Source organism: Glycine max, chromosome 16 (assembly GCF_000004515.6).
Source record: "Glycine max cultivar Williams 82 chromosome 16, Glycine_max_v4.0, whole genome shotgun sequence".
Taxonomy (NCBI): Eukaryota; Viridiplantae; Streptophyta; class Magnoliopsida; order Fabales; family Fabaceae; genus Glycine; species Glycine max.
Genome location: NC_038252.2, coordinates 2,701,101 through 2,766,819, shown reverse-complemented (window position 1 = coordinate 2,766,819; position 65,719 = coordinate 2,701,101). Strand labels below are relative to the sequence as shown.

General features: G+C 30.6%; 9 protein-coding genes and 2 long non-coding RNA genes across 12 annotated transcripts; 7 read left to right on the top strand and 4 right to left on the bottom strand.

Moving 5' to 3' along the window:
• The first annotated feature begins 5,259 nt into the window (after nucleotides 1–5,259).
• Nucleotides 5,260–10,688, top strand: GBF2 (G-box binding factor). Of its 2 annotated transcripts, NM_001354105.1 has the most exons (13): nucleotides 5,430–5,646; nucleotides 7,046–7,168; nucleotides 7,258–7,311; nucleotides 7,564–7,656; nucleotides 7,758–7,838; nucleotides 8,139–8,180; nucleotides 8,284–8,444; nucleotides 8,594–8,642; nucleotides 8,759–8,807; nucleotides 9,219–9,454; nucleotides 9,594–9,671; nucleotides 9,886–10,011; nucleotides 10,095–10,687. In NM_001354105.1, exons 2-13 carry the CDS (start codon nucleotides 7,103–7,105, stop codon nucleotides 10,332–10,334), a joined length of 1,275 nt encoding a protein of 424 aa, NP_001341034.1. In that variant the 5' UTR covers nucleotides 5,430–5,646; nucleotides 7,046–7,102; the 3' UTR covers nucleotides 10,335–10,687. The 2 variants fall into 2 exon arrangements, with proteins under 2 accessions (XP_040866138.1, NP_001341034.1); XM_041010204.1 differs by lacking the exon at nucleotides 7,564–7,656 and having other exon boundaries at nucleotides 5,260–5,646; nucleotides 10,095–10,688.
• Nucleotides 10,689–12,409: 1,721 nt separating this feature from the next.
• On the bottom strand, nucleotides 12,410–15,594 carry LOC100807997 (dihydrodipicolinate reductase 2, chloroplastic-like). Its single transcript, NM_001255188.1, is given in 8 exon segments — nucleotides 12,410–12,478; nucleotides 12,844–12,931; nucleotides 13,020–13,129; nucleotides 13,375–13,476; nucleotides 14,182–14,256; nucleotides 14,353–14,486; nucleotides 15,057–15,294; nucleotides 15,376–15,594. Coding segments are annotated over 8 exon segments (1,035 nt in total).
• Nucleotides 15,595–17,879: 2,285 nt separating this feature from the next.
• LOC100805868 (60S ribosomal protein L5) lies at nucleotides 17,880–20,152 on the top strand. Its single transcript, NM_001378603.1, has 9 exons — nucleotides 17,880–17,921; nucleotides 18,005–18,074; nucleotides 18,163–18,254; nucleotides 18,649–18,775; nucleotides 18,859–18,938; nucleotides 19,032–19,148; nucleotides 19,230–19,364; nucleotides 19,464–19,633; nucleotides 19,889–20,152. The coding sequence occupies exons 1-9, from the start codon at nucleotides 17,919–17,921 to the stop codon at nucleotides 19,989–19,991; spliced, it is 897 nt and encodes a 298-aa protein (NP_001365532.1). The 5' UTR covers nucleotides 17,880–17,918; the 3' UTR covers nucleotides 19,992–20,152.
• A 494-nt stretch (nucleotides 20,153–20,646) lies between these two features.
• LOC100802847 (glyoxylate/succinic semialdehyde reductase 1) lies at nucleotides 20,647–26,652 on the bottom strand. The gene is made up of 8 exons (XM_003548525.5): nucleotides 26,460–26,652; nucleotides 25,536–25,646; nucleotides 25,354–25,452; nucleotides 24,353–24,454; nucleotides 22,237–22,352; nucleotides 21,961–22,039; nucleotides 21,708–21,878; nucleotides 20,647–21,022 (listed from the first exon to the last, which is right to left on the bottom strand). Exons 1-8 carry the CDS (start codon nucleotides 26,562–26,564, stop codon nucleotides 20,933–20,935), a joined length of 873 nt encoding a protein of 290 aa, XP_003548573.1. The 5' UTR covers nucleotides 26,565–26,652; the 3' UTR covers nucleotides 20,647–20,932.
• Nucleotides 26,653–26,956: 304 nt separating this feature from the next.
• Nucleotides 26,957–28,059, top strand: LOC102669741 (adenine DNA glycosylase). Its single transcript, XM_041010824.1, has 2 exons — nucleotides 26,957–27,026; nucleotides 27,587–28,059. Exons 1-2 carry the CDS (start codon nucleotides 26,957–26,959, stop codon nucleotides 28,057–28,059), a joined length of 543 nt encoding a protein of 180 aa, XP_040866758.1.
• A 2,309-nt stretch (nucleotides 28,060–30,368) lies between these two features.
• On the top strand, nucleotides 30,369–32,696 carry LOC100799633 (uncharacterized). Its single transcript, XM_003548519.5, has 5 exons — nucleotides 30,369–30,746; nucleotides 31,024–31,102; nucleotides 31,238–31,431; nucleotides 32,251–32,323; nucleotides 32,424–32,696. The coding sequence occupies exons 1-5, from the start codon at nucleotides 30,606–30,608 to the stop codon at nucleotides 32,576–32,578; spliced, it is 642 nt and encodes a 213-aa protein (XP_003548567.1). The 5' UTR covers nucleotides 30,369–30,605; the 3' UTR covers nucleotides 32,579–32,696.
• A 1,356-nt stretch (nucleotides 32,697–34,052) lies between these two features.
• LOC100795414 (uncharacterized) lies at nucleotides 34,053–36,116 on the bottom strand. Its single transcript, XR_418659.4, has 2 exons — nucleotides 35,694–36,116; nucleotides 34,053–34,381 (listed from the first exon to the last, which is right to left on the bottom strand). It is a non-coding gene; the product is annotated as an uncharacterized lncRNA (long non-coding RNA).
• Nucleotides 36,117–38,692: 2,576 nt separating this feature from the next.
• Nucleotides 38,693–40,014, bottom strand: LOC100805325 (uncharacterized). The gene is made up of 2 exons (XR_418657.4): nucleotides 39,772–40,014; nucleotides 38,693–39,005 (listed from the first exon to the last, which is right to left on the bottom strand). It is a non-coding gene; the product is annotated as an uncharacterized lncRNA (long non-coding RNA).
• Nucleotides 40,015–41,921: 1,907 nt separating this feature from the next.
• On the top strand, nucleotides 41,922–48,885 carry LOC100789614 (ribonuclease 2). Its single transcript, XM_003548506.5, has 11 exons — nucleotides 41,922–42,652; nucleotides 42,897–42,991; nucleotides 43,211–43,444; nucleotides 43,663–43,691; nucleotides 44,770–44,843; nucleotides 45,212–45,313; nucleotides 45,427–45,430; nucleotides 45,742–45,833; nucleotides 46,265–46,426; nucleotides 46,928–47,027; nucleotides 48,513–48,885. Exons 3-11 carry the CDS (start codon nucleotides 43,239–43,241, stop codon nucleotides 48,557–48,559), a joined length of 816 nt encoding a protein of 271 aa, XP_003548554.1. The 5' UTR covers nucleotides 41,922–42,652; nucleotides 42,897–42,991; nucleotides 43,211–43,238; the 3' UTR covers nucleotides 48,560–48,885.
• A 134-nt stretch (nucleotides 48,886–49,019) lies between these two features.
• Nucleotides 49,020–57,022, top strand: LOC100804791 (cytochrome b561 and DOMON domain-containing protein At3g07570). Its single transcript, XM_003548383.4, has 6 exons — nucleotides 49,020–49,467; nucleotides 49,565–49,970; nucleotides 52,773–52,942; nucleotides 53,614–54,019; nucleotides 55,785–56,068; nucleotides 56,760–57,022. Exons 1-6 carry the CDS (start codon nucleotides 49,279–49,281, stop codon nucleotides 56,991–56,993), a joined length of 1,689 nt encoding a protein of 562 aa, XP_003548431.1. The 5' UTR covers nucleotides 49,020–49,278; the 3' UTR covers nucleotides 56,994–57,022.
• A 1,059-nt stretch (nucleotides 57,023–58,081) lies between these two features.
• On the top strand, nucleotides 58,082–61,020 carry LOC100804261 (cytochrome b561 and DOMON domain-containing protein At3g07570). The gene is made up of 4 exons (XM_006599709.1): nucleotides 58,082–58,138; nucleotides 59,255–59,657; nucleotides 60,065–60,345; nucleotides 60,730–61,020. The coding sequence occupies exons 1-4, from the start codon at nucleotides 58,082–58,084 to the stop codon at nucleotides 61,018–61,020; spliced, it is 1,032 nt and encodes a 343-aa protein (XP_006599772.1).
• The last annotated feature ends 4,699 nt before the right edge of the window (nucleotides 61,021–65,719 follow it).

Genomic DNA, 65,719 nt, shown 5'->3' with positions numbered 1-65,719 from the left:
CATTGAGCCACGAACAAGAAAACTACCGGCATTGAATACTTCACCAACACAAGTGGATTTGCAAACACTAAACACACATTTTTGCTGTGTGGAGTTCCAATGCGTGGGAGAGAGAATGAGAGAAAAGATGGGATGAATTGGAGAGAGCATAATTTATATAGATCTTAATTATCATTTCCTAAAATATCTTGATTAACACATTACTATGATCACTATTGTAACCAACGTCATAATTGCTACTAACATCATCACCAATATCAATCATCACCTTTGTTATCAATTACCATTACTTCTGTTGTTATGACCTTCGTCGTTGTTATCACCATCATCGTGCTACTCTCATCATCTTCACAATCAACATCAATTTTTCACTTATCTCACAATTAAACTTTTAATTAATTAGGTTTTTTTTAATGAATGGAAAGATTAAGAAAAAAAAAATTATACTCACTTATTTTGAAAAGTGTTATAAACGGATACTGATGTCTAAACCAAATTGATCTAATGAATAATTCTACCTTCAATATAGGTATATTTTATAAATATATGCGGGGCATGAGATATCTTTCAAACATTTTTTTTGGGGTTGATCGATATCTTTCAAACATATATACGAGAATAATAAACAAAAGAATTACTTTTATAATATTTTTTTGAAGATATTTTTTAATCAGTTGATAATATGAAATCCTCCTTCCATTTTTAAATGAATCATAAATACCTGCCTGATACATTTTGCACATATCATAAGAACTGGGCCATCATCTTCAGTCCCTGGTCAACTTCTGACGATGAATTCAAATCCTTTTAAAATATGGAAAAACTTTACCACGCAATTAAACCTACTCGTTAATTGAACTTACTTGTTAAACAGGGAACAGATAATCACGAGATTTTTCCAATAACAAGGATTACAAAAGAAATTTAACTTTTATAAATAAAAAATGAAAATCAGATACAATAAGTCAATAACAAACACATTATCCCGCTACATTGATCCCATGACTTCATTTAGCTCAGTTACTGCCATATTGACATTAAAATGTATAATAATGAAAAGTATTGTTGTATTTATTGAAATGGAAAAATTTAAGACCAACACGAGAGTTTGCTATGCTTTTCTAGTTTAATGAACAGATAAGTATTTAACAATACACCGATCTAAAAAAACGTACTATTTAAGAATACAGGCTTCTAAAAATAGCTATTTATAAAATAAACAAACAAATAATACATTTCTCAATTTTGATTTAAAATAATGTATAATCTTAATTCATTAAAATTTAGAAGGACTTATGAACCTTATTAAACAACTATATTTACAAAAAAATATTCAACGCTTTGCAATTTGCCGTCCACGATAATCTCGCCGCCTCTGAAGTCGGAACTAACCTTCAAATCTAATCTTCTGAAAAATGTTTGAAAAAAATATTCCATAGGCGACCATAGCATAATCATAGGTTAGGCTTAGGCAATGGGCATTTAAAAATTAAGGATAAATAAGGGATTGGAGAACAAAAGATCTTGCATACACATTATGTAGTATATCATCATGCATCCATGATGGAGAAAATAAAATAAACTCACAAACAGTTTTGCCAATAAGTTTTTTTGAATTATTTTGACAGTAACTAGTTTTTTATACGTGATAAATAATTAAAGTTCTTAATAAATATTTTAAAATATATAAATTATATTTGAATTTATAATGAATAACTTAAATTTTTTAAATGTTTAACTTAGTCTAAAAGTTTATATAAAACCTTATTTTGCAGTAGACTCTTTTAAGACTATAAAACCATCTCTAAATAGATTAATGAATGTAAAATTACACAGGTCAATAGACTTATGTTTTTAAATAAATAAAAATTCCTAAATTTAGAATATTACATTAAACATTTTTTATGTATCATTGGAGAATTTTTTATGGTAAGCCCACTAAACTTTTAATACAATGCAAATTAATATTTATAATTATTTTTTGATCAAGGTAGTTCGTTAGCTTAAAAGATTATTATTTTTTGCTTCTTAAAAAAAGCGTAAAATATTTTTTAAACCTAAAATCTAATCATTTTAAAAATATCTCAGCTTATTTAATATATAAATTTATCCTAACTTATACCGAACCTAGACTAGACTATAAGCACTATGCCAAACGTAATTTAGTCACATGAATTGCAACTATAATGTATGGTTGGTCAAGCATAAGACAAGAAAAGCTGCTTGAGACGAAAAAAAATAGGGGCTTAAAAATGACCTTCTAAAATATTATTAATTACTAAGATTTTCTCACTTAAAAAAATAAAAAATATTAATAACTACATTAGTACATGACATAATGAATGTTTAGACGGTAAATGTTTTTTTCTTTTAAAAAAACTTCATTTTTTTACTAATTAAAAAAATTCATTTACTACTTAATTAGTAATTATTTCGTGAATAAATAATATATATACCAATAATGTAAGAATATTTTATACTTTCTGTTTTAAAATAAGTATGTCACTTGACAAAAATTATCTTAAAATAAGTATTATTCTAAATAAGTATCACACTTTAATGTAATATTAATTATTTTTTTCTACCAATATTCTTAATAAGTGTTACTTTAATTTTTTCAATGTAATGTTAATTAATAGTGATGTTAATTTTATAAAATTATCACTCTCTTTTATTTATTTAGTAATTTTTTAAAATTTTTATACGAATGAAACTGATAACATATGCCTCAAAACTTATCAATAAGATCATCCACCAATAAGACTCGTCAATAAGATCATTTACTAATAAAATCTTCACATCGATAATCATATTCAAATTAAGTCAAATTCTTATTAACTAAATCAACCTTTATTAATAATGATTATTTTTTTTTATCTATGTAAAATAACAAAATGAAACTTATTTTAGGATAAAGGAGCAATGTCATATATATAATCACAAACCATTGTATATACCTATAATATTGTTTTCATTAGTTATCTTTTAATACTTTACTAATCCTAAAATATATTTTTATATTATTTAGCATTTTAAAGGTTGAGCAAACTAAAGTTAATTAATAAGTTCATTATTATTGACTATCGAAAATTTTAATTGTCGGTTATACATACAATTTACCAAACATGCTTAACAATTTATGTTATTTTAGCATGAATAAGTTTTTAAATAGAATTAATAATTAATAAAATACTATTCAAGATCAATAATATGTGATATATAAATAAATAAGTTAATTTTTTATTATCTACAAACTAGATATTAAATAAAATCAATTGCAATTTAGTAAAAAAAATACATCTTAAAATACTTAAAAATAAATTTTAAATAAAATTACAAGACTTTTAATAAATTATATAATTAATTAACACAAATCTTTGTCCTAAAAATCATCTTTACTATAAATATAAGTTGGACGAACCCTACTATAATGTTAAGTTTATCTTTCAAAATTGAATGAATCACGTTGAAAACTCATGATAATTTTAAAGCTATCCTCTAATTTGATGAAAATTCATGATGAAACATTATAATTTTTGAGTTCTCACTGAACAATCCAAATTAACACTCAGAGGAAAAGTAATAAGTTTTTTTTTAAAAAAATCTCTTTAAAGTACGTTAGAATTTCTCAACGTGCCGCGTCAGAAGAGTGAAAGATCAAACAACTGTTCGTGGATTCCAAAGGACTCATTAAATTTAGTTTAATCAAATTTTCCACTTTTTTTTTTTTAACAGTAATCAGATTTTCCACTTCATACTCTTTGTTTTACCGTTTTCAATCATAATTAGACTTTTTCCTTAAAACCCAGTATCAATTTTATATGCGACATTTATTATTACACAAATTATCAAAACAAAATTTTAATTGAAGATTGCCTGAAAATACACTTCAATAACTACAGAAATTTCTTTCCTTTCTATAACCATTCCGCCATTGTTAAAAAACTAGTCACTTTATATTTACAAAATGTTAACAATATAGTTACATTTGTTGCTTTGCTTGACTGTTCAGTACAATATAATTACATTTGCATTCCTTTTAATTTATCAATTTTATGAAACACTGATAACAAATAATTATATCTTTTCAATATGTAGTGAAGAGTTAATCTTAATATGTGCATATAAAAAAAATTATTGCAAAAATTCCATCCTTAAAAAAAAGATATTTGTCAACCGGTAATTAGAGACTAATATTTTCCAATGCTAAAGATTATCAAAGTTGATTTTTTCAATTCCAACAAAAGATTTTTTAAGGCTTAATTATAATTTTTGTTCGTATGTAATTCTAAATTTGTAATTTTAATTTTCTTATTTATAAATTAAAACCTTTAGTTTTCTTATTTTTAAAATAAAAAAAATTGATTTTTGATTAATTGATCAAACATTAATTTTGATGTGACATATTAATATTGACATAAAATTTATATAAACTATTGACATGATGTTTATGTGAAAAAAAATTAAATGAAGTGAAAAAATAAAAAGTATTTTAATAAAAATTGACTTATGACTATTTATTTATAAACAAAATAATAAGGCACTTGCTTTATTTAATTTGATTTAGTTTAGTTCTTACTAAAATATTATTTTATTAAAATTTATATAATTTATTTTCATATTTTAAATAAAATTACATGAAAAATTTGTTGATAATCATCTATAAAATTTATTAATATGTTAAATCTTTTATAATAAAATTCTTCCAAAATTCATTTATTTTAAGTTAAACATATATTTAAAAAGTAATTTGAAAAAAATAGTATATATTATATAAATTTAATATACATGAATAATACTACAAAATAATATAAAACTTGAATGACACATAAAACGCATAATACTAAACTAATATAAATGTTAATATAAATGTTGTGTTTTATTTGATTTCAAAAACACAAATCATAAATTAAAATCAATCAGTTTGAGAAAAAAATGATTCAAACAAATATAAAAAAAATTGATTTGATTTGTTTTCCAATTTTTTAATAATTTTTTTTTATTTTAGATCGACTAGATTTAAATAATTATAAATTACTTTATACCAAAAATAACTCAATTGTGTATCAACTATAATAATAAACTTTGTTAATGTTATCCTTTCAAAAAAAAAAAAAAACTATGTTAATCGTAAAAGAATACGTGGAGAAATTAGTATCTATCATTGGAGTTAAGAAAACAACCAAAATTAACATTTTGTTGAGAGAAAGATAATGTGTGACATTGATAATTATTTTTGGTATACGGCCACGATGACGCTGGAATAAATTAATGGCCAGCTCAACAACCACCACACTCGCCCAACCCACCGTATATACGGCGTACGCATACGCCAGCTCCTACGTGCGACACGTGTATGGTGACGTGGAAATTGCCCCCCTCTCTCCTCCTCCTTCTTTTTCACCACCCCTTCCCTTCCTTCTCTCTCTGAAACCCAAGCAAGCTCTTTCCCTCGTTTTTTAAGAGAGAGAAAGTAGAGAGAGAGACACACACAACTCCCACAATTGCTTTGCCTAACCTTAATTTCAGGACACTTCGAAGCTACCAGGACCAATTGTTGTTGTTCTTCCCTTTTTGTGCTTTTTGATTCAGAGATTTTTGGTTTTCGTTTTTTTTTTCACAAGGAGAAAGTTCGGTGTCTTTAAGGTACGTGAAGTTTCGGTGCTTTGTTGATTCAAACGCTGAAAGATTTGATTTTGTGTTTTGGGTTCATGGAAGTTTGAAGTTTTATGATTAAGGTGAAAACATGGTAGAAATATATAGAAACAACGAAAACCGAATCATGGTGTAATTTTTTTTTTTAATTTAAATATTGGATGGTTCTATATGTTAGTTAATGGAAGAAAGGGATTAGAGTTGGGAGTGCCCTGGATCTCGTGTTGTATGTGTTACAATATTTGAATTTGCATGCTTTCTGTGTTTTGATTCTTTGTTTTTTACGCTTATTTGCTAAATTTTTTTATAGAAAATTTAGTTTCCCATATGATATAGCTGAACAAAAATGATGAAGAGTATAGAAAGGGGTATTTTGGGTCAGGGGTAGAGCCTGTAAATTGTAGACTACGGAGGTTCAGGTAGCAAATATAAGAGTCTCAATAGTTCTCTCTCTCACCATGAGAGTGGAAAAGAATTTTTTATTTGAAGGGCTTTTATGTCATTATGTTCTCGGATTGTCCTGTTGGGTTTGATTTTGTTGTATTATCGTTGTTGGTTTGTGTTCATCTCTTTCTATCCATTGTGGGGTAGCAAAAAGACATAGTTGACCCTCTTCTATTCTGTCATTGACTGACTATTCGTTTTGTTCGTATGATGCCATCTCTATAATTATAATGTCAAACTGCAGAGGTTAATTTTGTAATAATATGTTGTCTTAATGCTAACTAGTCATTATTAATGGAGTAAACCAAATTTCTCACTGTTGTTATACTGTATTGCTGTATTTGATTCCTGCATCCAATTTTAATGTTATGCTTATGAATTAATAATTTTGAAACGTTGGAATTGCTCCTCCTTTCTGCTTTTAATGGGGTTATAGTTCACAGTTTAAGAGTGAAAGATTATTTTTTTATTGGCAAATGTTGGAGTAGCGCCTATTGTAGAGAAGATGGTGGAAAATAGACTTAGGTGGTTTGGGCATGTAGAGAGAAGACCGGTAGACTCTGTAGTGAGGAGAGTAGACCAGATGGAGAGAAGACAAACAATTCGAGGCAGAGGAAGACCCAAAAAGACTATAAGAGAGGTTATCAAAAAGGATCTCGAAATTAATGGTTTGGATAGAAGTATGGTACTTGATAGAACATTATGGCGGAAGTTGATCCATGTAGCCGACCCCACCTAGTGAGATAAGGCGTTGTTGTTGTTGTTGTTGAGAGACCAAACCCGCAACCTTTTCCCCCTTCCTTTCTTTCTTAACGACCCAGCCAACCTTATATCTCCAAGAGTGAAAGATTATGTTGTAGGGTTTGAATTGTATAAACACTGATTTAAGATATTTTTGGTCTTTGCAACATTTTGCTTTCTGACAACATAGCTTCTTTGAATGCAGTTGAATAACTTGTTGGGACATATTTGATTTGGCGCTTTTTCTTTTGGTGCTTGCCTCATGGGAAACAGTGAGGAAGAGAAATCTGTTAAAACTGGAAGTCCTTCTTCTTCACCTGCAACAACTGTAAGCTGAGAACAGTTTATGCATGTTTGAGGAAACAGCATTTTATAAAGTCTGTGCCTAAATACTATTTTTTCTTATCGTGTTAACAGGAGCAGACCAACCAACCTAATATTCACGTCTATCCTGATTGGGCTGCCATGCAGGTTACCTACCTCTTGCCTTCATTTCCTTTGTACCTTAATGATTCAAGTCTTAGTTATCATATCTTCATGTCTTAGTTGTTGATTTATCTAAATTCACTTCAATGTGAATAACTACTCTAACTAGTTCAAATAGTACTATGCTCACTTAGTCCATGTATTTCTATTTTTACCAATTCATAAACCAATGATCTGATGAAACCTATTTCTATTGTTCCCTCTTGCGAATTGCCAATCAACTTTGCTGTATATTAGTATTATGGGCCAAGAGTCAACATTCCACCATACTTCAACTCAGCTGTGGCTTCTGGTCATGCTCCACACCCATACATGTGGGGGCCGCCACAGGTAGTGCCCCAAAAAAACATTTTCTGTGGGTTTTTTTTTTGTCTCTGGTATACATCCTAAATGGCAGGGATGAATAATTTGCCGGCTTATTTTTCTTCCAGCCTATGATGCAACCTTATGGGCCACCTTATGCAGCATTTTATTCGCATGGAGGGGTTTATACTCACCCTGCAGTTGCTATTGTAAGTCTACTCTTGTGTGTGTGTGTATGCATTTGTAATAATTTATGTTTATTTTTTTTTTGTCCATGAATTAGTTGATTACAAGTGTACTTTAATTTACACATCTGGACTTTAAAATGTTAGGAATGTATTAAGATATGATTTCTTTTTTTCCTTGGTATTTTGAGAGTTATTCATGTGGGTGCATTTCAGCTGTTATTAACCTCTTGATTTTTTCATTCTTTGATCTTCTTAATGTAAAAAACCTTTGTGGTTGGAAATTTTTTTTATGTACTCATTAATTATATTGGTAAAATATAGGGGCCACACTCACATGGTCAAGGAGTTCCATCTTCACCTGCTGTAAGTTTTGATTTTCTCTTAAATGTCTTCTCAGTTCCTAATCTTCTGATCAATTCCCTGAATACTAACATTATCATGTATTTGACTTGGCAAAATGATGCAGGCTGGGACTCCTTCAAGCGTAGAATCACCAACCAAATTCTCTGGAAATACTAATCAGGGTTTAGTGAAGAAATTGAAAGGGTTTGATGAGCTTGCAATGTCAATAGGCAATTGCAATGCTGAGAGTGCTGAGCGAGGAGCTGAAAACAGGCTGTCACAGAGGTTTGTTGATCTATTTTCTTTCTATATGACTATTAGTTTATTACCAGAATGAACTCTACTTCCCTCTTCCCCCATATAGAATATTGGTCCATGAGTTATTCTAGTAGGTTGATATGAATAACTGACAAAATTTATATTCACATGAACAGTGTGGATACTGAGGGTTCCAGCGACGGAAGTGATGGCAACACTGCAGGGGTGAGAACTTTCTCACCATTAACATCTGTTGTTTGTGTGCACTAGCAGTCTATTTTATTTAAATGATCTGACAAATTGAAGCACTAAATTATGTTATTTGTTAATTTTATGCTCAGGCTAATCAAACAAAAAGGAAAAGAAGCCGAGAAGGAACACCGATCACTGGTATGACTCCTATTCACTGTTGCATCTGGATGAACAAAAGAGTTGTGTTGGATTACAGTTATACTTTTGGTGTCATGACTGTGCAATGTTGTCAACTAGATCATTGAGTATGGTACTATGGTCTTGATAAGTTGATATTATCCTATTACTTATGCACAGTTAATGAAATTACCCAAGTTTTAACTTTCTGATTAGTTTGACAAATGGGATACTTGAATGGGCTTTTTACCTGGTTTTCAGACTTAATACAGTCAAGCTTTTGGTGTTCTTTGTATGCAATTATCAAGAAAATGTCATACTTGCATGCAGAATGTGATATTTAAGTAACTTCAGCTATTAATTTTAGGAATTAAAGTTGTCAACATAATATGTGTTTTGAGGGTTATATATTATATCAATCTGTACAAGCAGATGCAGAAGGGAAAACTGAGCTACAAAATGGTCCGGCTTCCAAAGAGACTGCATCTTCCAAAAAGATTGTGTCAGCTACCCCAGCTAGTGTTGCAGGAACATTAGTTGGACCTGTAGTTTCTTCAGGTATGGCCACAGCACTGGAGCTGAGGAACCCTTCGACTGTTCATTCTAAGGCAAATTCCACAAGTGCCGCACAACCTTGTGCAGTTGTGCGTAATGAAACTTGGTTACAGGTATAATGGTTTGTTCTAATGTCTCGGATCATGTCTAGTACATTAGAGATGCTTGTGAAACACATTAGAACAATTATGCAATACCGTCCATCTTTTACTGACAGTAAATTAATTCCTGTGTGTATTTTTAATTCCTTAGAATGAGCGTGAGCTGAAACGGGAGAGGAGAAAACAATCTAACCGTGAATCTGCTAGAAGGTCCAGGCTGAGGAAGCAGGTATAAATTTAGTTTGTTGACTTGCAAACCTTCCATCGTGTCTTGTCTGATAAAAGACAAATTGTTTAGTTTCTTTATTACTATCACATGTTTATTCACTTGTTGCATGTACACATATGTAGCCTCAAAAAATAAAATAAAATAACTAAAAAGGAAAAGGATTGTTCTGACAAGAGGAAAGTTAATAACTAATATTCATATTTCCTCTGTTTAGGCCGAGACTGAAGAATTGGCACGAAAAGTTGAGATGTTAACTGCTGAGAATGTGTCTCTGAAGTCAGAAATAACTCGACTGACTGAAGGTTCTGAGCAGATGAGGATGGAAAATTCTGCATTGAGGGTACTGTTCCCATAATATTCCTTTATACTGTGACATTTCATAGGTATTCTGTGATATTGAATACTTGATTGCTTTTTATTCAGGAAAAACTGATAAATACTCAACTGGGACCAAGGGAAGAGATAACTTTGAGCAGCATTGACAGCAAGAGGGCTGCACCTGTAAGTACAGAAAACTTGTTATCAAGAGTTAACAATTCCGGAGCTAATGATAGAACTGCAGAGAATGAGAATGATATCTGCGAGAACAAACCAAATTCTGGTGCAAAGCTGCATCAACTACTGGATACAAATCCTAGAGCTAATGCTGTAGCAGCTGGTTGAAACCAGTAACTGCACTGGCTAATTATGTAATTTTGGCATATTACAAGCCCAAAATTACAGCTTGGTGCTAACAGTTTTCAGAGGGATGGATCAGCTGAATTTTACAATCTAATTCCATCTATATAGACCAGAACTAATTCTTTGCTTGTGAGTTTCTTAGGGCATAAACTCTGTATTTTACTAGATTTCACAGAATTGAATGACAACTTTAAAAGTTTGTAAATTGAAGAGTATTAGGGATTTAGTTTAGACTTTAAGAGAGGCTTGTCGGCCGCTGTATAATTGGTTGTGTATTAACTATATTGGTGTGATCTTTCTAATGGTATCTTAGTCAAGGCATTCTGACTTTTGGTAGTTTTGGTTTGTATACTTTAAAGCAATTCCTCATGTTGTGGCTGTGGTTACCTTTTACCATGTGTGTTTTACCACTTAGTGTGCATTTGGATTGAATTCATTTTGGAAATGTTAATCTGAATGATAAAAAAATTGGTGTTATTATATAAATGTATACAATAGTTTTTGTTTTGAATTTAAACTTAAAGGAAACTATTTAAATCTTCCATTACTAGGTTGATCTTAAGAAAAAGCTTGTTTCAAATTATCAAGAAAGATTCTTGGGAATATAAACTTGGGAATATCACATTCTCATTTTGCGAAAATATTCCTAGGAATATGAAATAAGCATGTTTTCGTTATTTTTTATTTCCGGTGGGTATCTTGAATTTCCATGGAAATGACAGTTATTTTCTATAATAACTATTTATCCTTACTTCTTTTTTCACATTTATTTCACTTTTATTTTTAATTTTTTGATTAAGTTTTTATTTTTATTTTCTAAAATTTCTGTGATAACCAAACATGCTTATGGGAATGCTATCCCCACGCATAACATTTTTGGGAATATAATTTTCAAAATACAATATATATATATATATATATATATATATATATATATATATATATATATATATATATATATATATATATATATATATATACCATTGGGTTAACTCATTTTATGAATAAAGTGATTTTTTTAATCACGATTATATTTTTTTTAAGTCAGAAATTGAACCCTAATCATTATAATTTAGGAGACATAAATATAGAACTACTTATATTTTACATAGTTAAACCAAATATTATGATCATCACAAAGGAAATGGTTTTTTTTCTATTTGGAAATTATGATTAAAAGCTATAAATTGTTTCTGCAATTAATTTAAATACAAAATTAATTATTATAAATTCTAAAGTTTTTAATTTATCATAAAAATTATTTTAAATAGTTCAAGCGAAATAGATTAGTTTTCTTTAAAAGTAAACATTTAACATATTTAAACATAGAATTCATTTTATATAATTGATTACAACAATAATTAGTCTAATTTGTTGAATGAAGTGGTTTTTTAGGTAATCTTATCTGAATACAGTACACACTTCACTTAGACGAGGTTTGCTTGTTAGGTATTACATATCACGTGGGTATGTTAATGTCGTTGAATGATTGGGAAAAAAAGCCTTCGTTGAATGATTAGGAATTTGTCTATTTTCTTTTAACCTTCCTACGGTAGGAAAAAGGTGGTGGGGTAGAGGTTCACTAAATTCAGTAAATATAATGTAGATTATGTATCAAAAAACATTTTTTTTTAAAAAAAATCAAAGATAAAATATCAAGAAATTTATAATAACTCAATTTACAATCAATTCCATGAACTAATTTTATAACTAGTTTCTTACGATCTGAAACTCAAATTATGTAGGCAACGTAGGGGCATAATTGAAGTTCAAGAAAAATTATCACGAAATTCATAATCGATACAAGTAGAAGAACAAAAAATATTACAGTCGGAAAAGCGATTGTAAAGTGATCCGATTAACAAAAGTTGCATAAGCAGTGTTTACATAGCTCTAGAGTCGATTCTTAATGATACATACACTAAGCTTTCCTAACTTATCAAAAAAGATCACGAACAGAAGATGAAAATTGTTTGGTTCTCAAAAACTAGAATGTCATATCTCTTTTATTGCAAGTTCTACATTTGACATCCTGCACCCAGATTCCAAAGAAAATTTCATCGCATATTACCCTCTCGCAAGACATCAATCATATTATACAGTCTCTTGGGATCCTTTGTTTCAATCTGCAAACATCAAACAAGTTTCCAATCAAATATTGTATGCAGCGAGTGATTAAAGTAGTATATTTCTGGCTAAACATAACAACATGGTAGGATAACATCCGTTTGATAATATTATAATTATTGTAAACTTGTAAAGCTTCCCGTGCAAAGCATTGTGGTATGACATTGGTTATTTCTGTGGGCTAGAGCTGTTGTATGATCTCTCATTAATGTATTATTACTTGTTGAAACAGATTGAACAAAGACACCAGTTCAGGGTGATGAACAACCCCTAGTATTTTTTTAAAATGAAGGCATCCCTAATCATAGATTTAAGATGGATAATCAGATAATAAGATATGTAAGTTAAATGGAATTATCAGCACCTTCTTAGCAAGAAACAGCACAGCATCAACAGTGCCCTCCGCATATATTGATCTACCACAAACATTATGTTGAAATTCGAATGTAACTCTGCAACAATTTTTTAAAAGAACAGATTGAGAAAAATATGTCAAAACATATAAAAGAATGATAATCAAGTGAAAAAGTCAATCCTTACGTGTCATCTGGGGATGTCAAATGATACATATGAAATGCATGACCAGATAGATGCTCCTCTGGGACTCCAACCATTTCAAGTTGTTGCCGGGGATCCCTGATCAATTTTATCTAAAGAAATTCATTGAAAGGAAAGAAAGAAAGAAAACCCGTAAGAATTTGTAGTTCTAATACGAAGGCCACAATAGTGCAATGTGTAGAAACAACAAAATGCCAACTTGGTGATAACATGAAGTTATGGACGTTACTTTAACCTTAACATCAACAAAACATGGGAACCAATAAAACTGTCTTAGTAAAATTGAGAGTTCAACTGCGCTATACCACATTGAACCATGCAATGTGATCTAACACACCTGATCCATATCGTAAGACACCCCCAGTTTGTTGAAGCAAGAAATTACAGCCTTTGCAGTTCCAGATGCATCAACTTTGCTTGCTTGATGGGACTCCAATACCTACAATCTTGAACGAATGCATCAGATTTTAATATTACATCAAACAGAAGCTTAATTAAAAGAAAAGAAGCATTAAAATTAAGAGTTTAAGAAACACAACAAAATTTTTACTTTAGGATTAGGTACATGTAACCTAACATTTTTTATTGAACATTTATATAATTAGCTTTCCAAAACAAGATCCCTTGAGAATATCCCAATCACATACTAGTAGCAAGTAGCAACATAGGATATGATATTTTGGTATACTATCTTGTGTTCAGAGATAAATCTGTCGTAATACTTTTGGCTTGGCAACAAGTATGATAGTAACTTCAGCATTACTGTAACTCTTTCCAATTGTAAACAGCTGGGCAGTATTTTCTAGCACAAGCATTGCCAGTTCCACTAAATTAGCAGTTTAAGCAAATGATTTACTTGCACCACAGCCATTTCAAGTTTCAAACATTTTAAAACTTCTTCCATTTTATTTGTACAATATGTCTATTTGAACCTCTTTCAGTGATTTAGTGAGTTAGTTTCAGTGGGAATATAATAGAATGAGATACATGTGAGAAAAGGATGACTTAGTCACCCCAACCCCAAATTTTTTTTATTTTTTATTTTCACATCAGGACAATAAGCAGAGACAATTCAAAGCCTGTACTAGGATAACTAACAAAACCCTTCCCAAGCCCCAAAATGTCAATGAAGCAAAAGAGTTACCTGTAAGGAATACCCAGAGAAGGCTCCAGGAAATTGCTCTGCCATAATTTCCATAGCTGCAAGAAAAGCAACAACCTAAAGGAAAAAAAGTATGGCAACATAAGGATGACAGACTACGAGACTGAGAAACATGACATTTTGATCAAGGTTCTCTGATATTATGATATATACCTGCTTTCCCATTTGTGGGGATATCACAGCATAAATGTTTGAATCTAACACGGTCTTATGCAACAAGTCCCTATCTCCACCAGTGGTTCCCATCACGAAGGGCACCCCAACCTTACTGTATAACTCAGCATTGCCTGCATATGAGCATGCATTCATAAATATCTCCAATGCTATTACAATCTGCATAAAACTCTCCCAATCCTAGATCATAAAATAAAAATTCCAATTTTGTTTCTATCATGAAAATCAAAACACATGTCTGGAATTGCAAATTCATAATGTACACTGGTCAATAAGAAGGCCATGTACAGCCTACACATTCTATGCAGTCATATACAATATCCTCAATTCCTATGTTTAATATGTAAAGACTTGTGTAATAAAAAAATAGAGTTTCATTTTAAGATAAATCAGAAAACAAAAGCATAAAAGATACTGGAGTGTATGAATTTGAAACATAAGATTTTTCCTTTCCTTTGCCACTAGTGAGATTTCATAATTTACATTATAAATACCACAACAACAACAACACAAAGCCTTGTCCCAGTGGGGTGAGGTTGGTTACATGGATCACATATCATTCAACTCGGTTAAAGACTAAATCTTCAAAGATAATTTGCATTATAAATAAGATGAAAAAAAAGCTTAAGATGTGGCTTCAATCCAATGATATAATAAAGTATGCTTCAAAATTCATTACATACCATTGACTGCATCGGGTATTGTGTAATCCACAACAATCAAATTTGGATACTTATCAAGCACAGATGCAAGAACACTCTCCCTGTCAGAAGGACCATGCACTAGAAACTCCTTTCCACCAATCTGAAAAGTCTGTCCAGACTCCTCTTCACACCCAAACGACACAGGAACAACATTCAGTCCAGCAGCTTCCGCCGCATTAATCACAGCCTTTCCCATTTTTCCAGTACATGCATTAACCTAAACAAAACAAAGCTATGTAAACTAATTTACTGTGTTTCAAAACAAAGACAGTAATTATGACTCATCATGGTGAATTACCATTATTGGAAGACCGGTGCTTTTGGACGAAAGTTCAGTTTTTTCGAGAGAAGTTTGAACCGGTGTGGATGCCATTGACACTACGGGGAATGGACGCGATCTCCTCTTCTGCGAAATTGGAGCACTGCTTCTTGCACTTGTGCCATTGGAGAAGAATGCGACGTGATTGTGGTGTCTGTTGAACACATTGAGCGGAGTTTTCAGAAGAGATGTTGCCATCGAAGACGGAGAGAGAGGGAGAAAGCTCAATATGGGGGTTTAGGGCTTTAGCGTTTTGCTGCCTCTCTGCGAACCGTTTCAGGATAGGTTTTTGCAGAGTCTTTCTTTCTCTTTCGTCCGCCATTGTCGAGGGAAGTGAGTGATGAGTAAAGTTTTGGGCCTGAAATGGCCCAATTCTTGAAACAATCCTCGTAGCTTAGCCTTTCAGGCCCTTAGTACACAGGAACAATAATTTTTTTTTATCATTCATCCAACTAGAATCCAAAACTAATGCTTTTTAAGCCGTAAAAATCATTAGAGATCTCTTTTAATAAATTAATTATTTGGTCCAATATTCATTTATATGAAGAAAAAAAATAGTCAATTTGAGAGTTAATATTACATCTGTGGTCTTATATATAAAAGATAAAAAATATATTTTTTATCGATAATATTTCCTTGGTTCTAATTATAAGAAATATAAGACTATTTTATTGATGTTTTTTCTTTTACTCCTAATTAATTGTAAGGCCTATAAATAGTATATATATATATATATATATATGAAAGTAGGTGCATTTATTGAACTTTCAATAAAACAAGAGATACTCGTTGGTTGAAAATTTATGTTTTAAAAAATAATAATTTCTTGAACCATTTAATATGGTGAGTAGTCTTGGAATAAAATTTTAATTTATCATTAACTAGCCAATCTAACAACTTTTATTGATTTTGATAAATTAGATAATTGTTTCTTATATACAAGACCAAGACCAGAGATAATATTATGTTTCTTAAGTTCTAGTCTTTACATACTCTTGTAAGGACCTATAAACAAGACAACAGGTCTATATGCCTAACTAGGACAACAAGCTTAAAAAGAGTCTTGTTCATTACATACATTGATTTTATAATAAAATAAAATTCATTATTAATATTCATATTTTTTTAAGATAAATATTATAAGAAGAGGGGTTGGATTGTGATTTTAAAAAATGTATAAACCTTTTTTCGTAAACAACATTCAATTGTTTGTAATGAAATCATATTTTGCAATTGAAACATGTTTTCAAAACAAAATCAAATTCAAATCTAAGTCAATTTAAAGCATAAGAGATACAAAATAAATATAAAAAATATAGAGAATAATACTAGTTTCTCTCTTTCACTAAGATTACCTTTAGTTTTTGATAAACAATAAAGTTTCATTAACTTATGAAAGCTATGAGTATTAATTATTGTCACTCTTGGTTCTACAAACCAAGCTTAACACTAAGTTTGAAAAACTAATATTATGTGTCCTATCAAACCACTTCTGACTCTAATATAAATAAAAAAAATGTTATTGGACAACTCACTCACTAGTTCTTAATCGTTTTATAGATACACATATACAATTTAAGCACCTAATGTTTTCTCTGGAGATATTAAAGGTGTTTTAAAAGCTATGAACTTTACAAGAATATAAAAGAAGGTTTTTACATAAAGAATTTGAATGTTAGTGTGTAGGTTCGTATACCATTTTTTTCTAAGCTTTTGGTATTTATAAGCCTTCATTTTTAAGTGTTCGTTGTATTGGAACATATAAAACTTGCCTTCATTTGAAACTTTGGACGCAAGATCATATAACATAGTCTGATATTACATAAGACAACTCTTAATCTTTGTATTTTTTTTGCATCTAATAAAAATAATTAAGGGTCATGATTTGTCTTAAGACAAATGTCTTTTGAATCGTGATATATATAAAATAAAATCTAAAATATGATAATAATATTATTATATAAACAAGACAACCTATAAGGCTTAATAAACCTTTTTAGTTAAAAAGGCTTTTTAAAAAACTTAAATTTGACCTTTTTAGTAAATAGTTCAGGCCAGGTCCAGCCTTTGACAAGCCAAGCCAGAGGCCCCTAACAGGTCACTTGACTTATTTTGACTCCTAGTTGGACTTGGTTCCTTTTAGCAACCGTTCGAGTTTTGTGAATAAAAAAAACTTAAGTTGAAAGATGAAATCTCATTAAAAGTGATTAATCAGCTTTTTGGACCGATATTAATAAATGAATATTTTGTATTAATAATATGAGAGGGAGAGAGAAAAGCTAATACAAAATTTCACAAGTGAACTAATCTTCCACTCCAATTAGAGGTGGGAATAGTTATTTTGGAAGTAGGAATAGTATTTTCCTTGGTTTAATATCAAAACAAGCTACAAGCCCAACATGGCCCAAAATAATTCATTGCAACCGACCCATCCAAACCTTATAAAACACTGTCTAATCGCTCTCACTCTTTCCCTAAACCCCAAAGAGACTCAGGCGCTGCTGCCCTTCAGTCCTTCAGCAATGGTGAGTGCGCTTCTTCTTTTTTGACGTGTTTGATTGCTTCTTCTAATGCTTGAGTTTTAACCTAAAATCTGTGAACATTGAAGGTTTACGTGAAGTCACAGAAATCAAAAGCCTACTTCAAGAGGTATCAAGTCAAGTTCAAGAGAAGAAGAGGTATTCGCATCCGTTTATTTTCTCTTCGTCGTGTTTAATGCTGCGCTCTGCGTACTCTGTTTATAACGGCGATATTTGTTATCTGCAGAGGGAAAAACCGATTACCGTGCCAGGATTCGGTTGATTAATCAGGACAAGAACAAATATAACACCCCGAAATATCGCTTTGTTGTTCGTTTCGTATCCTTTTGTTAACGATATCTTAGGTTAATCTATGCTTGACATGGATTTTAGAGGAGGAATAATGAGAATTGATTTTGGTTATTGCTAGGTAAATTTGAATTTGTTTCAACCTCGATTTGCCTAGAAATTATAAATTGTAGCTTTTGCTATGGGTTGGAACATTTTTATTAAGTTTTATGACACACTCTTCTTGAAAATATAAATTTTAACCAAAATCTTTTTAATTTAAAATCAATGTTGTAAACGTTCATTGGAACATCATTTTTTATGTACTTCAAATTTGTTTATTCTTTTATTTATGGCTTGAGGATAGCACATGAACGATTGAAGTTGTTTATCTGGTGATGTTTTTTGTTTTTTCTGTGGGTGTAAACCTTGACCTGGTTTTTAGAGCAACAAAGACATTGTTGCACAAATAATATCTGCTAGCATTGCTGGCGATATTGTTCTTGCTGCAGCATATGCACATGAGCTGCCACGATATGGTCTTGAAGTAGGGCTTACAAATTATGCTGCAGGTACTTTGTTCATGAGGAATTCCTTTTCTCACTCAGGTTTTTTATGATTATCTTTTGTCTCATGTTTTAATATCTGTGTCCAGCTTATTGCACTGGTCTCCTGTTGGCCCGAAGAGTCCTCAAAACACTTGAAATGGATGAGGAGTACGAAGGAAATGTTGAGGTATTTATGAATTTGCTATGCTGTGTGTGTGTGTGTGCAACTGCTGCCTTTCTCTCAGTTTTGTTAATTAATTGGTTGTATCCTTTTCATCAGGCTACTGGAGAGGACTATTCAGTGGAACCTGCTGAGAGCAGGAGGCCATTCCGTGCTCTCCTTGATGTTGGTCTTATTAGGACTACAACTGGCAACCGTGTCTTTGGTGCCCTTAAGGTAATCTATCATACTGCAATGCTAATTGGTGTGATTTTGTTTTAATGGTGATCAAATTGAATAATTTTTTATTGTTTACAGGGAGCTCTGGATGGGGGTTTGGATATTCCTCATAGTGACAAGAGGTTTGCTGGGTTTGATAAGGAGAAGAAGGAGCTTGATGCTGAGGTGCATCGCAAATATGTTTTTGGTGGACATGTTGCTGCCTATATGAAGGCATGAGAGAAGATTTTATTTTGTACCAGTTTTCTGTATTGTTTTATGGAATATTTGGATTTTTCAGCTAGTTGTTAGACAACCTTTTTTTTCCTGCAGATCTTGGCGGAAGATGAACCTGAGAAATATCAGTCACACTTCAGTGAATACATCAAGCGTGGAATAGAAGCTGATGGTATTGAGGCACTGTACAAGAAGGTTCATGCTGCCATCCGTGCTGATCCTTCTCTCAAGAAATCTGAGAAGCAGCCCCCGAAGGAACACAAGAGGTAAAGTTGATTTTTGACTTGAACTAGAATACTAGATTCTTGAAATAGGGTAATGTATGTATATTTTTTGTCATTTGATTTCCGGCAAATTGATTTGTACCTGTTGCTGGCATGGCTTTCTTTTTAGCTACTTATGTGCTCGTTATCTACTGTGACTATATATTTTGTTTGACTTTTAGAACCGTGGTTTGGTAACTTAGTTATAGTATTTACTGATTGGAGAATGTTCCTGAGAGTATCTTCATCTTTCTGCAGGTACAATCTGAAGAAACTCACTTATGAGGAGAGGAAGGCTAAGTTGATTGCTCGTGTGGCGGCTATCAACTCTGCTGCTGATAATGATGAAGATGATGAGTGAAAGTTCATTGCAGATTCCATGTCATCGTTGCACAACTAAAACTCTCTTATTTTGCGTTCAGTCAATCATTTTATTTACATGTGCTGTTTATTTTCTAGGTCCAAAATTTTGGATACTTTTTGAAGTTGAGTAAGCCGTATTTTTGGTCAATTTCGTGTCAACATGAATTGATGTCTTACCTTATTTTATGATATACGCTTTGTTTCTAGCAGGAAGTTGTTTAGTTTAACGAACTGTGCTTGTTTTTTTTTTCGACAATGAAAGAATGTACCACTTTAATTTGTTAGGTTAAATTTAATCCAGATTTACTTAATCTTAAGGCTAAATCCAGTTCCTTAATTGAACATACACTTTCACAAATTAGACGCCACATATTTTACTATTTTTTAAGACAAATGAAAAAAACCTATAAATAGGAATCAAGATATCAAATTTTTATGTTGGGATGTATATCTTTTAGGTATAATTATCATTTGGATTCCAAATTATTTTAAAAGAATCAATTATCATTTGCATAACACAATTTTGCGTATCCCAATAACACTATTTTTTTAAGTTCCTTAATCAATGCCTTGAGGATACTTATTAGTATTTTCCTTAGTATAAATACATAAAAAGAAAGTCTAATCAAAGCAAACATTTAATGCCACAAAGGTTCATAAAATAGTCATGCAACCTATTCAAACCACTCATAAACTAAAACATTAATGTCTGTGAACAGATGGCCAAGCCGTCCACCGCAAGTCTGCAACAAGTTGAACTAAACCTATGTTCTTGTCTTTTATAGCTTAATCTTGCAACGAAAGTGGCAAAATTCTACAAGGTTCATTCATTTCTATAAGTTTCTACAATAATGACCTATGCTCAAACTGTTGTTTCATAAATAGATGGTTCGCATCACTGTTGCCTAACAGTGGTTTAATCAATTCAGAAATCTCTGGTCAAGATGAATGATCAGGAGCTTTCAAAGTCTCATGAACTGCTGAAAAATCAAGGTCTCCCAACCCCATGCTTCTGGCTTTCTTGAAAGCCTACAAACAGAATTCAAACTTTAGTACCTTATGAAAACCTCTATATGACAAGAGTCATTAAAAATAGAAGATACAAAGGTTCCATCATTTTTTTATATACAGAAACAGATGAAGCATTGAAGCAACATGCAATCCATGAGGATACTACTAGCTCAGTCGTAGCTAACAACAAACAGTTTCCTAGAACTTGGTTTGGTAAGTTTAGTAATCATTTTGGTTGCAGACTTTCAGTACTAAAAAGTTAGTTGCTTAGTTTTCAGTTGCCTCAGCGGTTGATAAATACTAGTTATATGTACGTGATATCACATGATTATGCAGAAGTTAAATTGTGTCTATAACATATAAATCAAACTCAAAAGCATGCATGCTATGATTTATTTACTAAAATGGGAATGTTAGGATCCAAACCAACTGACAAGCATGATGTAACATCAATCTTGAAATAATCCAAAGTTGATCCTTAGACTACACGGGGTTTGTTCTTCCTTGACAATCAGAATATTACTTACACAACCTTCAAAACTGCAGATGTAGATGCATCTAAGTTTGATAGAGGGGAAAAGGCATTTAAGTGGGGTTACTTATTTAGATGCAGCCATGTGATTATTCACTGGAATTGCGGTCAAATGAACTAAAGACGCTGTTTCTGATCACCACAGAAAGAAAATGAGAAAAACAGTTTTACCTCGTTTGCTGCAGCTGCTACTGGCATTGATACAGCATTTTCATCTCCAAGGGCAAGAGCTAATCTCATGTCCTTCTGCTGGTGTTTCAGCGGAAAAGCTGGGGAATAACTGTTTTGGAGCATTGTAGGTCCTTTCAATTTAAACATGCCGTTACTTATGGCACCAAGATCCTGCAAACAAAAATTCCCTGATTATGATTTAAAATGACAATAAAAGGTAGCAATAAGAATCATAGTGGTCAAAATCACTTACCAGCACATCAAGAAGAGTACCAGGGTTCAAACCACTTCTTTCAGCTAGTGTGATTCCCTCAGAGAAAGCATTCATCATACTGTAACAGAGAATAACTAATTTACAGAACTAGACAGAAAATATGGACATGCAATCCATCTAGCTTGTAAGTGAAGCGAATAAGGAATACTAATACTGCAATCTGGATGAATATTTTTTGCTTACTGATTCATAAAATAATGGCACTCCCAAATAAAAACTTATAGAGCCAAGAAAAGGGAGGAAGAAAAAGATTACCTGCCCATTATCATGTTAACAACTAGTTTCATTTTTGCACCATTTCCAACCTCACCCAGAAAGAAAGACTTCTTCCCCAGTATATCAAATGCTGGAAGCACTTCATCATACAATGCCTACGTATCAAAATGATCAACCACTGAAATTTAACATGCAAAAAGATACACAATGCATATTTATAGTTTTATATTTTCCTCAAGATGGAGCAGTTCATAACAAGGAATCTGAATATGAGCACTTATACATTCAAATACTTGGAATATGAGAAGTGAATATTGTTTTCTGATAATTCAAAGAGTAAAAGAAGGAACACTATTTTATAAAGCTTTGAACTATGCTAGAATTATGGACATCAAATCAAACTGATTACTACAAATATGAAAACCTTTACCAATCAATCCTAATGAAAGAATAAATCTAATTATATCTGTACAAAAAGAAATAATGCACATATTTCATATTTTACACGTCACAAAACACATGAAATCAACAAAACCTATCTTCATAACTGCACATCCAATTTCAACAATCAACAGACAACTGACAACCATGGCAGTAATGCTTTCTTCGTTGAGAATATTTTTCTTTCTCTATTATAGATTATGGCTGGGCTCAATGAGGTTGAACTCTTATTTCTAGGTGATTCACAAGTTGTATAAAGGGCTCATATGATCCAAAAGGACAGAAACATTTAATTTACCAATTCTAGCAGGACATTACCAGCAAACAAATACTCAGCCTAACCTTCATAATCAACTTAGTAAAAGTTAAGTATAACGGTTGCTCCTTTCACTTCATCTTTCACTGAACCTGTATCAATACTACAGACACATTTCTCCCAGTAGACAACTATTTCAAATGGCCACTTGAAATACCAGTGGGAGAGAGAAAATAACCAAAAAACAAAAAGTACAAATGTCCCACTAATTTTAAATGGTGAGACCACTTGTTTTATTTTTCACTCTCAATCTAATTGCTGCAATAATTTCTCCAAGGGAATTCAACCCATCAAAACAATATTCTTAATTTTAATTGTATATGTTACATAAGAGGAGGAACCTTGGCACTGCCTTGTGACCTGGAAGTCACAGGTTCAAATCCTAGAAAAAGCCTCTCTTCATGAGGGGGAGGGGGTAAGACTGGATACATCTTACCCAAGACCCCACCAGGTAGGAACCTCGTGCATTGAGCCACCCTTTATATGTTACATAAATTAATGTGCATCACATACACTCTCAACGCTCCTTGCTTCTCCAATTTTCTCACTTTAACACTTTATTTTAAGTTACACTCATGTCTAACCTAAATGAAAAAAAAAATGTTTTACCCATTTAGAGGTGAAGAATGCATAGATGCTCATTCAAGTGCACCAAATCATCAGCTATAATAATATTTATGACAAATATTAAATGGATGTCTTGCTGTTTAATAGGACATGATTATCGTTGCTGTTAGAGATGTAATACAAACCATTCATATGTCTTCACTTAAAAATTTGAGCTTTTGGGAGAACTGGTTCTTGATATGGTAGGTATTGAAGCCTTCACAATAATGCATTTTAAAATTGGTTCATGACAATTTCCTTGCAGCTTATGTTTTTGGGAGAGTTGGCTCATGACAATTACCTTTGCATATGCATTTTAAAGTTGACTGGCAGGACTGTCACAATATTTTCAAGCTTTCTGATGGAAAGTTCTGGCAGCTGTCACTAGCTATTCTGGATAACAATACCCAATTGATGTTTGCATAATTAAAAGATTTATACCTTTGCATTTTTTTTGTCATCAGATTGCATTTTATAACACTAAATATTGCTTAAATATCTCAAACTAACATCAATGTATTGTTTTGGGAAATCAACATAATACTCAGGTGACTGCTGATCATAAAAATACATTCATTTTAAGGATTTGAGTACATTAATGAGCTGCTGATGTGTCTTACGCATGTGATACTCTGAAAACTTCCGGCCATGCAAACATGTCATGTCATATAATGGAGAGAATAGACATCTGAATATTTCAACTCCCTCAAATAGTTAAAGGCACAGCAGAGAAGCATACAAGAAACATGACTAACAATTTATCCACAATTGTTGAGTAACATTTAGAAATACCTTATGTCCAGCAGCAAGTATTATGAGTTGGCCATCTTCTGCAGGCTTCTTGCTACCCGAAACAGGACCTTCAAGGAAGTAACCACCTTTTGCTTTGATAGCCTGTGGAAATCAGGTCTGTCAATGACAACTTATCTATGGATTCCATTTGAAAGGTTGATTAGGTAAAAGTTTTACCTAATCAGAGAACTTACCGTAAAACGTAAAATGCAAGCACCATCTTATGCACATAGCAGGGACAAGCGTATACTACAGTGAACCTTTAAGCCATGCATACAACACATGAATACAGAGAACTACCATATATTCATTTACTTATTGAGGGTATAAAATTGCAGATATTCTATAATTCTACAGCAAGAATCTGCAAATAATGTAATATATTGAATTCCCATCACATTTATGAGATTGGGAAAGTTTAACTTCATATCAAGTATTCCTCATCCAAACAGAAATCCCCAGTACTATAGACTTCCCAGCTAATTTAAACATCATTTATACAGAAATTTTTAATGGACAAATTCCAAATAATGACTATAATCATAAACTTATAATTAGATAAAAACTTGTGTTGCATGATACTGAAAAGAAAAAAAAGATGTCCCCACAATGTGAATTACAAACGACATTACATTCTCATTTCAATCTAGGGAAAAGAGAGAAGAGGCAGAATTAGAGCAACGTTTTTCAGCCATGAAACACTTATGATAAGGATGAAATAAAATACAGAACAAATATGATTTATATTTTCACAGAAAATACCTCGAGCAACATGGAAAATGATGTCATGCAACATTAGCAATTACAGCCTCTGTTTGATTTACAAGTTTCTCCTTAACAACAGGGAGCAATAGCAAAATTTTGGAAAAGTAGCTTAAGACATGACTAGATTTTACACATATCACAAGCAGAAGAATTCTCAAACAGAGAAAAGAAAATGTAATTGATTTTGAATTTGAATGAAGGGAAAATAAATCGTAAAATCAGCCAGGAATACCAACCTCAGATATTTTGGAAGATGTATCAGCATTAACTGTTGACATGTCAATATAACCTTTTCCATTAATATGCTCAAGAACACCATCATTATCAAACACAACCTAGATAATCACCACAAACAAAATTCAAATAAGAGAGCAACAAAAGAAGTCACGTGTCAAAAATAATAATCACCACCACTGACCGATAAAGCAGCCGAAGGATCAGATAACATTGCAATTGTATACTTGCATTTCTTGACTACAGTTGCTGGGGTTTCTCCAACTGAAGCACCATGTTGCACGAGTTCGTCACACTACAATTAGACGTTACAACAAACATGAGTCATGACTATCTGAGTGCAGGACACAATGGCAGAGTATTCAAATTAAAAGTTAGTGAGGCAAGACTTGTATTGAGCTTCATAGTTTAGAAATAATAGTAAATTAAAATATACTACAAGGTACATCTGATAAGGATCTAGATCCTCTAAAATGGGTTACTCACTTTAGAGGGTAAAGTAAGCAATCTCAGTCGTTGACAAGAAAATCAATAGTTGATATTACGTGTACTTGTATAACAAACCATGAATGTGCCATAATATCAACTGTTGATTTTCTCATCAACAACTGAAATTACTTTAGAAGAGCCAGAAATCCATTTGATAAAGTGTTCAATACCAATACACAATTTGTCATCCCACTAATCTGATATCAGCTAAAAGTACAATTTTTTTTACTAAGCCGCTCTGCCTTACAAAATGCCTGGAACCATGGCTCAGCACATAACTTTCTGTATATCTTGAAGTATGATAATGGCATATGAGAAGAAACTATGCTATAGAACCCCAAATTAAAATAGAGAAAAAAGGTTCTGCACTGACAGTGTAAATTTATTGTTAACTTTTAAAATAATTATCTTAAAGTAATCCAAAGTATGATTTGTGATGGATGAAATTGTCACTCTATAAAGATTAAACTCATTAAAATAACACAAAAATGCACAAAATTATCTTAACCATAACAATCAACCTATTATGGAGAGAAATCATCACAAGGACACACACACACACACAAATCATCACAAAGACAAGTAGTAGAATGAGCAGCATATATATGAAAGTATAAACCTTGGAGAGGGTTCTGTTCCAAACAGTGACTTTGAAGCCATGGCGTAGAAGATTGATTGCCATAGCCTTGCCCATTATCCCCAAACCCAAAAATCCAACCTCCATCTCTCTCACTCTCACTCTCTTCTTCCTCCCAACTTCTTAGGAAAGGCGCTTCCTTTAGCAGCATAACAAATAACAAATATTAGCATCAGTGTCATTATATATAAACAACATATTTTTTTGTAGTGACTATTATTTGGTAAGAAAATGGCTGAGATAATCTCATGTTATTATTTTTTGTAAATATTTAAAAGCTGTTAGTTTATAAAAATCCTAGGAATTATGAGAATGAGAAACTAGTAATTTTTTAAAATATTATCAACTAATTAAAAGTTGAGTCTTTCTGTATTCCAAAAAAAATAAAATTAACAAATTAAAAGCTATGTTAACCAATAATTTTATTAATAAAATTTATTTATTGTTTTTATATATTTTTTATATTGTGCTAGGGAATTATGATTGGTGGAATTTCCATGTCAGTGTCCCTTCCGGCGAAATGGGGATGCAAGACAGACGGCGTTAATCGTTAGTACTGTATTGTTTTATTTTCACCTTTTTAAATGTGTTAGGGTTAGGCATTAGGGTTAGGGTTTAGAGATTAGGGTTAGGGATGATTGGGAACTCTCTTAAGTGTAAAAAGTTAAAAAAATATTATTATTAGTTTACCATATGAGAATTATTATAAATTACTTACTAAGAAAAAATTATTCTAGTCTGTTGATTACCAGTTTAAAAAAAATGATATTTTAGACATTCAACAGAATTGCAAATAGTTCCTTAACAAACACTACAAAAAAAATCAGTCTGTGTTTTAGTGTTTATTAGGCTTTTTGCCTTAGGAATTAGATTGGAAAAAAAATCATAAAATCAATGTATTTATTTCACATAATCTTTTTACATTTCTAGTAATATTGTTCTAAAAATATAATATGAGATTATTATTATTGATTACTTTTTTTAAAAAATATGTTTTATTACATTTTAATATTTTTAGAAATAAATTTGAAATTTTAAATAAAAAAGTAAAATTTCACTTGGGGCAACTGTGTGCACCCCTTTGAACCCAAGCTGTTCCTCATGTCCAGCATCAGAATTTTGTCATGCACTATCAAATGCTAAACATGATAGTACAGTAGCAGTTACAGATTATCCTGTTAAGGGTGTGAAGGTTAAACAAAGATGTGATTTTTCTGCTGTATGTGTTGTTGAATTAGTTGGAGCTGAAACGTTAGATAAAAACCAGTCTAGCAGCAAGTTTATTCTTGTCAAAAGACCTGAAGAAGGATTGCTTGCTGGTCTCTGGGAATTTCCATCTGTCTTACTGGATGGAGAAGCAGTTCCATTAGCTAGAAGAGAAGCAATGGATCCCTTCTTGAAAAAAAATCTCAAAATTGACATCAGAAAGACTTGCAATATAGTTTTGAGGGAAGATATTGGGGAATTTGTTCACATTTTCAGTCACATTCGCCTCAAGTTGTATGTTGAATTGCTAGTGTTACAATTGAAAGGTGCAATTCTGGACATTTACAATATGTTATCTTTATTAAATGACAAGTAACTAAATTTCATTATCTACTAATTGAAAGTAATGCAAGAACCATGAGCATCGTAGGGTTTATAGCCTATGGATTGATTGATGTGCATAAAAACTAACACAATGATCACATTGTACTCATTAGGCGACTTTTTGTACTAATGTTAACTTTTTTCTTCTGGAAGGAGGAGTAGATGATTTGTTCAAAAGCCTGGACAATAAAGCAACAACTTGGAAGTGCATTTACAGCAATGCACTTTCTAGTATGGGACTGACAACCAGTGTAAGAAAGGTAGTATGCTGCACTTAGCGACCTCACACCTAGTCTTTTTCACTCTTAACATTTGTAAATATGTAGGAAATACAAAGCTCTTGTGTGTAAGGAATAGTTTAACACTTTCCTCAATTTTGATGAACCGAAGAGACCTTAACTATACTTTTGGTCTCATGCTTGTGCTTATGAGCAAGTGGAATGCGACCTTAATCAATGTCCTCAATTTGGAGTTGAGTATTACAAATACCCTCCAAATATGTTTAAAATGCCTCACTTAAAAAAGAAATGCACAAATTCACCTTTTTTTAAGATTTTAATATTCCAAAATTTCCCTGTAGTTTCCTCTTCAAGGGGGTCTTTCTAACTTTGTCCAATTTTTAGGGGTATTTCATAACTTCAGAACCTCAACCGGGATATTATTTTCACTCAAGGATATGCATTGCATTTTAGATTTGGTTCAATTATCTCAACTACAACAATTGTTAATGATTTTTGTGGTTACATGTTATTGTACTGGATTGCCAGAGTGGCCTTTAGCAAATTCATTCAGTAGTCCTAGGCTACTAGTAAGCTTAAAAATGGTTAACCTAAATTTTTATTGCATAGCTGGTAGCCTTTTCATAGAGTTCAGGTAAATAGAAGTTCAACTTGGCTGGCAAGCAACATATCCTCGCAGCAAACAAATTTTCTACACTTGAAATAGCCATGTGAAACACAATTCATATGCATGACTACTGTTATGTTATGTGTCCGCATTGACTGACCTCAATTTTAAATCCATTAAAATAGTATGTTGCAACAAGTATATTAACATTAAAAAGTTAGAAAACTACTGATCATTCTGTTTATTTTATGCTGTTTGTAACTTCTAAGAGAATTCAATATGCTAAAGGTTTAGCTTCTATGCAGTTAAGGATAAAATTTGAAGTTTCATTTTATTCTTCTTGCTTTATAGATACCATAATTTGTTGTCTTAAAATTGTCATACTGCTGCAGGTGTACAACATGGTTCAAAACTTCAAGCAGAAAACTCTTCCTTCTAACCATGTGCCAACCAAAAAGAGAAGTAGAACGACCACAAGAAAATAGCCTAGAGGATCAGATTTGCCGCCTTGTGCTTGCTTATTAATTTGCTGTATTTAAATGAAAAAATGGTGTAATACTTGTCTTGCATTTATTCTTCGTAGACAGATTTACCCTTTTGATATGTATAGCAATGTGATATGTATGGTTTTGACTCTTGATTATCTATACAACACTGTTATGCTTCTGCCTTCTGCTAGTTTGCACAACCAACGAATGATTCTGAGAATATACAAGAAGATGAAAAAAAAAAATCCGAGATTGTATAAAAAATTATATACAACAAATTTTTGTTTTGCTTTTTGTGAATCTTTTGCCTTCTGCTTAATTTTAACCAATTAATCTTAATTTTGAATTGGACTTGGACAGAATTATCAGCAAGACATCACATGCCTTAAACAACGGTCATTTACAGGAGTGTTAATCAAAATATTCTGGCTAACCGAAAAAAGAAAAAGAAAATTTCATTTCTCATTACCTGTTTTTTCTCATTATTTTCACTTATAAATTTATTAATAAAAGTATGCTTTAATTCTAAAAATTTCACAAGCAATTATAATTTAAATGGTTATATGTAAATTATTATTTTTTAAATAACTTAAATTAAAAGACATAAGCATTTTGACATTTTTAAGTTGAAAGAAAGTTTAACATGTGTATCCAAGAGAATAGATTATAGGATTTTCCTCGTGATATATTTAGCGGAGTTATACAAGTACAACTAACATTTAATTTACCCCCTCTTTGTATTTTAGTGAAAATACAACACTAGAAAGAGGTGAGAAATTTATTGGAGAAGCGTGTAGAAAAAAATAGTAAGAAAACAACAAGGTGAAGAAAAGGCTATAGCACTCCTAGTTTTTAATTTGTCTATAGCAAAATTCTATTATACACGGTTGAAACTCATTTATAGATTCATTGCCACTTGTGGTCATTATTTCTGCCACTCCTAGTTTTGTACTCTAGTGTTCCGAGTTTGTGTAGTATTTATTTATTTTCTCTCTTAAATAGATAGATAGAAGAAAAGGCTTCAAAACCAGTGGTACATATTATCTCACGCACCATGTGGATCAGAGGGTTCTTCATTTTGTTCCTCCCACGCATATTTTCTGACCAAAACCATTAGCAAACTAGTGACAGAAAAAAAATGGTTGGTGACTAAATAGAAAAAAATAAAAAAAGAACACAATCAAAGCATTAAGAGAGAGGAAGAATGCAAATGGCAATTTTGTTAAGAGGAGGAGCACTTGGAGATTCTAGCTTTCGTTTGTGTTCATTAACATCAACTTCTTCTTTGCATGTCTCCCAAAATGTTGCCATACCCACCTCATCATCATCACCAATACTACCCTTGGTATGTCTCTCTGATTATTCAGGTTCAACTCAAATAATTTGTACATATTAATTAATCTAATAAGAAAATATTATGTGGAATATTATTTATTTCTCCATTTTAATAGCTAATCTTTAGTTGTAGCTTTCAGTTTTTTAAGTTTTGTATGAGATAATACTAATGTAATGAACTTACACGACTGAAATATTAGGATATTTCAATTATAGCAATTTTTTTTTTTGGTTGAGGTAACTAAATGATTAGTTTCTTTTCAATATTTGTTCTTCTTGTGTTGCAGATTGCAAGTAAATTTAAAACGGCCAGCAGAAACAGAATTACCTGCTCTGCCGTTCAAGAATCATCTCCTAGCACAGCAGGTGTGTTTCTGCATTAACACAATTAAAAGTTTTGAAACTTTTGTTTCATTTACTAGTTATTAATAATTTTGCACTGGAAGGATTGACTATGATTAGTATAATAATTGAAACTGTTATTGAAATTTCTGGTCTTAGCTACTACTGCTGAAACAAAGGAGGAGGTAAAGGAAGCCCCAAAAGCCGCAGCACCAGCAAAGAAACCTCCTGCTAAAGCTCCAGCTAAGCCTCTGCCTCAGATGATGGAGGAGGATGTGATCCCTTCACTGAAAGCAATATTTGAAGCCCAAGAAGATTTCTCAAATATTGAGCTGGTCTTCAAGGACAATAAGGTTAGCCAATTGCCACATTCATTACTGTCTTTGTAATGATTGCAATTTAGGCTGCATAGCGAGGTAGTCTATTCCCCATCCTTTATGTGAGTCCCACCTTAAATTATTAATAAACAGTTAAGTAGAAAAAGAAATTTAACGTGATACTTAATCCATGAAGCTCTTTCACCTAATGAACTAGTCTTTTGATTGAGTTCGCCTTCTGTGTTTAAGTCATAACAATTGGTGCTTTGATTAAAAGTTGGGTTACGGAAAGACCTACCTATGGCTGGATTAAGGTTGCAATATATCAAATACTGATAGGTGAGTAAAGTCATCAAAGGAAAAAAGGACTACCATCAAATCAGTGGTCACAGTGTGCTCTTAAACGACATGATAATGTTATGAGTCTCACATTACATAGCATAAGAAACTTAATGTGATAATTAAGACATGGGGATTATGGGACTCTCCCCCATCTAAGGAACTAGTCTTTTGAGAAACCTACATACGTCATAACACCATCCCACTAATTTCAGCCAGTGTTGTGAACCCAAACTCAAATTAGAAAGCTCAATGAATGTGTCTTCAAAAGCCTGGTCTTATTTTAATAGAATAATGTTGCATCCTTTACAAGTATCTTTCTGTTAATCCTCCTAATATTTGATGAAGTACTAAATTACAAAGTAAAAATATTTAATGAGGACTACTAAGAAAATCTTTTAGAAGGATTAGTAAGGAAGTGTTTCAAGAAGGATATAGAGTTATTCATTATTGCAATTTATAAAGCTTGACATTACTGAGAAATCCATAACGTTTTGATTGGGTTATGATTGACAGTTGGAAGGTTCGTTTTTGAAGAAAGGTAACCCCTATTCATTTTGGGCCTTCTTTCCCACAGGAAACCTTATTGGTATGTACATGTTTCATTGAGAAAGTAGTATCACACTAACATTTAGTTAAATGCACAAGTAAACAATGAGTTAGCATCATTCTGTTCTTCCATTGAACAGGTCCAAAGGGGTTTTCTCTGTCATCGTATAACTCGAGAGCAAGCACCGTTGAGCCATTTCTCGTTGATGAAAAGAAGATCACTGCAAGACACATTATCTTTTGGGTTGAAAAACGTTTGGCAGCACAGGGGATCATTCCTGTATGGAAAGATTAGTCCCTTGACAATGAAATTATACTCTGGTTGCTGATTATCATGTAGCATATATACAATTCAATATTCTCTTGTTCCTTTCATTAATGACTATGGTATACAAAATGGTTGTGTTGGTCAATGTGTCATTGTACATGTCTTTTATCATAGAACATTTTGTTGATGAACGCACAAGTTTTTGATGATTCGGTAACAAGACATTTTTTTTAATCTCATTTCACTTTTTCCATGACCTAACCGGTACGTGCAACTCAGATATTTCAAAATATGTTAGGAACCCAAAAACAGAATATGAGAATATAATGATTGACTAGCAAGAGAAGGAGAGAAAACTCTGAGAGTTCCTCCTACATGATTCAGAATGTCTTTCCTCTTCTAACCCTCCTATAATTTCAATTTTATTTTGTTAAGAGAGTATCGGATAGACTGCAGTTATCATATTCCTCTAACAAGAATTATAATTTTTTTTTCTAAAACTTAAATCTCAACTAAAAATATTATTGAGGCATATTTATGCAATGAAACAATAAGAAATATATTATTTATGATGTTAGTATTGAAATGAAAAAATTGACGGAAGTAATGAGATAGTTTTAAACTATTATACATTAAAAATATATTTAAAAAAATCAAAGTGGTTAGGTGGCTCAGCAAATTGGTGCCCCTAAAGTTGATATGCAAGAAACACCATGAAAGCATTTTGTTGCAGTACCCAAAATAGCAAAATCTGGAAATTGTGTTTATTAAATTTTTTCCTTTCTGTACTTTTAAGTTTTAACTCCTTTTTAAGAATTTGTTTGGTTTTGTGCTTTTATTTATTTTCTTTTCTTCTTTTTACTTTTTAGACTCATTTTTGCTATTTTGTGCATCTTCGTTAAATATTGTTTTCATTTTTATAACTTCAAATATAACAACGTTGAAATTGTTAAGCAGAAATATAGATTAGATTTTTAAAGTAGAAACGAAAAAAAGTCACCGATGATAAATCTATATTTTTACTAATGCTTTGAAAATATAAGAAGTTGGGTAACGGTGGTGTGACTGGTATTTCTAGTGTACTTTACTTTCAATTATTTAAATTATATTTTCTTAATCCAGAGATAGGCATACAGTAGTGTGTGTTTGTTTTTCCGTGTCACACTTCCAAATCTTTAGATTCTCTGCGGTTTAAAACAAACTGCATGAAATTTTAAAAACTTCTGTTTGTATTATAATAAAAATTATTAGTATAAAGTAACAAAGATAAGTCTTCACTTAGTTCTTTATTTTTTTTCCTCACAAATTAATAACATAACAGAGTAAACTTCACTTCCAAATCAAAAGAAGAATAAATAAAAGCCTTCACTTAGTTCTTTATTTTTTTTCCTCACAAATTTTAACGTTGCCTCAGTGTTATGGTCACTTCCCTCTACGGCCATTGTTGTTTTTTTAATGAATAAAGACAATGCAAAAAAAAGGAGAGAATAATATGTAAATATTTTGGAGTGAAATAAACTGCAAGAGTTATATTTTTTATTTGACTACCAACACAATATATTTATAATGTTTGTAGCAATAAAATAAAAACTAATTAAGATAAAATAAAACTATTTTCTCCAAAAGTTTGGAAATTATTTTCTTTTGAGTTTAATAATCACTACTTTAACTCAAAAGTCTGGTTGAACAGAAATAATAAATGATAAGGATGGCGCATACCATCCATAAAATAGTTCTCTTAATAGAGATGTGGAATCAAGCATGAATCCCTTAGAACCTAGCTAATCGAAATCATTTCACTGGAGCTGAAAGTGTTATCTAGCCTTCAACCTGTCAAAGAGAATAAAAGCTTTTTCAACACACACTTACAGTTAAATCTGAGTAATCATGAAACATCATCAAAATAATTAAAACTAATTGCAACAGGAAATTGCGTCTCTACCCAAATTACTAGCAGAAAATATGGCTGAGTTTAGATGTAAAGAACAAATATAAACTTAGCGTGTCTTTTACAAAATTGATCATTTAAGGTAAAACTGAATTTGAAGTGATGTAATTTATGTTTTTAATATTTTTATTTTTAAAACAAATTACTAGTAACGCTTAAAATTAATTATGTATGTAATTAAATTTTAATTTAATGTGAACTCTAAAGTTAAACATTTATCTAAATTTTGATGTCTTTGAAGTGTATGACTCTTAAATTTAAATTCTAGGTTACAATAGAGAGAAAAAAAAAAGTAAAAAGAAAAGAAGGAAAAAGAACAGAAATGCTACAATATTATGGAAAATTTAAGGATTTTAATATTTTTTTAATCAATGGTTAAAATGAGTTTCAAGTTAATGAAGTTATATCTTGGTGTCTTCGAAATTATTTTAGTTGGACAAAATTATAAATTTGGTTCTCATATTTATCTTACAATTCGATATTGAAATTCAATATTAATTTACCAATTAGTCTCTCCATAGTTCTTAACCTTGAAATTCAATATGGATTATTACTTGTCAATATTGATTATGAAATGTCACATTTTTATTGGAGGTTGACTGTTGTTTAATAAAAATACCACATGTGATCATTAACATTAACAAGGAACAATCAACATCTAAGTTCAAGAATAAAGACATGATCAAAAAAATTAGAAGACTAAATTCATGAATTAAATTATAGGATGACCAAAATCGAATTTTAAGAGAAAGAATGTGGAAATTTGCAATTATACATTTTAATTATTGTCCCAAACAATAACTGTACCAAACTCCTTTCTCCGGCTGCCATATCTAGCCTAAAAAAAAATAAAAGATTGGTGGGATTGAAAAGAATGTAGGCAAAGCTCACGATACATACTACAAAAACAAAGATGCACATAATGAATTAAATCTCATTGAGCACATAATGAATTGATACTTTGATCATATAAATTATATTATAATTAAAATTTACAAAACAAATACTTTAGATTTATAATAAATCATTTGTACTGTGATATAATTAATAAGTTTTGTTAGGTAAATATTCAGTTTAGAAATAAACATAAAGAATGATAGATGAATGAAAGAGATACAGAATTAAGAACATTAAATAAAAGTTTCTGAAAATCAGAAATATTCTCATCTAATTTATATAAAGAGAGAAAATTACTTATTAAGGATGGAATAAAAGGAAATGATTGTTGATTGGAGACTCGGACTCTGGCTTCGAGAAAGCGAACTTCACGCTCCATGTGAGAAATCAACAGATTCTTCAAACAAGACATAGCGGCTGGAATTAAAGAAGAAGATGATTCTTTACGAGAGTCTCTTATTCTGTCTTCCAGAAAACGAATTTCGCGCTCCATGTGAGAGGTCAACACCTTCTTCAAATCACATTGGGAATGCACAACAGACAATCCAAGGCTGAACAATAATAATCGCCTTTGTAACATTCTTTCGTCTTCTCAGAGAGCCTTTGCAATGGAGATTGATGAATCAAGACACGTAAAATTAAGGCTACACAACTCCTGAAAAAGAAAATTACACGACTATAAATAGGACTGTTGGCATGTTAAATTGAATCTGTTTTTAGAGAGATAAACAAAACAATTTATCTTATCTTAATTCACTATTGATTTGTTTTTGAAATTTAAATTTGATTTAATCTAATCAAATGAGCTGGATTGGTTTTCAGTTTTAATCTTTATTTCTATTTAATAAATGATCAGATATATAATAAATATAAATTTTTGAATTTATACTAATTTTTATTTTACACAATTTCACAGTTCATTTCATACTTTCACACAAATATTTAATAAAAAAGTATCTTTAATTACATATATTTTTATGAATAACAAAAAGTTATGCAATGCATAAGAAATAAAAATAAAAATATGAGTGGTATGATAAATTTATAAATAAAAAATTATATGTATGTCTAAGTTCAATTTTAATTAGACTCGATTAGTTTGCAAAATCAAATTCAATCTAATCCAACGGAAAATATTGTGTTTGTTTTTATTTTCAACAGATTCAGTTTTGGATTTTTTGGGTTGATTTTTTTATTTATTAGATTAGATCAATATATCAACATTCCAACAACTAATCATATCCTACGTACAGAGGAAGTTATTGAGGGAATTCTCAATTGCTCTTGATACCACAAACTACATTTATAGAGCCTGTGACAAATGATTGATAGGAGATAAGATGATAAGACATAAAATGATAAAATATAAGATCTATTTTAATTTAATCTAAGATGTGAAAATTAGATAAAGATCGATAAGACCCATCCTAATCTAATTTAAGTTGTAACAAATAAATATTGATAAGCTTTATCCTAATCTAATTGCTGTAACAATTAGATATTAATTTATGATGAAATTCAATATTTTGAATCGAATTTTTTTGTTTATTGGTATTTAAAATTTTAATCAGTAATGCAAGTTGTAGTCATAGAGAAGAGAATGCATCCCAACTATGTTAGCATTCACCTCTAAACCAGCCTTAGCAAGCCATTAATATATTGATTAAAAAGAAGGAAACAAAAGATTTGGGGGACTATACCAAAATCTATGAATAAGGATTAATCAACAAAACATGTAGTTAGAATGAACTAATCTGTTGTTTATGTAATCAGCTATACCAAAAAGAGATATATTTATAGGTGAGTTTGTTTAAACTTATTTCTTGAAAAATTACTTATTTTAATAAGATAAATAATTTTCTGTTTTCTTAGTATTTTTCTCTAAATTGTTTCTGTTAAAAAAATATTTTCTGCTTATTTTGGTTATTAAAATAACATTTTTTTAGAAAAATACTTATTTTAGAATTATTATTTTTTAATTTAAAGAAACCGATTGCTGCATTTGAGAAACTGCATTTGAGAAGTAAAAAAGAGACAATTCAGCCAGCGAAAGTGCTGTCCCTGTGAAAAAAGATAGTGACAAAGATCTTATGAATTTGTTTTTTTATTCTTTCTTACGAATTAGTTTGTCTATTTTAGATTATGAAAAATTATTTATTGATTGATTAAAAATCAAAGTATTATCTCTTAAAAGAAAAAAAAAATGATCGATTCCCAAAAATATGAAAATATCACTTATCTAAAAAACTCACATTAGTACCTCACTAGCATTTTCTCTATCATCGTATAACGCATGAGCAAGCATTGTTGGCGAAAAGAAGATTACTACAAAACACATTACCTTTTGGGTTGAAAAACGTTTGGTTGCTAATGATGCAGCATACAATTCAAATATTCCATTGTTCATTTGATCAATGATTATGGTATATATAGTGATCGTGCTGATCAAGTATCATTGTACACGTTTCTTATGATCAGAACATTTTGTTGATCAAAACACAGGTTTTTTTACTATTTGGTAAATAGGAATTTTTTCAAAACCTCATTTCACATTTTCCATGGCCTAACCACATATGTGCAAGAAAAACATATTCCTCCATACCGACATAGAAACTTCTTTGGAAATATTTCAAAAATAAGTTAGCAATCCAAAAACAAAATATGAGAACATAATGCTTTTGTTATGGAATATTGAATGACAACAAAGAAATGGAGAGAATTCTCCTCCATGAGTTTCTCCTTCACAGGGGTTTTTCCTTTTCTACAAAATCACAAATGCACAGTTCACAGATGCATATCAAATCAGAATGTGTTCTTCCTTCTAACCCTCCTCCTACTATTTAAGCTAAGCATCTTAGAATTTTAAGCTTAGATGTTCAGGCATACTAAAAGATAGCAGGGAGGAAAAGCAAAATGACAGAACATGTACCAGTTCGAAAGTGTAACTATATTTCCACTGCATTTTCTTCATCTCAATTTTCACAACTTTAAAATATTTAAGCAGAAATGTAGATAGTAACTACAAAGTAGAAACGAGAAGTCACTGATGATAAATTTCTATTTTCACTTATTTTCCTAGACACCAGTTTGCTTAGAAAATATAATTCATGTAGAATATAAGAATTTTGATTACTATGATGTTGATTCTAGTGTAGTCATGGATCCAGGTTCTCTACTGTTTAAAACAAACTGCATGAAATTTTAACCACAGATTTCAGAACAATTGCACCACCCTGCAGTTTTCAGAACCCAGTGGGATCTTTGGTCTCTTCATTTTTTAGTTTAGGTGGATCAAATTTCATCAAAATTTGCTAATAATAATATAAAAGAGAGTTAAAAATTCAAGCTCTTGGAGCTGTACAACAAAAGCATGGCATTTAATAACATGACAGAGAGAACTTCACTACATTCTTTTCATTTTCTCGTCACAGACACAGTTGGTTAATTTCTCCGGAGCGAAAAAAAAAGCAGGTAAGAATTTTATCCTTTGCCTTGGCGTCTGTTTTATAATGGCCATTTCCTCAACAAACGTTTTGAATCAAGCATAAATCCCATAGAACCAAGTAGAAATCATTTCACTGGACCTGATAGAGTTATCTAGCCTTCAACCTGCCAAAGAGAATGCAACTTTTTCAATACGCACTTACAGTTAAATCTGATCAATCATGAAACATCATAGTAAGAATTAAATCTACTTGCAACTGAAAAATCTCTCTCTCTCTCTACTTAAATTACCATCTGCAGATAACATGGCCGAGTCTAGATGGAAAGAACAGATATCAACATAGTATGCACCTTCCTCTAGCATAGAATTTAGTTCGGGCTTCTTTCAAGTATTTTATGTCTAGATTCTGTATTTGCAGAGACACAAGTTCAAGTATCCACCGTAATATTGAAAAGAAATTAAAAAAAAAGAAGAAAGAATTGATCGGATTGAAAATAATGTAGCTAAGGCTCACGTACTAGGGTTCTCTTGGAATAACTTTTTCCATAAATAATTTTAAGGGTAAAATGAATTGGATTTTTTTGTATAACTTAAAATCAATTTACACACTTAACTTCTATAGAAACTCTTTCATTTAACTTCTTCAAAAACTAAAAGTGAGGTGCATAAGTTGATTTTAACTCACAAAGAAACTCAATTCATTTTACCTTGTTATCATTTCGTTTCCCTTCTTATTTTCTTCTTTTGTAAGTACTTACGAAGAAGTTTATACTATAAGGATAATTAATAAATATGCAAAATTTTATTAAGATGCAAAAGTGCTTCCACGTTCCACCTATCAATCAACCACGAGTTGCAAACCTTAAAATGTGAAAAATTAAAAAAAGAAGTTATAATAACTTAATAAAGGAGGAGAAGATAATTAGTTACCTGATTGGGAGCGGGAACAGAAGAAGAAGAAGAAGAGGATTGTTCGATGTTGGAGAGTCTGGCTTCGAGAATGCGAAAATAGCGTTCCGTGTGAGAGGTAAGCGCGTGACGCTGAAGCGTGAGTTCCTTCAAAACAGTTTGGTAAAGCGCGACGTATGTGGACGCGAACCCGAACGTGAACCATAACAATCGACTTCGCGACATCCTCCTTTCTTCTTCTCTAAGCCTGTGTAATGTCTCAACACCCACTCTTGAAAAGAAAAAATAAAACATTTACTGATAAAAAAATATTAATTACTATTTTATTCTTTAACTTCAGCTTATGTTTTTTTACTTCTTGAAATTTAAATTTGTTTTTTTAAATTAAATTAATTTTTTAGTCTCTAAATTTAAAAATTACACTTCTTAGTCTTTCATGTAATAATAGAAATTCTATTAGTTAGAAATTTAAATATGTGTTTAATCTTTTAAATTTGAGTAATATATTTTTAGTCCTTAAAAAATTATTTTTATTAATCTTTCAATTTTTTTGAAAAATACTTTTAATTTCTCTTTCGTCATTCTGTTCATAGTTTCATATCTTGTGATTCTTTTTAACCACCAAACATTTTTTTAAAAATGATTTATGAAAATTTTAAACTACCAAAATATTTTACTCATATGATTTGGTTATTGTTTTTTACATACCCTGAAAATTTAAAAGAAGAAAAATAAAAAACATGAATGTTAAATTTTTGTGACTTTTTACATATTCTTGTTATTTTAAATTGTCACATTATTTTAAAAATTAAATTAAAAAATATCTATGATGATGTAAAATCACAGCAAATTGTGACATCATTAACAAACTAAAAATAGTTTTTAAACAATTTAAGAAACTCATAAAAATATTTTTTTGAAAGACTAAAAAAATAATTATCCAAATTTAAGGAAGTAAAATGTATTTTAGTCAAAATTAAAAATCAAATTCTAGTAGCTAAAAACTGCTGCAAGCTACCTATTTATAATGGAATGACTAACAAGAACCATTTTAACATTTTGGGACTAGAAAAAGTAATCTTACATTTTAGGTGATGATTTTATAATTTGTGACCCACAAATTCTAGGACTAAAATAGTTTGTGATCATTTTATAAAAACATAAGAAATAAAAATATAAAGGTCAAGGCAAATATGTCTTAACTAAGGTCAATTGAATATGCATTGATCGAGATTGGTTAAAAAATTTCTCAATTAATGTCAATTAAAAAATGTCATAATTAAGGTTGAACTGAATATGTAAATGTCAAATCAAAGAGGCTTCAATCTTGACTAGAAGATTCCCTAATCAAGGTCAACTAAAAGATGCCCAATCAATGTGGATCCAAATATGCCTCCAACCAATTGGTCAAAGATACACTAATTGAGTTCAAGCCAAAGATTCTCTAAATTCAATTAAGGTCCAGTTGAAGATAGGGTGATCAAGGTTGAGTCAATTATTCTCTAGCCAAGGTAAAAGTAAAGTTATTTTGATTAAGGTCAAGTTGAAGATACTTTAGCTATGACCAAATTCAAAATATCTTGATTAAGACCAAATTGAAGATATTCTAGTTAATGTTGATGTGAAATTGCTTTGATTGAGGTCCGATTAAAATTACTTTATTCAAAAGTTAAAATTTTTGTTTTGTGAACAATTTAAAAATACATAATTCTTGTGATTCTTATTAATATATATGAAAATTTACACTTCCTCCATTCTTATTCATAAAACTCAATTTTGAAATGATGTTTGAATTCCCCTTTAATTTAAATACCTAACTAACACATCTTATTTTGTCTATTCTTCTCTTTCTATCATCATATCATAAAATCATATATATATATATTCTTTATCTCAATGGTTGTCTAGTAGTAATATTTTGAATGTCCATTTATCTTTTTCCAATAATTTAAAAGAAGATTCAAGTTCTATTATACCAGATAACAACGACCAAATTTTATTATTAAATTAATTAAAAATAACATTATATGAAATATAAATATTATTTATTATTAAACATATTATTATATATTTAGTAAATGTTTTTTTTGTTAAACATATTTTTTAGGTTAAAATATTTTTTTTAACCTATAAATATTAAAATATTCAAAATTTATCCTTACAAATTTTTTGATATATTTTTCATTCTTATAAAATTCAAATATATTATTTTTTTTACTATAATTAGGCTCGACGAATCTTAAAACACAATTAAAAATTACCACTAATTTCATTTGTTTTTTTTTTTTTTAAATTCAAATCACAATTTGTGGTGTTAAAATAGTAGGAATTTGTTTTGCAAAAAAAAAAAAAACACCTTTCTTTTCGAAAGCACGAGCCCACCTGCATCACCAAACACCACCATCAAACTGAATCGCACCTCAACCACCAGATCACCATCACCATGGCATCTCAACCAAACAACCCCCACCTCTAATCCCCAAATCTGAAATCCTTAAACCTCAACTATAATCAGAAAAGATTGTGAAGTGTGTGTGGGGAATAATGGTGTGGTTATGGAGAGTCACGTGGAGAAGGAGACTTTTCGGCGACATCCGCCGAGCCACTTCGTGTTTTCTCACGCCACCACCGAGAAGCCAAGATGGGTGGGTATACATCTTCCTAAGGACGCACGTGTGGAGTTTTTACACGACGTGGTTATCTGGGACCATAGGGTTGAGGATGATGTTGTTCGGTGTCGGGATTGAGCCAATGACCTCAATGAGGAGGAAGCCGCCGTCAGAGGTTGTCGTGGAGGGGCTGAAAGGGTTCAATAGAGTAGAAACGGAGAGGGCAGAGGGAGAGAAGGAAGAGAGGCCATCACTGGATTAGAGAGAGAAAGACAAAGAGAAAGGAAAAAAAAGTAGGACACATGTCTAATTTAGTAAATACACCTTACACACCGACAAAATAACACATTTTCATTTTGTCAAAAAAAATCATACAACAAAACTTTAGAAGAAAAAATTTCAAATATTTTAATATTTATAAAAATGAAAAATATATTTTAATTTTTTTTAATGATTTGATAAGAAGGTATTTTGGGTTAGGCATGAATCTTGAATATGTTTTAACATATACCCTGCATTAACTGGTTATGTCAACAGAGATGACGATTGGAGTTTGGTGCGAAACTCGAGATTGGTGCAATTATTTTAAAATGCTAGAAATGCCCAACTAACTCCCGTACTTCTAGCTCTAGGTAAGCCTAAACAAAATTGGTTGTTTTCTGTTTTTTTTTTCAACTGTTTTTGTGTTGTTCGGTGGTAGTTGTTAAGCTAATTGTGTTAATATTTAATTTTATAATTTAATTTTAAAATTACGTAATTTTCAAAGGACAACACACGAACAATCGAAAAACGCACAAAGGTGGAGCCTAAACTTGTCCATCCCCTCTTAATCCTATTTATTGCCTCTGCAGACCCAAAATTCGGGAACGGTAAAGAACGATGCCTCCATTGACTTCGTGGCTGGTGCTGCCCATTCTCGTGTTGTTGGCGGCTCCGGCAACAACCCCTCCAGCACGTGCCTCACCGGTCGCGTCGTCCTTCGACGGTCAACGGGAGTTTGACTATTTCAAGTTAGCGTTGCAATGGCCCGGCACTTACTGCAAACGCACCCGCAGTTGCTGCCCCACCAATGGTTGCTGCAGAGGGTAATATAGTAATTACCGCCTTTCTTCCTTTTTTCTCATTTTTCAATTTGAATATTTACTGATAACTGGAGTGCTTACTCTGTTTGTATTGTGCTTATAATTATGAAGGACTCAAAAAACTTGTTACTGACTTTTGTCATATGATATGGATTTCTATTGTGCAACTTATGTGAAAGCGCTTGATAAGAGGCTGACATGTATACGTTTTTCTTTTTCAGCTCCAATTCTCCAGCAGTATTCACCATACGTGAGTATGAAGTTTCAAATGCGGCGTTTGTTGTTGTGGAATACTTATTGCTTGTTGTTCTTGTTTTCGGTGTTGGTGATGTAAATTTAATTGGAATACCTATTGCTTGTTCATCTTGAATTTCACTACCTGCATTGACTATGTTCTGAGTTAAATTCTCCTTCTGAGGCTGTTGTTGTTATTGTTTTTGTACATTTTGATCACGTGGAATACTAATTGCATGTTTATCTTGAATTTCACTACTTGCATTGACTATGTTCTGACTTCCGAGTTAATTTCTCCTTCTGATGTTGTTGTTGTAAATTTAGACCACATGGAATATTATTGCCTTTTTTTCTTGAATTTCACTACTTGCATTGACTATGTTCTTAATTAATTTCTCCTTCTGAGGTTGTTGTTTTTGTTGTTGATGTTGTAAATTTAGACCACGTGGAATGCTTATTGATTGTTTATCTTGAATTTCACTACTTGCCTTGACTATGTTCTGAGTTTATTTCTCTTGAGGTGGTTGTTGTAAATTTGGACTGCATGGAATGCTCATTGCTTTTTTTTTTTCTTGAATTTTCCTACTTGCATTGACTATGTTCTGAGTCAATATCTCCTTCTAGGGTGTGAATACCTTGTTGGGTCTAGAATTTTTTTTGTAAAATTATACTGATATTTTAAGGAGGGCGAGCCCTGGTGCAGCGGTAAAGTTGTGCCTTGGTGATTTGTTGGTCATAGGTTCGAATCCGGAAACAGCCTCTTTGCATATGCAAGGGTAAGGCTGCGTACATCATCCCTCCCCCATACCTTCGCATAGCGAAGAGCCTCTGGACAATGGGGTACGAAGTTTTTTATACTGATATTTTAAGCTCTTTGAGAAATTAGCTTTAAGTATGACTTTAAAATTTGTTTCCTTTCATCAATTTTTTTGTCTCTCATTTCTTCCTTATCAATTATTTTGGTTTTGTAAAAAATAAAATCTGTTTTGGGAGGTAAACAATATATTGATATTTTTTGCATATCTCTGTTGAGTGTTGAGTGTGGAGGTTCCTGCAACAAATAGCTTAACAGTTTATATCTACATGTATGGTAGATGGACTCTGGCCTGACTATAATGATGGAAGCTGGCCGTCCTGTTGCTCTGGATCTAGTTTTGATCCAAAAGAGGTATATTCCCCAACCTTAATTTGCAAATCATTATATCACAAATGACATTTGCTGGTTTCATGCTTTGATTGAAATAAATTTGGCGAAGAATGAAACTGAATTAACTTTCAGACTTATACTGGGAAGTTCTAGCTATTCCTATTAGTTTTACTAGGTAATTAATGATAAATATTAACTATTGATTGAAGAAAGCCAAGACACTTTTTCTTTTGGCTTTTGAAACTGCAGTTTCTTAAATTTTTTCTGTGGCTAATTGTTTGTATTTTGGTTGTGTTAGTGTTAATTTTATATACTATCAGAACTTGGGTCTTCTATTAACTTAGTTGCATTAATTTTCCATTTCCAACGTTGTTTTATCTTCTGTGTAGATATCAACATTGACTAATGCTTTAGAGCAATATTGGCCATCATTGAGCTGTAGCAAGCCATCATTATGCCATGGTGGGAAAGGAACATTTTGGGCTCATGAGGTGGTTGTTGAAATTAATTAGTTTCTTATTCAACCTTATGTTATTTTGGATTCTAACTTCTTCTTTTTTCCAATTGTGCTTCTGGGGCTATCACGTCTGGCTTGCATTGGCAGTGGGGTAATAATCTTTTGTAGCTTTTCTTGCTTACATGTTTTAACGAGTGTATTCATTGTTTTTATTGAGTAATAGTTGAGCTGTTTTCCTAAAATCTACTACTTGTGGAATGTGGATAGAGATGGTTCTATTTAGTTTTAAATTGGTACCGAACAAAGTGTTCAAAGCTTCAAATATATCTTTATTAGTAGTTACAGAATTTCTTTACTGACACATTTATTTGTTTATTATTTTTTTCTATTTAGTTTGAGGCAAAATGATATGTTCTCTTGTACTAATATTCCAATTTTCTAATATTGCAATTTTACTTCCAGAGAAACATGGCACATGCTCTTATCCTGTGTTTCGAAATGAATATGATTATTTTCTGACAGTTCTGAATGTCTATTTCAAATATAATATTACGGTAAGTTTGTAGAGTATAATTTTTTTTTGTATTAGAAATTTCTTGTGGTTTATGTAGGCAATGAGCTCATATGAAATAATGATAAAAAATACAATGATAGGTTAATAACTGGTAAATTTATACTTTTTTGGGGTCCATTGCTCATTCTCATTTTTCCTACAGATAAAACATCTAACTTGCTTTACTGAATACTAGATAGAAAATTAAAGGTCATTTCATGAAATTATTAATTTTTACTTTTATCTTGCCCCTTCCTAACCAAAGAAACTGATAAAATTTGTATGCTGATTAATGAGTTGGTTTGGAGCTTATTCTGTTTTCAGTCTGACTACCACTTGTATTTGCTAAACCTTCGATTGTTAAGACCTGATACTTGCCTGCATATACATCGGGGCATACTCTGACTAATGTGTTTTTCAACATTTTTTCAGAGCGTTCTAAATGATGCTGGATATGTTCCCTCTAATACAGAAAAGTATCCCCTTGGAGGCATCATCTCTGCCATTGAGAATGCTTTTCATGCATCTCCTCAAATAGTTTGCTCAAAAGATTCCATTGAGGAACTTTACCTATGCTTTTATAAGAACTTCCAGGTTTGAAATCTGCTCTATGCTGTAATATATTTAGCACATAAGAAACTAAAATATGTGCAAATATTTGTCTTATTTACGTTAGGAGATTGGTATATTTAGATATCAATTGATGTGCTTAGAGCTAATTAGTTCAGTCTGTGGTAGCTGGTATTTATTTTCAACTATTGATAATTTGATACCACTATTGTACTCTCCGGTCAAATTTGAAGTAATACTGCATATGAGCTATATGTAATAGTTATGAGATCACTGAGATGTTATAGACCCGTATGACAGAGACATTTAGCTTAATATTTATAAATGCTTTGGGAATTTGGTTTATTTTTAGAAAATGAAGAAATACCCTTCTGGTAAACAAACTTCCATGGGCATTATGAGAGAGTTCCCATGACTTTGTACTTTAAAATTATATATTAGTTCTATGATTTCATGCTATGGTATCCTATTCAAACACAATAATTTGGCCATTATTATTCTAGAATATTGTCTGTTGTTTTGCAGCCACGAGATTGTGCTCTTGGATCTGACATTAAAATCGACATGGTTACTTCAAAAAAATCTTGTCCCAAATATGTTAGCTTGCCAGAATCTGTATCAGTGGGTAAGTTCAATACTGTTTCATCTTTATACTGGTATATCTATATTGTTGTTTCAGTTGCTCTTAACCACCAAACTAGTTTGCTAAAAGTTACATATTAATGACTGATGGATTAAGGATGAAGGGATTGTCTGTACTTCATTCTAGTTAGCATGTAATGAAGCATATGTTTGGAAACTGGTTACAATTCTACTGAACTTTGTGGCTAAATCTGAAATTGGTTGACCTGAGACATGGAAGTGGTCAGATTAATTTAATGTCAATTGATTTAAGCTATTGAGTATTTACACTTGGCAATGGCAGGTGGACAAAAATTGATTTTTTTATATGGATGTTTCTTCCTTTTGATTGATTAACAACATGTGCACTTCAACATGCTGATTGTGCAGAACCAAAAAAAAGAAACATGCTGATTGTGACTTGATTTATACAAATGGTTGTCCTTTGCAAGTGGAACATCTGAGCAAGAAACTTGATATCACTTTTCCACCAACATTCTAGATATCTGTAGTAGTGAGAAAGAAAGCAATTTTTTTTTTGTTTCTTGTGACAGAAGAGATTTCATAGAAGAGAAAAATAGTACAACTAGGGGTGTGATAAAGAATCCTCCAAATAATGCTCGAAGTATGAAGCAAGGCTTCCCCAGCCTTGCAAATCCAAGATTGCAACACCCTTGAAGCAGTCCTGTACATAAAACAACAGGAAGGCAAGAAACTGTTTTGGGAGCAAAGAAATCACTTTAAAACAGTTGTGTCCTTCTCCAACTGCCCCAGAATCCTTACCCTCTCACGGAGATCACCTGGCTGAAAAATAACTGATAGAATTGGAATGTTTTTGGTTGGTATAATACTATAATAGCAATCATGGTGGTTAGTTTGAATACTGCTCAAATTTGTAAATACTAGCTCAAGCCTACTAGAGGATTGGAGTGAGAATCCCGGGGCTGAGGAAGATGCCTGGTATATATCTCCGAAATTCGAAGTTGAATGTTTTAAAATTGCTAAGTATACCTAACAACAGGGGTTTAACTCATGGCCAGGTGTAAGGGGACTAACAATATGTCTAACAGGAGGAGATTCCTAAATATCCATGCATCTTTTAGATGCCTGGGATTCTAAGATGGTGTTTAACTTCATTGCTAAATAAATTTACCTCTAATTCAAAATCATAGTGGAAAATAGATTGACTTGTAGGTGATTAGAAAGCTGATCTTTTCTTTAAAAGAAGGAGCTGCTTTTGTTTTGGTTTCAGTCTATTTAGTCTGTAATTGGTAATCTGCTGCTATTTTATGGCTGTCTACGTTACTGCCTATTGCTAAGTATTTAACTTAGTTTTTGAGATTTCTCTTTTGTTTGAACATAGTTTTTATTATGATAATTTTATCATCGGGTGAATTTGTCAGAAAATTGTGTGAAACAATAATCATTACATTTGATTAAAAGAATCCATTGCAATTTATCAATTTGATAATTATCTCTGCTTCTGTAGGGCACAATGGACTTCAAAGTCGGGTCTCTGATGATGTAGCTCTTTAAGGTTATGGCACTGTGCTTCTATTTGTAAATATCTGTACCTTGCGAACGAGCAAAGCCGCACGAATAAAGTTATTAGGATGTGGTACCATTTATCAATTAGTGATAAATGAATATAGTGAAGAGCTGGACATTTGAATTGGGATCTAGACCTGCTAAAGTTTAGCCAGAAAAAATGGTTGAAAGTATTATTTGGGAATTGGGAGCTGGTGCCATGTATTTGGAGTCTGGGTTTTATCATTTTCTTTATTATTGGAAGAATGTACAACTGTATAATGGAATACGTTGTTGTATCACGTGGAATTATGAAAATATGTACCTTTCCTTAATATTGTCATATATCGTTTGCCCTACATCTCCGTTTCTTTACATACATTTGCATTACGTACAAGTTCAAACACGAGTTTGTGTTGTCTTTAAATAGGTGCGTGAAACACTACGTGGATTTCAGTCATTAACAAAAACTTGCCATTTGTGTTATTCAATTTACCTTTTTTTTTTTCCCCTTTTCGTTTTCAACCTTTCATTATGTTTCTAATTTATGATCATAATTGAGAATGGCCTGCACCATGTTAGTTACAATATGACAATCATTACACCGTTTACATTTTCCCCCATTTAGCTTCTGTAAGAATAGTAAGTCCAGTTTCAATAAGATCAGTTGTAAGACTTACTCATGCTTATAACACTTTTCAAACTGACACAAATCGACACCAATAATAATGTTAGAGAGACAAATGAAGCCATCTCCAAGACTTCTCTTGATACTCACTTTTCTTGGTTCATTCTTCCTTGCAAGCCCAGAAGCATACTCGTGCACCAGCAACCTAAGCCTCAATGTTTCAATCCCTTTTGATACAACAAACCTTCACTGCCTTTCTGTATGGGATGCTCAAAGTTTCATCCTCAGAGTAAGTGCACCATGCTTGAATCTCATCACATGTACATAGCCTTATTCCAATATCATCATATCATATATATACTAATGATTATGCATGGCTTTTGCAGTATGTTCAGACTTCTGCAAGCACTTGGAGCTTCATTCTCTCAACCCCGGACACAAATTCTTACATAGCTATTGGATTCTCGGCCGGCGGCGGCATGGTGGGTTCAAGTGCCATGGTGGGGTGGGTAGCATCAAGAGGAGCCAGTGGAGGGATTAAGCAGTATTATCTTGGTGGGGTCACACCAAATCAGGTGGTTCCTGATAAGGGCAACCTACAGGTTATAGACAATTCAACCTTCATCACTTTACAATCCTCTCGTTTGTTCATGGTGTTTCAGTTAGAAACTACCGAACCTTTGTCCTCTCTGATATTTGCCACTGGATCCACCGGCTTGTTCCCTGCACCACCAAGTTTTGCACTAACAAAACACCTAGACAAGGTGTCCACAAGAATAGACTATTCAAAAGGTTAGTATAAATTTAGCTCCTTCTAAATACTCTGTAAATGATACTTAAGTTTGTATAAAAATAGAAACAGTCCTAAGGACACTTGTTAACATTGGCCTATTTTTAAAAGGACAATCAATTTGATAATTAATTGTATATGAAGCTAAAAAGAAAGAATAATAACTATTTTCATAACAATTAGGTAATAACTAAGCTGTGTTTTTTTTAAAACCAAAATCCGCTCGGACAATGTGGATGTTTGGATTTAAGTTTTTAAAGTGAAGTTTGAATAAGTGTAAACTGAGCTTACAAAAGCATCTTTCTCTTCTTTTCCATCTTAAATTAAGGTAAAACTAAATTTACAATCGAACTTAACAAAAAAATAGACCAGAGGTGTTTTCAATTTTACTTTTTGAACGGGTGTTGAGAATCTTCCAACTAAAAACCAAATATAGTTAAGTTTAACTAGCAGAACACAATATCTGTTTTTCTTCTTGTGCTTGCAGATCTCTATAATGCAAGGTAACCAAAAACATGATTAGTGGCTAATAGTCAAGTACGCGTCATTATATGTCATTATGTCTGTGGTTGACGTTGAATTTTGACGGCATACTATTTAGAATTCATTGATTCACCTAGAGAATTCTTTGGTTGGGCATAATAGAGTGAGTGGGTGAGGTGTTTTATCAAAAGCTTTACTACTGTAGTTACTAGGAAATGCCAAAACAAGCAAAGAAGAGTAAATATGCATTTGATTTCCTGTTGCAAAATTATGTAAGAGGCAACAATACTTTTACCAAAGGATTAAGACATTTATTTTTGTGTTTATTTTATTTTTATTCATTAAACTTATATTAGAACGTGTGTCATAATATTTCTAAGTGCAAACTAAACATTCACCAAATAATGAAAATTCACAAACATGTTGGTCGTGAGCAACACAATTCCATTTTCTTGAAAATCGAGTAGTCTTTTTGAGACAGTGAGGGAGAGAGAGAAAAACAGCCGATAACTGGTTTGGGTAACAAAATTCTTAGTCTTAGATTCACACTTTTTTGTAATGTTCTCTGACTTGGAAGTTATTATTATTATGGAATAACAACCGGATCGAGTTCATTTGAAGCAATCTGATTCTGGAACAGGGCCAACTCGAGCTTAGGCCTTAGGTTGGGGCCCACTTTTCTTTTACCGTGTCTCAATTTTTTCTAACAATTTGTGCATAAATATTTATAAAATAATTTAAAATTAAAAACTTCAGTTCAGAATTAAATTTTATAATTATTTTTTTAAAGGATATTATAAAGTAAAAAATAAAACAATTAAAATTTATATAAAAATCGCGGTTTTTTTTCTTTCCAAATATATGAATATCTTTTAACATATTATTAACTAATAATTTTAGTGATTCTTTTTTCAAAATCATAATTAATAAAATGAAATAATTTAAATATTTTAAATTAATAGACTATTTTACATTATAAAAAATTCAAACAATTTTTTAAAATAAATATTTTACAGTATTGTCGTATCGTTACTCTGTTATACTTATAAAAAAATCACACTATAGTTATTGATATAATCTTTGACCACTTTTAAATTTTAATGCATGGTGAATGAAATAAGATTTATTCATTGTATTTAATTTCTATACATTGACAATAATAAATTTTTACACTGTTAACTAACAAGAAATAATTGTTGGTATTATTTATAAGAGAATTTTTATAAAAGTTAAAAAACTTAATAATTTATGATTGGATGATGAGATATAAGTCTTTTACAATCTCATTATAAATTATTTATTCTTGTTTCTGTTTATCCTTTAGTTTAGAGCATGATACAGAATTGCAGATACAGATACGTATATCAATGTAAAACGCAGTGGATATACAAAAGATTTTTCTCGAACTAAAACACTTACATTATTTATAATGAGAGACTTTAAACTTTTTGGTACACGGAAGGTATACTGAACCAAGAGAAAGAACAAAAAAACAAGCCGAACAATTAGTTATTAAGAGTTTACTACTTTATGCTGTAAAGAAAAAGAGTTGACTACTCTATGATAGATATACACTATATATGGTAGAAAGAGTTAGCTATAAAGACAAATACTTTTTAAATACCGGATTTATTTAACATGCTACGGATCACTGCATATGAAAGGGGTATTTTTTTTTTCAATTTAGAAAAATGTCATTATAACCTCCCCTTCTCATATGTTAAAGCAATTAGAAATTAATTAGTAACCTAGCTATATTACTATAATTACCATCATAACTGCATCATCACTGGGATTGTCATATCAATTACAAATTTCCATATTTGTTTGTATCAATTATAGGAGATTTTGTAGCCTGTATCTTTCTTTATTTCTTTCTCCACAAAAAAAAGAGAATATAATTTAAGAAAATCTCGGTTTCATTACTTCTATTTTCATCAAAAAGATGTTCTGTATGTTAAACCTAAATCAACAAAACTTTAATGGTTTGAGGACCGAAAAGTTTGATCAATATCATATTTTTATAATTATAATGATTTTCACCATAATTAAAATCATTTTTTTTATTATGAATTAATAAAAGGATGCTTAATGGTTTAAGTTAGCCTTCATTTCACCTAATCTACTTAATTAGTCGAATAAGGCCGTAATTATTGTTTAATTGTAACAATCTTTCCATTTCCTTTAATTAATCACAATACGTCTATCTTATTTTAACAATCTCTCACGAATACGTTTGCGAAGACACAAGCATAAACAATAGAGAGAAATGAAGGCATCTCTAGCATTCCTCATCTTCACTATTTGTTTCCATGCTTCAGCCAACATTGGAAGTTCACAAGGGGATGGAAATTCTTCACAAGTAAATGGAAGTACTTCACAATCAGCAGACTCTTGCGGCTCCAATCTAAACCTCAGTGTTCCTCTCCTCTTCGACACAACCAACCTCAATTGTCTTCCTGTTTGGAATGCTCAAGGATACATCCTTAGAGTAAGTGCATTATTCCTTGAACATACTAGCTTTAATCGATCCAAAATAATATTGTCTTTCTAATTATGATTGTGGATTCCATTTCAAGATCAAAAGTGTGATTGAATGAATAGTTAAATGAAGTTCTTATCAAATGTAAACTTAGTCATAAGCTAATTGGCAATTTTTTTATTTTTACGTATGATAACAACGTGGATCGAATCTATACTCTTAGGAATCTACTCTCACTAGGACGACAACCCAAAGAGAAGAGGAAAAATTCATGAATTCGAATTCTTCCATCAACAAAAAAACTAACAAACTATAAAGTAACACCTACCGTTAAAAAAAAAAACCCACTAGGACAACCCTTGTAGTTCATCATGTTCATATAAGCTTGACAATGATGTAGCTGTACTTTAGAAGCTGAAATGAAGTGGTTTATTTTGATAAGTTTTTCTGTCAAAATTTATTGAAATAAGTTTACAAATTTCAATAAACTTATTTCAAGAAGCTGTTTAATGTTTATTATGAGCTACTTTTGTAATCTCAACTATACACTTTCCTAAGTTCAACGAAAGTTTAATTGTGACTTGTGACCTATCATAAATTAGCATCAAACCAAACCAACTAACCTTATATATATATATATATATATATGAATTGAATTCACTATTTATGTATGTATGCAGTATTCTCAGACATCTCAAAACATATGGAGCTTCATTCTCTCAGCACCAAACCCAAATTCATACATAGCAATTGGGTTCTCTCCCAATGGAGGCATGGTGGGTTCAAGTGCCATAGTGGGGTGGATCTCATCAAATGGGGCAGGTGGAGGCATGAAACAGTACTATCTAACAGGTCTCACACCAAACCAAGTGGTGCCAGATAGAGGCAACTTAAAAGTTCTCACCAACTCAACCTTCATCACATCACAGTCCTCACGTTTGTACATGGCATTCCAGTTAGAGACTAACCAACCTCTTTCCAAGTTGATTTATGCCTTTGGACCTAACGGTGTGTTCCCTTCGGCACCAAGTTTTGCATTAGCGCTGCACCAAGACAAAGTCTCCATCACGTTGAATTACGCAACAGGTTAGTCATCAAAACATGCCATGCATGCACGCGTTTTAATTTTCACTTTTTTTTTGTGAGCAAATTAATTTGGTGTATCTGGTTAAGGGAACATCAAACATGCATGAGATGAAATTTAAACCCATGTATTCATGGTTTTACATTACAGCCGTGGTTATATTGCGATGAGTTATCAATTTTTTACATTACGGATAATGGGAAGAAAATTCGACTGATGCGACCAGAATATATTGCAGTTGTGATGTGATTGCAAAGTGTCAAAATAAATTGATATTGGCCGTAATTGTGATTGTGGACTGTAATTTAAAATTATGCATGCATGTGTTTTGATTTTCACTTCTTTTTTTTTTGTGAGCAAATTAATTTGGTGTATCCGGTTAAGGGGGCATGCACGAGATGAAATTTAAACCCATGTATTTATGGTTTTAAATTACAGCTGCGGTTGCATTGCAATGAGTCATTAATATTTTACATTACGGATAATTGGAAGAAAATTCGACTATGCACCATAATATGTTATAGATGTGATTGTAAAGTGTCAAAATAAATTGATGTTGCAGTCTTAATTATGATTGTGGACCATAATTTAAAACCATTCATTTACTGTTTTTAAGTATGGATCTAGATTATTTACATTCAACAATTTAGAACCCAATGATGAGAGACTCATCATATTTTATCTTATCTTGCTCAATCAAATTTATAAACAAATTCAAAATTGCAACATTTTATCTTCATCCAACAGTTATAAATTAATGTGCTGATTGTGTGAATGCGTGTAGAAATGACTGCAATAAATCTGGTTTCATTAAGATTGGAGAAATGCTACTTCTAACTACTTTTTTTTTTACAATATTTTCAAAAAAAGATTACAAGAAGAAAGATATATAAAAAGAAAAACAGATAGAAGTATATGCCAAAATGAGTGATATGATAGATATAGATGGAAAAAAATTGTGTTGTAAAATAATTTTCAAGAATATTGCATAAATTATATGATTATTGTGATTTTATGTGCATGACGATTGACAATGTTTGAAAAAGAAGACATTTAGAAAACAGGTGACCAATGAAGATTATTCTAGTGTTGACCTTTTGTTTGAGTTTATTTTGACAAATTATTTGAACAATACGTGGCCCATTCAAAACTATACCTTGGCAGTGGTTAGTATGGTTGTTGAGAGGACATTCTTTTGTCATCTAGCTTGATGCAAGAATAATATAGTTGAAATGTAAATCTGACTCGACCCTCTACCAAACAAAACCCACGTGTTCTAGTTTTTTTTTTTTCTTTTTCTTTTTCTTTTTTTATTTGGTTGGAACCTTGTGTTTTAGTTCTATCTACTAAATTTGGCTCGTTGGTTTCTTTTGCATAACACGTGTTAATATATAGCAGTAGATGTTCTACGTACGTTTAACTCAACTTATGTATTAGTCATAAATTTTATTGAGTAAAAAATTATGTGATTATAAGAAATTCTCTACCGTGTAGTCAATTAAAATCATCATTTCATATATAGTCATGATCTTAATTGATTGATGATTTAAGAATTGCTAAATATATTATCTCTATATTTAGTATTTGTTTTCTTCAATTCTAAAAATATTGGATGTAAACATTTTGTGCTGCCTTGTGGATTTTCATGTAAATTGGGAAAATGCTATTGGTCTTGCCATCAAAAAGTTTATGAATATAGTAGTCATATTTGATTAATAATCAGGGATGGCATTCAAAACGTTTTGTTTATGATTACATTTAAAACAGGTTCAAGTGCAACAACAGGAAAGTCATATAACCTGAAAAGAAGCCATGGATTGTTGAATATCTTAGGATGGGGCATCCTAATCATAATGGGAGCAATAGTTGCTCGCTACTTCAAGGAATGGGATCCATTTTGGTTTTATTTCCACGCTTCAGTTCAGTCTTTGGGTTTTGTTCTGGGAATAGTTGGTGTAATTAGTGGGTTTGTCTTGAATAATCAACTTCATACCGACGTTAGTCTTCACAAGGCTCTTGGAATCATCATTTTCGTTCTAGGTTGCCTCCAGGTATTTATCTATTTTAACAATTTTCCACTTTATACAAAACTTGTTAATTAACTTATGATATGTTGATAATACGTATTAAAAAAACACTAATTTGATTTCTAATATTAGTACGTACCATTATTTGATTTAGTATACTTAACATTAAGTATATCATTTTTATCTTCAAAATTTCTCATCACTTTTTTTTTAAAAAAAATGTTAGGATGACAAATGTTAAAATTAGGGATTAAATTTATTTTTTCGTCATGAAATAACTTAACTGATGGTCCTAAATTAAGGACCAAAATGAAAATAGTACTTATCAGACTTCTTTCCCATTGTATTATATAAAAATACAGATCAACATTAAACTCTTATTTAATATTATATCCTTAACTTTACGAATAATACATATTATTTTTCAGTCGTATATTGCATGTTTGTGTGTGTCGGTACATTTTAGTGACCAATAACAACATGAAAAGTAAGCTATAGTGACATAACAAGAGAAAAAGGCTTAATGTATAATCATCATCATCATTGTTATTCACACCATCCACGACTGCAAATTAAAACATATAATTAACCATCACTGAAAAGGAAACACTTTATTGAGAGTAACTTAGTTTGTCGACAAACTACCGACCTTATTTAAAAGATAAGAGTTAGGTTACTCACTATTTTAATTAGTGTGTTATTTGCTTTTGTATAGATAATGGCTTTGCTTGGTCGACCGAAGAAGGAATCAAAAGTGAGAAAGTATTGGAATGCATACCATCACAACATGGGGAGAATTTTGATCATACTAGCCATAGCTAACATTTTCTACGGAATCAAATTAGGTAAGGAGGGAAGTGGATGGAACATCGGTTATGGAATTGTGCTTGCCGTATTATTCACTATGGCAATTACTTTTGAGACTCAATTGTGCAGTAGAGACGATTAAATTCTTTTTATAGATTTTGTTTTGTTTCACCACTATGATTTTCATTTGGAAGCTATTCAGTTCCATTTAAACTTATTTTTCTATGAAGAGGATTGGTAGTGAATTAAGTTTATACTAGACATATATTTTAATTATGCCTCTTCGTCTCTTGAAGGCAAAGCTTCAACAAATTGCTGTGAGTATGTATAGAGTTATAGACTATTATTATAAAGTTTTCCTAAAAAAAACAAGACTATTGTTATAAAGTACAAGGATCCGAATTTAATATATGTAGGTGGATGTTCCAAATGAGTGAAATTTCAATTTAACAGATATTTGAAATTTTGCAAATTAAATACATATGTAGGATAACAAAAGCATAAGAGGAAACGCGGTTATTTCGAGCAATATGCAAGTGCTAAAACTAAAAATTGAAATCCTTGTGAAATGTTTGCGTACAAGTGATAAAAATGTGATGACAGAATACAATAGTTACATATATAATAAGTAGGGACACCATATAGTTATGTAGATTAACTAGTACAAGATTACTCTATTAATAAGTAATTTTGAATAAGCCTTAAATATGTAGTTAGATTAAATAATTTCGTATTTCAAAACTTTGACAAACAAACCATGAACCAAATGTGTTATTAGGGATGAAAATCAAAATTCAATTTTTTTAAAGGCTAAAAGTATGCACTTCTACTAACAACAATAATATTGTGAAAATATGAAGTAAAATAATACTATTCTTTGATTAATTTCATAAGTTTAAGCTAACTGACCTTCAATTTATACATCATATTTTCTGCACAGTTATTATTCAAGAATGATCAATGAGTGACATTAGTTTTACCCAAAGAAAATTAAAATATATATAAAGTGATATACAAAAGTCAAAACTCATACTTTATAGAGAAGCTATCTCTTTTTTATTAATATTTTCCCTTAGTAGCTTTGTACAAGACAGCAGTATAGTTCAAACAAGTAACTTTCTTTTAACTTATAATTGTATTATGATATCATTTTGATTTCAATTTTTCTTGCTGGAAATTAACACCGTACGCAGTTGTCTGGTTGATCTTATCGTACATTTGAACGAAACCATGGCTGTGTCTGCATGTCCTGTTCCAGCCGGCAATGCCAATTGTCAAGAACTGCTCGTTAATTCCAAGGATAATTTATAGAACGTTTCTGATTTTTTCCACTATAAAACTGAACATAATTAATGGCACAACCTAAGTAGTTACCTCCACACAAAAATGAAGCTGGCATACTTTTGCCAAATATTAGTGTTCATTATCCTCTATAGCTCATCAACCTTTGTGACTTCTCAAGATTCATGCTCCTCTAATTTGGTGCAAATTCAGTTTCCTATCCCTTTCGATACAAGTTCACTACTGTGCAGTCCTGTTTGGCCTGCTCACAATTTCATCCTTAGAGTACGTGTTGCATTTTTCATCCGTATTTTATGATACAGAAATTAATGCACCTTTTTTTTAATTATTTTATTATTATTAACTGAAATTTATTAAAAATTATGTTGTTGTGTAAGTTTTATTTCTTACTCAACAAGTTTTGCATATGATTTTATTTTTTTAATAAATTTTAACCAAAAATAAATAATGTATTAGCAAGAGTGTCTTAGAAAATATGCTAACATTTTTTTTTAGTGATGATAGCTTTGAGTGCACTTTTCAAAAACTGTATATTTCATCAAAAGGACTACATAATTCTTAAGTACTTAGTGATGAGATTTAGAGAGGATAAATAGGCGTAAGCAACTTTTTCTCCAAAAAGTAGAGTTCGTGACTTTTAAGTTACAAAGTAACATTAGTTTTAGCTAAGGCTCATCTACAAAAATGATGTATTTTGCTGTCTTGATAACAAAAAAAAAAAAATACTTGCATTTAATTAACACCTCTAACAAACTTTATGAATAAACTTTTCAGAAATATCGATTTACCATTCACAATTTTATTACGTGAAGATCAATATTTTACAACCATCTAGCACATGAATTATTTGGTGTGAGATTGTTTTTTCTTAATTAATATAGTTTTAAGTTTTAGATATATAATTATATTAAAATATTTACACAGAGAGAACTTTACCATCCATGATTATTCTACTAAACTCAAACAATTACCTCTCCCGTTAAATGTGGTTTAATTTAGACCAAAGAAAGAAAAACAACGACAACACTTTACATTTTGACTATTTGATATATAAGTTGAATTAGTGCGCTGACTATCTATTTTTTTTCTTCTGATCTTCAGTATGCTAAGGCTTCATCAGATGTGTGGAGCTTCATATTCTCAATCCCATTAGACAAAAAAGCTTATGCGGCCATAGGGTTCTCAAAAGATGGGAACATGGTGGGTTCTAGTGCAATTGTGGGGTGGATGCCATCTGCAGGAGCTGGGGGTATGAAATTGTACTATCTAGGTGGAAAATCACAAGATGAGGTAGTTCATGACAAAGGTGATCTTTATATTATGAACGCATCCTTTGTTCCAGCAAGTGCTAAGCTAGGCTACTTCATCTTCCAATTGAAAACCACCCAACCTTCTTCGAATCTCATATTTGCCATTGGACCCAATGGTCAATTTCCAGATTATCCAAACTATGCCTTGCCCCAACATATCGATCAGACATCCATTACCATAGATTATTCAAAAGGTTAGCGACTAAGCTTTTTGTTATGATCAATAAACTTTACACTAATCATCTCCAAGGTTTTGTGTAATTATATAAACATCTACTTTTTTAACCATCTCCCTTGTAGGAGTATTAGTGTAACATATATAAGAGATATTAATGTAATGTTTTTAAACTTAAAAATGGTTAGTTTAGAAATAAAAGAGAAAGAAAAATATTATGAGTAATTTGGTAAAAGTTTAGTGAGTACGAGTAAAATTTGCTCTCTTTTTTATATTTATATTCTTTTCTTCAAATTGCTGAATCAAATTGTGACAAAATTATTTTTAATATTAGATAGTTTTCATTAAAAATGTGTTGCTGAGTTAAAAAAAAAATCCGTTGAATTTGAATCTTATTGTAACTTGGTTTTTCTTGCAACGTAACAGGTTCTACGAGTGGAAATTCTAACCTAAATCTTCTTAGAAGTCATGGAGTTCTGAACATCATGGGATGGAGCATTCTAATGATAATAGGATCCATAATTGCTCGCTACTTCAAGCAATGGGATCCCACTTGGTTTTATTTCCATGCTTCCATTCAAGCATTTAGCTTTGTGGCCGGCGTAATTGGAATTATATGTGGATTGGTCTTATCTAAGAAACTCAACACTAAAGTGACTCATCACAAAAATATAGGAATCGTCATTATCATCCTTGGATTCCTACAGGTTAATTTGTCTCTGATTTTGGATAATTTATCTTAGGTTTAAATATTTTTTCACACTGTAATATCCTTCTTTTCAGTTTGTTACAAAATATTTTTCATTTTATTTTAATATCTAACATTTCTAAATATTTACTTTTAGTATTAATTGTTAATCTAAGTTATGATGTGACATTTAAATAGTCACGTTATCATATGTCATAATGTGATGTTTTATTAGTTTGTCATGTCATCATTAGTAAACTAAGATTAACATGGATATTAAAAACAAAAATTTAAAAATTTTAGATAATAAACTAAAAATAAATATATTACATATATAAAAAACATATTTAAATCATTTTAATTTTCTCTCATAATATCTGTTTTTTTATTTATTATTTCATAGGTATTAGCCGTTGTATTTCGACCAGGAAAGGAATCGAAGATACGAAAGTATTGGAATTGGTACCATCATAACGTGGGGAGGATTTTGATTATCTTTGCTGTGCTTAACACCTTTTATGGACTCCATTTAGGAGGGGAAGGATCTAAGTGGTTTCTTGCTTATGGAGTCATTATTGCTGTCTTAGTTATTATCGTTGTCATTTTGGAGATAAGAATGCGTATCATTGCAAGAAGAGAGACTCCCTCCAAAGATAACTCATCATATCCTCAAGCCGTGGAGTTACCTTATTAACTTAACATGTCTGTTTATAATATATAAAAGTTAAATTGAATGTCTTCATATTACATTATCACATTAGTAAAATTAATGATTTGAAGCAAAGAGAAATTTTCACCGTCAGATTGTCATGTCAGTAAAATTATTAATTTGATGACTTAAAGGAAAAAAAAATATATTCTATGTTTTGTGTAACTGTATTAATAGTACTACCAAGAAAAACTTATTAAATAAAATAAATATAAAAATTTACACTAATTTAATATTATTATCTATGCACATATTTATTTATTTTTATAATTAGTTACTTTAAAATATATTTCTAGAAAATAATAAATTAAATTTATGATTTTAAATTTATAAATTAATATAATATAATATAATATGAAAATAAAGCAATATAAAAATTAGATATATACATGTATATATATATAAATTTAAAAATAAAATTATTAATAGTTATATTCAATGTTACAACACTAATAGTTAATATAAATATAAAAAATTTACATTATTTTTATTGTAATTTTTATTTTATAAACTAATTTTTTAAAAAACTATAAATGTAATAATTAAATAATAAATATTATTGGTTTCACTTTTATATAAAAATAGCTATATGTAAAAATATATGTTACAAAATTTTTCGTATGATAAAGTCAATAACAATATTTTTCTATTTTAAATTATTTTTTCTAAAATAACTTTTTTTCAATGATAAAAAAAGTAATTATATTTTAGATTATTTTAATATCACATTGAAGTTACATAATGATTACCAATAAGATTTAATAGTTATATATATTAAAATATTATTAAATCATATTAAATAATATTAATAGAAAACCATTATATATACATGAATGAATTTTAAGATTGAATTTTATGTAAATAAATAAATCTAAACTCAAAGTTAATTTATTTATTAAATATAATTTTAAATTAAGCTCATCCATAGTCTTTTAAATGTATTAACTATAATAATATAATCTTGATATTATTTTAAATAATAATTTTCATATTAATAGTAAATTAAATAATATTTGACTATGCTTAATTTTATTTTTTTAAAAATAAGGTACATTAAAGTATATATTTCAAAAAATAAATAAAAATATTTATAATATTATGTACTGTAAAATAGTATATATTAAAATTGTCTAAGACATTATTATTATTAATAATAATAAAATAGTAGATATTATTATTATTATTATATATTAAAATAGTACAATATATTATTTATTTCTTGGTTTTTTTCACTTGGTTCTTTATAAAAATTTAATATTATTCAAAGCTTTTAATAAAGAAATTATTTTTAAAATTAATAATATTTATAGTCATTGATTATAATTAGAATTGTATTATCGTTTTCATCGTTCATTATCAAATTGATGTTTTCATTTTTTATATAAATTCAACTTCAAAGAGTTATAAATATTCACCCAATTTATTTCTAGAGTGCTTTCTATCTTCTTCTTTATTTCATTATTATAATATTATTTCTTTCATTCTTTATTTTTATTTTAAATCTAACTTTTTCTTTGAATGATTTTTGTGAGATTAAATTAACATTTGAATCAATATCATGTTTTTATTAGAAAGTTCTTATACAAATCATTTATCCAATACATTTTGTGAGAAATGGAAAATGGGAATTGGAGATCATCATCAGGTATGTCATCTTACTCTTTGTCTAAAAAAAATATTATGAATTCATTTACAAAACAAAGATTGACATGTCAACACATACTTAAGTTGTCATGGGAAATAAGATTTAAGCTCATTAAATAGTCACAATAATGAACACTAATCTCCATGTGAATGGGGATCTCATGAATAAAGTTCAAGTTGTTATAAAAAAATTAAACCAATAATTTATAACAATAGATCAAAGGGATATTTCCTTTGTTAAACACTTTTTGGTTACTATATTTTAAGACAATTATGTCCTTAAAAATACTAATTTGTTAAGGATAACAACAAAGTTGTTTATTGACTAAAGTATATTAAAATTATGAATATTACAGAGTTGTTCTGATTTTTAATCCTATGGCAAAGTGTAGCAATTATAAGGTTGAGGTATATATTAATTTACCAAAAATATCATATTTAAATATCTCTTATAAATACAACACCAGTTAAATGTGAGGGTGGTTGTCACATCTCACTCTTTAGGAGTTCACCTAGTAAATGTGATGGTGAAATCGTCACTAGATATGAGTTAATATCTAAGTAACACTCACAAAATAAGTTACATGTCTTTGAACTCAAATGAACACTTATATCATATTGTATTGTGTTCTAAAGCTTGTTAAAGGATATTTAGTTCAAGAAAATCAAGTAACTATGTTTTCCTCGTGTGAAATTTCATATCCACTAGATCTAACGCTCATTCGAAAAGTTTCTTATACTAGAAAATATTTTATTATAATTTTAAATTAAAGTAAAAAATATCTCTTTAATCAATTCTATTTTAACAAGACAAAATCTGGCTACTATCCATGTTAATCTTCTTAATTCGTATTTTTTAGGATACTATTTGTATAAGTCTTCAATATGTTTATTAAGAGTTTAATGTATATGCATTGTCCAATCTAAACTAATTTTATATTTTCATTTAATCATAAATTATTATTTAAATTATTTTAAAAATTAATAAATTTATCATACGTAATAGATTGTGATTGAATAATTGTAAAAAAAAAAATTATACTATGTGTGATTTTTTCTCTCTCTTATAATTTTTTTAAATTTGTTACCGTTTTGGCATGTTGTGATTGTTAGTCTTGCACAGTTAAGTTGCTCGTTCTTTCCCTTGGATATATATATATTTTAAAATATGAATTATTTGATTAGTTTTTTTTGTTGTTGTTTAATTTTGACAAAATTTAATATAAATAATTTTAATGATACATAAATATAATTCAACAATAATATATATATAGAGAGAGAGGGGTAGATTGTGTTGTTTGCTGAAAAATAAGACACCTAACACAGCACAGTCACACGTGTATAGAAAAAGAATCAGTTTTGCATTTCTTTTGTATAAAATTCTAGTGTTACTTAAAATATGTTTTGGAGCATGCATGGATGTTCGTTGATTTGGAATCTTTAAACGCACATGAACAGTCTAATGCGGATTGAGGTATTTTGGAATAGGAGTACATATAATAATTTTTACTAGTGTAATGAGATGTTTTTTATTTAAGGATAGTGCATTGGGCGTTTTAATCCAGACTTTTTTAAATTCTTTTTTTAGTTATTTTTATACTTTGAATATAATTAATTTTAAAAGTATTTTATGTATTTTAATTCTATGTGATATTATACCACAGCTATGTTTGTTGTTTTTTATTTCTTAATTTTTGTCTAACAAATTCATCTTTATATAAATTTTGAATAATATTTTATGAACACTCATTCTGCTATGAGATACCTAGAGAAAAAAGAAAAAGAGAAAAAAATATAGATATAATAGAGTTTATAATGTGATAGGAAAAGAAATAAGAAATGTTACCAGGGTATTTGAAATTAGAGAATATTTGAAGTCAGAGAAGATGCTGAAAACTGAATATAGCATAACAACATCAAAGCCGAGAGTTAGAAAGAGTTTAGGTTGAAAATATTATTTATATTTTCTTTTAAAAATCATTTAGTTTAAGAAAATATTTTTTTTATTTTATAATTATACAGAAAATGATAAAAATAAAAAATAATAAAATGAGACTATAAACAATTAATTCAACATCATACTACAATATTACACTTTCTATATATATATATATATATATGCATTAGTAGGGATGGAAATGAGTATTAGAAAATTTTATAATAATCTATGCATTCTATTCAATCAATAGAGTGAGTCGAATTTCCTTAATGTAAACAGTAATACATTATATAGCAATGTCATACTCATACTCATCACAGTCAGATAATTTAGTCTTTAAAATAAATAAAATATCATTATATTATATTAAATTAATAATTAACAATTAGCAATTTAGTTTAATATTTTGAATGATAATTATTTTATTTATTATAATTTAAATTTATAAATCATGAACCCTAAACCCCATTATTAAATCCCACGGCATGTATAATGAATACTGATGAACTTTAATTTATTCATGTTATTTAAAAAAACTAGTTTTTTCTTTAAAGTTATTGTTTGTTTCATATTTTATGAAAACGAAAAGAAATCTAGGGAGCAAAAGGGTCTATTTGCAAGTTTTTGAAAGTTGTCCCCCGTCTACTTGAATTTGTAAAAGGCTCTAGCAATTACAAAATGAAGTTCGGAGAGTGTTTTTGCATTTTGCCTCCCTAGAACTAATGTTCTACTCAAAGCATCTTTTCCCTTAAATAATCCAAAAATGACTTCATAAAAAAAAATAGTGTGGTATAGATCATTGAGATAAAATTAAAAAATAATAGCTAACAACAAAGGTGAAATGAGAGGATAACAGTTTAGAGGCAAAATCAAAGCCGTTTTTCAGAGTATGACAACTGTATTTCTTAGGTTATATTACTAGTACAACTTAAAAGTAATGACCCAATGATACCGCAAAAATAAACCTATTTGACTATATGTTACATCCTAAGCTGTTTCAACTTATAATCAGGTAGTCTATTCTAATTTCTATACAAAAGAATCTTGCAGACCTTAATTAGTAAAAGTTTCTTATATCACCATAATGATACCTTCATCTTG

Coding starts and splice junctions, on each gene's coding strand:
- GBF2 (NM_001354105.1), top strand. CDS start 7,103: ATGGGAAACAGTGAGGAAGAGAAATCTGTTAAAACTGGAAGTCCTTCT. Junction 8,643..8,758: donor GTGATGGCAACACTGCAGGG/GTGAGAACTTTC, acceptor TTTTATGCTCAG/GCTAATCAAACAAAAAGGAA. Junction 9,672..9,885: donor GGTCCAGGCTGAGGAAGCAG/GTATAAATTTAG, acceptor TCCTCTGTTTAG/GCCGAGACTGAAGAATTGGC.
- LOC100805868 (NM_001378603.1), top strand. Junction 18,939..19,031: donor AGTACGAAGGAAATGTTGAG/GTATTTATGAAT, acceptor CCTTTTCATCAG/GCTACTGGAGAGGACTATTC. Junction 19,149..19,229: donor GTGTCTTTGGTGCCCTTAAG/GTAATCTATCAT, acceptor TATTGTTTACAG/GGAGCTCTGGATGGGGGTTT.
- LOC100802847 (XM_003548525.5), bottom strand. CDS start 26,564: ATGGAGGTTGGATTTTTGGGTTTGGGGATAATGGGCAAGGCTATGGCA. Junction 25,453..25,535: donor ATCCTTCGGCTGCTTTATCG/GTCAGTGGTGGT, acceptor GTGATTATCTAG/GTTGTGTTTGATAATGATGG. Junction 22,353..24,352: donor TACTTGCTGCTGGACATAAG/GTATTTCTAAAT, acceptor TTTGATACGTAG/GCATTGTATGATGAAGTGCT.
- LOC102669741 (XM_041010824.1), top strand. CDS start 26,957: ATGATTGGTGGAATTTCCATGTCAGTGTCCCTTCCGGCGAAATGGGGA. Junction 27,027..27,586: donor CAAGACAGACGGCGTTAATC/GTTAGTACTGTA, acceptor CCTCATGTCCAG/CATCAGAATTTTGTCATGCA.
- LOC100799633 (XM_003548519.5), top strand. CDS start 30,606: ATGCAAATGGCAATTTTGTTAAGAGGAGGAGCACTTGGAGATTCTAGC. Junction 30,747..31,023: donor CATCACCAATACTACCCTTG/GTATGTCTCTCT, acceptor CTTGTGTTGCAG/ATTGCAAGTAAATTTAAAAC. Junction 32,324..32,423: donor TCCCACAGGAAACCTTATTG/GTATGTACATGT, acceptor TCCATTGAACAG/GTCCAAAGGGGTTTTCTCTG.
- LOC100789614 (XM_003548506.5), top strand. CDS start 43,239: ATGCCTCCATTGACTTCGTGGCTGGTGCTGCCCATTCTCGTGTTGTTG. Junction 44,844..45,211: donor CTAGTTTTGATCCAAAAGAG/GTATATTCCCCA, acceptor TCTTCTGTGTAG/ATATCAACATTGACTAATGC. Junction 46,427..46,927: donor GCTTTTATAAGAACTTCCAG/GTTTGAAATCTG, acceptor GTTGTTTTGCAG/CCACGAGATTGTGCTCTTGG.
- LOC100804791 (XM_003548383.4), top strand. CDS start 49,279: ATGTTAGAGAGACAAATGAAGCCATCTCCAAGACTTCTCTTGATACTC. Junction 49,468..49,564: donor CTCAAAGTTTCATCCTCAGA/GTAAGTGCACCA, acceptor TGGCTTTTGCAG/TATGTTCAGACTTCTGCAAG. Junction 49,971..52,772: donor AAGAATAGACTATTCAAAAG/GTTAGTATAAAT, acceptor TCCATGCTTCAG/CCAACATTGGAAGTTCACAA.
- LOC100804261 (XM_006599709.1), top strand. CDS start 58,082: ATGGCTGTGTCTGCATGTCCTGTTCCAGCCGGCAATGCCAATTGTCAA. Junction 58,139..59,254: donor CCAATTGTCAAGAACTGCTC/GTTAATTCCAAG, acceptor TCTGATCTTCAG/TATGCTAAGGCTTCATCAGA. Junction 59,658..60,064: donor TACCATAGATTATTCAAAAG/GTTAGCGACTAA, acceptor GCAACGTAACAG/GTTCTACGAGTGGAAATTCT.